This window comes from Cheilinus undulatus, linkage group 7, assembly GCF_018320785.1.
Source record: "Cheilinus undulatus linkage group 7, ASM1832078v1, whole genome shotgun sequence".
In the NCBI taxonomy this organism is placed as follows: domain Eukaryota; kingdom Metazoa; phylum Chordata; class Actinopteri; order Labriformes; family Labridae; genus Cheilinus; species Cheilinus undulatus.
Genome location: NC_054871.1, coordinates 34,218,009 through 34,289,610, shown reverse-complemented (window position 1 = coordinate 34,289,610; position 71,602 = coordinate 34,218,009). Strand labels below are relative to the sequence as shown.

The window sequence follows — 71,602 nt, the reverse complement described above, 5'->3', positions numbered from 1 at the left end:
TCTGTGAAAATACTTTATTTGTTTTTCTTTTTTTAGAAAACTTTGAAAAATCGTGTGTTAATATGACAGCGGAGTAGTTCAAGGGCTGATAACAACCTTCATAATCACTCCTCCTGCTTTTCATAAGTATAATACAAGGACACTGCTAGAGGGAAGCTTTAAATAGGTATGAAGTCTTGAGTAGAATCACTGTAAGGAGTATATTAATGGTTAAAAGGTAATTTATTTCATATATTCTTAAGGACGTTAAACTTGTTCCTATCATGAGAAAGGAACTCTTGCTAATGCATGAATAACGATGTTCAGTTTCTGAGAAATGAAACTGTGATTGCAGATAGCATCAAAGCTTAGTAACCAAATATGATGAGTTGGTTCTTGTTTCCTGCTCAGTAAAAATGATAAATAGTATCATCCAATAACCATAAAGATAACTGTTTGTGGCGGTTGCAAGTTACAGCCCCTGGATCTGTCTCAGTTTGATAATTGATTTTCAACTAAGATACAAAACCTAAGTGTTGACGTGCAACATGAAATAAATTTACAGATCAGAATCGGCTTTTTTGGCCATGCATGCATACACTGCAAGGAATCTGACTGGTTAAGTTTGCTCTTAATATACAGGAATCAAACACTGAATACAATAAAAATAAATAAAATGGAAAAAAGTAAAAAACGTAAGGTTTAAATGCATTAGTTACAGCACTTGTTAGGTGTTTTTTCTAGTACACCACTTTCCACATTATTATGCAAATTACATTTTTCTCTTATTTTCGTAAATTTGCAAATGACAGAATGTTTTTCAAGTCATCAGCCGTCAGAGCATAATTCAAAAGTTTTTGAACAATCTTCATAATGATAACCATTATTTTTTTTAAATTAAAACCTCAAAATGCACTGTTCCACATTTTTAAACAGGCCACAGGTTTCAAGCAATATAGGAAAGAAAAAGGACCTCTCTGCTGCCCAAAAGTGTCAAATAGTGTAATGCCTTGGACAAGGAATGAAAACATTAGATATTTCATTAAAAATTAAGCGTGATCATCTTACTGTGAAGAAATTTGTGGCTGATTCAAAGCACAGATGGGTTTATGCAGATAAAGGCAGAATGAGGAAGGTTTCTGTCAAACAAATTCATCAGATTAAGAGGGCAGCTGCTAAAATGCCATTACAAAGCAGCAAACAGGTATTTGAAGCTGCTGGTGCCTCTGGAGTCCCAGGAACCTCAAGGTGTAGGATCCTCCAGAGGCTTGCAGTCATGCAGGTTGAGCTTTTACTTCTGCTCAGAATCTGTTTATCGTGTTCTTAATTTGCAATACAATGATTGTTGTGATCACTTGTTTTTGACTGTGAAGCACATTGTGTTGCCCTGTGTATGAAATGTGCTATATAAATAAAGTTTGATTTGATGTGATTTGATGCATAAACCTACTATTCAGTCACCCCTAACCAATGCTCACAAGCAGAAACGGTTGCAGTGGGCCCTGAAATACATGAAGACTCATTTTCAAACAGTCTTGTTTACTGATGAGTGCCATGCAACCATGGATGGTCCAGATGGAGGAGTAGTGGATGGCCACCATGTCCCAACAAGGATGTGGCGGAGTCATGTTCTGGGCCGGATTCATGAGGATAGAGCTGGTAGGCCCCTTAGGGTCTCTGAAGGTGTGAAAATGACCTCGGCAAAGAGTTTCTGACTGACCACTTTCTTTCATGGTACAAAAAGAAGAACCGTGCTTTCTGTAGAAAAATTTTCTTCATGCATGACAATGCACCGTCTCATACTGCAAAGAATAGCTCTGTGTCATTGGCTGCTATGGGCATAAGGAGAGAAACTCATGGTGTGGCCCAATCCTCCCCTGACCTCAACCCTATTGAGAGCCTTTGGAGCATCCTCAAGCTAAAGATCTATGAGGCTAGGGGGCAGTTCACATCAAAAAAGCAGCTCTGGGAGGCTATTCTGACATCCTGCAAAGAAATTTAAGCAGAAACTCTCCAAAAACTCACAAATTCAACAGATCCAAGAATTGTGAAGGTGATTTTAAAGAAAGGCTCCTATGTTAACATGTAACTTGGCCTGTTAAGATGTTTTTGATTGAAATAGCTTTTGATTTCAGTAAATATGACCTAATGCTACAAATTCATCAAATGACCATGTTTAGTTCTTTACAACCTATAAAATATTTAAAACCTCTGTTGTGCTTAATAATATGGAACAGTGCATTTTGAGGTTTTTATTAAAAAAAAAAAAAAAAAAAAAAGGTTATGGGAGTGCAGATGGTCGTGTGGTTTAAGGCGCTACCCATGTACGCGGGCGGCCTGGGTTCGAATCCGGCCTGTGGCCCTTCACCGCATGTCTCTCCCCACTCGCTTCCCTGTTTCCGAAACTATCCGCTGTCCTTCCTCTGTCAAATAAAGGCATGAAAAAGCCCGAAAATAAATCTTAAAAAAAAAAAGGTTATCATTATGAAGATTGTTCAGAAACATTTGAATTATGCTCTAATGGCGGATGACTTGAAAAATGCTCTGTCATTTGCATTAATATTTAGGAAACTAAGAGAAAAATGTCATTTGCATAATAATGTGGAAAGCGGTGTATATACAAGTCTGTGTGCACTGATATTATGGTTTCAAGTTGTGTAAAGTTGTTGAGACACCATCAGAGTAACTCTGTGACTGTTGAGTGCTCATCAGCATAACTGTGACTGTTGAATCTGTGGTAGGAATTTTTTTCTTATTCTAGTTTGTTTAGGTGTGCAGTGCCTTGCAATGCCTAACAGTTAAAGCAGTTTACCTGATGTGTGGGTCTTCAGCAATACCACTGGCCCATTTTCTTACCCTTTACCGAGACATGTTATGGATGGCAGGTTGGTCCCAATAATTTGCTCTGTAGACCTGCTGATCTGTTGCAGTGTGATCCTGTCCTGCTTGGTGGCAGATCCAAACCAGCATGCAGTGATAAGTGCAGACTAGCAGTGCTGCTTCCATTCTTTGTTTTATCACCACTGTGTCTCAGTCTCAGTCTTTTTAGTCTAAACACATCAGTAGGCCATTTAAAAAAGTATCATGCTGATTCACTGAAGTACACTTCATAAAAAATATTGAACAGAAAATCACTCAGAGAGCAAATCTACAGAATCTCCTGAATGTATTATTTTAATGACAAAAATATTATTTACAATCTAAATCAAAACACAGACAGACAAGGAAAAAGGGAAAGAAAATGAAATCAGGTATGAGCCAAGCTGTAGGTTTTTCAAAGAAGAAACTCAAATAAAAAACAGAAATATCTCATTAAATCAGAGGGATACACAACTTGATTCTGTATCTACAACTAATACATTCCTTATCCTATTTAAACCAAGAAAAAAGGGCAGTAGTTTCAAAGAAGAAAAAAGAAGGTTTTGTGAATTTTTGTAGATCATAAGGTTTCATTTCAGACCAGTGAATCTTAACCTTGCTCACTGAGAGATTTAACAAAGATTGTGTGTTTGTGTGTGAGACAACACATATGTGAGCCCATTTGGGAATGTTGTCTTTCTATCCTGTCTGAGAAAAGTCTTATTTTTCCTGACAGAGGTGACGTCTTCCCATCATTGACAGTGAGTTACAGTCTTGGAATCTAGACTCATCCTGTCTTTCTCCTGTGGACAGGAAGTGTTTTTATTTGGCAGCTGAAACCTTTAGGACGTGCAACAACACACTACTTACTGGAAACACCTGCACACATAAATATAGCTTTGAGATTGCAAACATTGTTTTCCTACATTTAATTATGTAAGTTGCTTAAACAGGCATTTTGTATATTGTTTGTGCAACAATACTTTAAAACAACGGCTGGTTGTGTATGATTTATGTGTGAGAAACTCAGTAGCTTCTTGGTTTCAATAGATAATCCAATGAGTAAGTGCCTTTGGCCTGCTTTCTCGCTATTAGCCAGCGGGGGACTACTACTCTCTATAAAATGTCAGAAGAAGACAGAAAACATTGGTTGGTCCACAGAAGAAAAGTCTACTCATCCAGGTTTGAGATATTTGTGTAGTTATGGGCAAAGTAAAACGTGAGGGTTGTGCTACAACCCAGGTTTTACGAGTGAAGAACGAGAGTTCTTACTCATGCTACCAAGCTGACATCGGCAGCGCTGCTGAATAAATTTATTTAAAAAACCTTAACACCACCCAAGTTACGTCTTGGCCTGAATGGCAGGTGATTGGCTCAACGCCATGACGCATCTTGGCCCGCCTTAAGGCTATAAGGGCGCTGCGCACCTGCCAATATCATTCGCAGCAGCTTTTCAGCCCGCATCCGCACATGGGACAGCAAGGCTGAAATAGTAAGAACTCTCGTTCTTCACTCGTAAAACCTGGGTTGTAGCACAACCCTCACGTTTTACTTCATTTCGAACTCGAGTTCTTACTCATGCTACAACGTATACCACTGTCCTTGCTGGCCATGAGAGGACACAGCTACGTACAGCCCTCTTGACCCGTGGACAAGGCAACATGGGAACCATGGCGACTCAATGTTATCCATAACAAAAGCTCACAGCCCCTAACAGTAATTGCCACTGCCAAAACGTTTAATGTCTGGCTGCAGACAGTGCAACGTGCGCAAATGACGCGTTTGCCACATCCAGACTATAATATCTCACAAAAGTGTGCGGAGTTGACCATGAAGCAGCCGCACACACGTCTTCTAGTGACACACCACGTAAAAGCGCCCATGAGGTAGAAACACCCCAAGTGGAATGCGCCTTCCGATCCTCTGGGGGATCCTTCCCCACAGAGGAATAGGCTAATTCTATAGCTTCCACCATCCATCGAGACAGCCGCTCGTTGGATAAAGCTCTACCTCGGGACTGAGACCCGTAGCACACAAACAGCTGGTGAGAAAGGTGCAGCGGGCACGTCCTCTCCACATATGCCAAGAGCGCACGGACCGGGCACAGTCTGTGCAAGCGCTCCTCTTCTGCTGAAGCAAATGGAGGGGGGTAAAATGCCCCCAGATCCACCAGCATAGTCTTAAACCCAACCTCAATGCGCTTTGGCTGATAAGCTGGGTTAGGCAGCAGCGTGACCCGCCGCTTATCAGCTGAAAAAATCAGACATGATGGCTGCACCGAAAATGCAGTCAAATCACTGACTCTCTTTGCTGTGGACAGGGCTAATAATAATGCTGTCTTCAAGGACAGATATTTTAAATCAATCATTTCAATGGGTTCAAACGGGGGCACCGAGAGCCCTTCTAGCACCGTAACCAACTCCCATCTGGGAAACACACATCTAACGGGCGGACGTAGATGGCGAGCACCCTTCATAAACCGAGATGCTAAAGAGTGGCACCCCACAGACTTTCCTTCTATATCTACATGGCAGGCCGAAATCGCAGCCAAGTAGACTTTTAGGGAAGAAGGGGATAAACCTTTTTCTAGCAAGCCCTGTAAGAAACACAGAATAGTTCCTATACCACAGTATATGGGATCTTCATTACGTTCTGCGCACCAGCACGTAAAAGCTTGCCATCTATACGCATACAGAGAACGGGTAGATGGAGCCCTGGAACTCTGTATCGTCTCTACAACTGCTAAAGGTAAACCTTCACCTAACAGGCGTTCCCGTTCAGGACCCAAGCCACCAACCTCCACTTGTGCGGCGAGGGGTGGAAAATCTCTCCTCTCGCCTGAGATAGGAGATCCACGCACACCGGGAGTACCCAAGGGGTCCCCTGTGCCATTGCGCATAGGTCGGCGAACCATGTCTGTGATGGCCAATGGGGCGTTACCAAGATGACCTGCAGCCTGGCTTCCCTCACTCTGTCCAGAACCTGTTGGATAAGTGGAATTGGGGGAAAGGCGTACAGTCTTTCTCTTGGCCAAGGGTGTGCCAATGCGTCGTGGCCTAAAGGTGGATCGTCGTTGTGAATGGAGAACCACAGCGGGCAGTGCATTGCAAGCTGTGATGCGAACAGATTGACGCGTGCGCGGCCGAACCGAGTCCAAATCTCCTCCACCACCTGAGGGTGCAGGCTCCACTCTGCTGGGTGAGGACCACCCCTCGAAAGGAGGTCTGCTCCCCGATTCAGCTGGCCTTGTATGTGTGCCGCTGACAGGGACAGTAAGTGTTTTTGCGCCCACAAGTGCACCTGCGTTGCCACTTGGTTCAGGGCTGGAGAGCGGATACCGCCTTGTCTGTTTATGTATGATACTGTGGCAGTGTTGTCCGAGCGTATCAACACATGTTGACCCTCTATCTTTTCCATAAAGCATACTAGAGCCCGGCGGACTGCTTCCAACTCTAGTACGTTTATGTGGCGCTTTTCCTGAACTGCCCACGGCCCATTTGCCGCGCGGCCGTCGCACACCGCGCCCCATCCCCACAAAGATGCGTCGGTCTTTATGACCACCCTGAGAGACACCGGTCCCATCCGGACACCGGCTGTCAGCCATCGCTGGCTGGTCCAGACTGTCAGTGTTTGACGACACTGCTGCGTAATCACTAGCCTGCGGTGACGGTCTGTCACTGGATTTACTCGCTGGCTGATGAACCAACGTTGAAGAGGTCGCATGCGCAGCAAACCAAGTGGAATAACTGATGATGCTGCAGCCATCAGACCCAACATCACCATACACTGACGCGCTGAGACTGTGTGACTCTGACACAGAGTCCGCGCTGTCCTTTGAATACGCAGCTGTCTGTCCAGAGACAGGCGCGCCCGCATCGACCGGGAATTCAATTCCAGATCCAAAAAGGTTGTCACCTGTTTGGGTACCAGGGAACTTTTCTTCCAATTTATTGAGAAACCCAGTTCTAGAAGGTGGTTTGTCACGGCTTTGGTGTGCGTAATGGCCATATTCCTCAACTCTGCCGCTATAAGCGAGTCGTCGAGACAACAAAAAATTCTTATTCCCTTCACGCGCAGGGGTGCCAATGCTGCGTTCATGCAAACGGTGAACGTCCGAGGGCTCAGAGAGAGGCCGAAAGGGAGTACACAAAACTCGTAAGCTTTCCCTTGAAAAGCAAATCTCAGATATTTCCTGTGTCTTTCCACCACGGGGATATGAAAAACGCGTCTTTCAGATCCACCAATGTGAAATAGTTCGACCGTCTGATTGCTTTGAATAGATGGCGTTGCATCAACATACGGAACGGCATCTTTCTCAGAGACTTGTTCAGATTTCTCACATCTAAAATGAGGCGTTTCAACCCATCCTTCTTTGGGATCAGGAAATATCTGTGGTAGCAACCCGAATTGCACTCTGTCTCCCTCACCGGGCGTATGGCCCCTTTCTCTAGGAGGGTGGATATCTCCTGTGATAAAACTGGGGCAAGATGGGCCTGCACCGTTGACTGAATGACACCCGTGAAGCAAGGCGGCCTGCGAACAAACTGCAACGTGTAGCCCCTCTGCAGAGTGTTGAGAACCCACAGAGAGGGGTGACAAAGCCGTTTCCATGTTAAGACTCTCTTGGACAATGCTGGTCTCTCGCCAAAAGAGGGCAGCATTGTCTTTTCTTTGAGGTCGACCCGCGGAGGCGAAACGGCAGACAGCGGGTCTGCTGCTGTCTGGCTCTCTGACTGAGGGTTTATATTCTTTATTGACATTAGGCAAGGGCCTGGCCATAAGATTGGCTTCAGGCCCTGACTTTCCTGCCCTTGCCATATGTATAACTGTCCCGGCCCTGTGCTGGGCTTCGGGCTCATTTGTTTCTGTTCTATACATGTATGTAAATGTCCCGGCCTTATACTGGGCTTCGGGATCATTTGAGTGCTTTCTGTAACCATGGCTCTTGTAGAGCTGAGTGGACAGATGTGCTTGGGGAGGGAGTGTAGGGGGGAAATGTGAGGGCGTGTGCTTGGGGACTGAGTGTGCCGAGCGGTTTTCTCTGGCAAGGGACACTGCAGCACTAACTTTCTCTTTAATACACCTGGCTGCTGTGGGACTGTGCGACCTAACAGCGGAGGGCCATATATTTTCCCCTCTCCCCCACAGGTGGTAACTAGGTCCTGTGCGGCTTTCTTCCTCTGCTCGCCTGGCTTGGCTGCTGCTGTTGCTGTTGAATGTTTATGCAATTTCATTGCATGCATTTTCATTATGCATGTAAAACGTTCAGTTGCTTTAATCACCGTCTAGTTACACATTTGTCTACTAGAGAACTCTTCAATATTACATTACAGATTGCAATGAAGAAATAATGAGCTAAAAGCAAAAGTAGTTAATGTAAATGTTTATGCACTTTTTTAGTGCAAAAACAGCCACCTGCAATGTTTAGAGGTCTTTAACAGGTATTTTGGTACTGATGGTCAACTTTAAAATGACCAAATGGGTTAGAAATTAAATGTCAAACAAAAATAAATTAAATTGCGCCACTTACAGCGGTGATGACATCATGTTTATAATGAACAAAACATTTAAAATATGTTAGTACTCTCTTGTTCCTACATGTTTTTACCTAAAAACACGAGGCGATCCACGTTTTCTGTACCAAGAACAGAGCGTTTTGTTCACTATAGTCCCAGCCATGGAGAAAACTTTCTCCACCCTGACGGAGGTGCCTGTTATGCACAGGTTGTGGCGTGCCAGCTGTAACAGTAGGGGATACCTGGACTGGAAAGTTTTCCACCACGACAGTGGGTTACTATTGGTGGGCAGCACAGTTTTACTCTCGAACATCAGCATCTCTTGATGTAGCAAAGCCTCACTTGCCAAATCACCACCAGCGTGTGCACCACCTTGGCGAAAAATCCCCAAACATCCCCAACGGTGGCCATTGCAGTGCTTCTGTGTTTTGGTGTGAATATTTTATTGTTCATCATGTCACGTGTCATGTGATGAAATACTTGGTACCTACATATGGGTGAAGTCGAGGCCAAGGACAGAGGAGGGAGGCTCCAGAACGATTAGAAACAGTAAAAATATCTTTTAAAAAAACGCTCAAATAGTAACTTCAGCTTTTGAATATTTATGAGTTTTTAAATATTCTAATTATATTTGAACCCCAGAATTCGTTGCCTTATTGTATAGGCTATAATCACATACAATACATTGAGCTGATTAATAATCTTGGGCAGTGGTTTGCACATTGGTTTCAGTCAGACGGACTGTTATGCCCCTCCAAATCCCGGAGAGAGAGAGAGAGAGAGAGACAGAGACAGAAAGAGAGTTTTGTCAGGGTTTATGCAGCGCAACTTGAATGATAAGCATTCCTGTCCATGTCCATCCCTCACAAGTGCAGCCTTTTTAATGCCACTTGCCCGGCCCGCCCCCGGTTCTCCTGATTAGCCACTCCGGGCCTGGTCCAACGTTAAGAAATGCAACCTGGTGCAATTTTAGTCTGGCTAACTTGCTTACTTAAGAAGTTTACACAAAAAAAATGGTTTCTTCTCCCTGCGTGTGAACATACTAAGTGACTAAATCCACGTCTTACATGCAGATTATAGATCTGAGCTTGATGTGACATGACTGTTAAATCAATCATTTTCTTGTATAAAGGTTGGACACAGTGTTACATCATCATGTCTCTCAGACTGTAAATCTCTGTTGCCATATGTCATTTCATTAAACCCACGACTGATCTGCCATTGCTGATCTAGGAACGTCTGTTTCTCTGTCTTTTGGCTTTCAATGTCACCGCTTTCCTTTCTTCTAAATAAACATGTAATTTGTTCTGTGATTGATGTGTTTTATCACTCCTATTACATTCCCGCTTTCCGTGTTGCTGTGTCCGATGGCTAAACCAGCTCGTCTTCTCCGCCCCAGGGTCCCTATAAAAGTGACGGGCTAGCGGTAAAGGCCGTGTTATACCGAGCGGGTTCCTCTCTGCATCTCCTTCTGTGATTCCCATTACTGCCTGGGACTCCAGGAGCTCATATCCTAAAAAAAAACCTGTTCACTCTTTTGCTTCTCATCCACCCACACCTCCTCTCTTTTTCTCTATTTCAACACATGAAAACTCGACCATGCATCGCTCAAAACAAACACACAAAGTTTTCTGATTCAGACATAAGAGGGACATACTTGAGTCTAGACTGATGAAGTGATGTAACAGACATATCTGCTCTCTGGTTAGTCAGCTGCATACTTTTGGGCTTAAGCATGATGTTAAAAAAGGGTAACAGGTTATAGCCACTGCTATCTCAAATTGTTAAACAATTTAGTTATATTCGTAAATCATCCATGGTCATTGTTCTGACCAAACAACCAACATCACTTTTCTGTCTAAGCCTTAAAGTTAAGTTTCCTTTATTTCTGCCAAATTGAAACAAATAGTTCTGCAGAGCCCACAAGCTTTGCTTTTGATTTATGCTACATATACATTTTTGTAATAAAGATAACATTACAGCTGCTCCTTTCTCAAGAGAAGACCGTTTCTTACTCTAAGGCTGCTGGGTAATGTAAATGCAGTCAGCCTTTCCCCCTTCCACAAAATCCTAATGACTTCTTCATCCCTCTGATAGCTTGAGGTCACATTATCTTCTCATTTCCATGCTTCGCAAACACATTCGAACCAGTTCTATTTTTATTCACTGCTGTCAGACGTGATAACAAGAAATAATGTTACCTTTGGGGCTGTGTGACAGATGTAGAGGTTCATTTGTAAAAGCCAAGCCCCTGACTATGAAAAATCATTGAAGACAGCTTACAACAGAGGCATCATAGGAGAAATTAGGAGAAGGGTTGACCGGTCAAGACAACACCTGTGGTCACCAATACTGGAAAATGGTTGGTTTACATTTTGATTGAAATTACAACCCCAATTCCAAATAAGTTGGGGCACTGTGAAACATTGATAACATTAACATATATTTTATTCACAATAGAACAAAAAGATCAGATGTTGAAACTAAGATGTAACCATTCTCCCAAAAAAAATTTAGCTCATTTTGAATTTGACACATTTAACACATTTCAAAAAAGTTGGGACAGGGCCATGTCTACCATTGCATAGCAACCCCTCTTCCTTCAACAACAGTCTGTAAACATCTGGGAAGTAAGGAGACTATTTGTTGGAGGAATGTTGTCCCATTCTTGTCTGATGTAAGATTCTGGCTGCTCAACAGTCCTGGGTCTTCTTTCCAGGATTTTTTGTTTTATGGTGTGCCAAATGTTTTCTAATAGTGAAAGGTCTGGACTGCAGGCAGGCCAGTTGAGCATCTGGACTCTTCTACTGTGAAGCCATGCTGTTGTGACAGACTAAGTATGTGGTTTTAGAATTGTCTTGCTGTAACATGAAAGGCCTTCCCTGAAAGAGACGTTGTCTATATGGGATCATATGTTACTCTTAAATCGCTGTATCCGCTTCAGCTTTGAAAGTGCCTTTGCAGATGTGTAACCAGCCATGCCATAGGGACTAATGCAACCCTTTACCATCAGAGATGCAGGTTTTTGAACAAGCTGGATATTCCCTCTCCTCTTTAGCCCACAGGACATGATGTCCAAAAAATATAGGAATGGATTGTTAAACAGAATCGTGTGTGAATCTGTTTCCATTTAGATGGTGAACCTCTGTTTTCAGAGTCTTTAGAGTGTCATCACAATTTTACAACCAGCTCAGACTAGTTTTTCCTTCTTTGTCTTTTTTTATATTTTTATTTAAAGACAAGGTCTTGACAACAGGTTCTTTGCAGGTGATATCTGCACATTCATATTCAGGTACTGTGTTTAAAAATGGGCAGCAACAACACAATCTGGTCAGAATGAGGGTAAATTGTTGCACTTTAATGTACAAATCTGTCTTTGAATGGTGGTTCAGATATGAACTCTTTCAAACAAGGCAATACATTGAACCAAGGTGAGGTAAAAAATCCAATGAACACTCTCAAAATCACAACACATACTTAGTGAAAACAAAATATAGAAGGGCACAATGTAAAAGCAAGGTACCATGTCCTGAAAGTACATACTGAAGGGATGTTAATAACAATATATCATTTTTACCATATTCTAATTATTACCCAGATATTGCCACGTAGCATTTGGTAAGTCGTACAGAGAATCACTTAAAGTATAAAAATGACAGAGGCCTCCCCCTCATGAATGTGGTTAAATGCTACATTGATTTTATCTGCGAGAAAGAAACACACCTCCTTCTGTCAGCTACAAAGATGCATTCAAAGACTGAAAGTGTCATTGATGTGAGAGAACTTCATTAAACTCCAATCTCATCATGCATGCCCACTTCTGTCTGGTAGTCCTGATTCTTGTGCTGGCTCTTGATAGTCAAGGTAAGTGCACTAGCAATTTATTAGCAACATAAATTTGTTGATTTCTAAAATTTATTATTGAATGTTGTAAATTTTGTGATTTAAGTACAAGAAAAGAAGGTAATTCCTGCAGGCTGGAAGCTACAACACTTGCTTTCTTTTCAAGCATGGGTGTAAATATTCTAAGACATTACACATAAATACACATAAAAATGTTTTTGGGTCATTTGAAAAACACAAAAATGTAAGGGAAAATAATATTTTAATGTGTTTTATGATAAAATTACTTATAATTGTTGTGTAGGTGTAATGGTAGGACTCAGGATGCGGAGACGATGGAGCAGATTTAACAGATTTATTGTGCAGGTAAGTGACAAAGGGAGGGGGGATCTCAGGAGTCCAAGGGAAAGTGAGAGTGTGCTGGAGCTGGCTGCGGTGATCAGGGCAGGAGGCACTGGAAAGAAGAGGGAGAGGCACGTTAATCAACAAGAAGCAAAATACAAGCACTGGAAATTACTCAAAAAGGTTCTTCAAAAAGAGCACTGGAAACTTCTCTGGGAGATCTCGAGAGAAGGAGCCTGGAGCTGACGTTTACCGTAAGGTAAGGTTGGCAAGACTCAGGCGCTGAAGAGAGCTGCAGCAGGTCCTAAATAGTGATCCTCGATGAGTGATTCGCTGCAGGTGTGCGCTCTCCACAGCACCGGGGGGGGAGGGGTGAATGCCTCAGGGAAAGCAAAGAAAGTTAGCAGCCAGAAACAGCCTCCGGAACTGGAAGCTAACCAAAATAAGATAATAAAACGACAAAAAACACCACAGTACCCCCCTCTCAACGGACGCCTCCTGGCGTCCTACCAGGCTTGTCCGGGTGGTCCCTGTAGAAATCTCGTAATAAGCTGTCGTCCAAAATCAGTCTCCTGGAGATCCAGGAACGTTCCTCCGGACCATACCCTTCCCAGTCCACCAGGAATTGGTAGCCCCGGCCTCGTGGCCGAACATCCAGGATCTTGGAGACAGTAAAGGCAGGGTGGTCATCGATGATCCGGGGGGGTGGAGGGGCGACGGTTGGAGGGCTCAGGTCACTGGTGGATACAGGTTTCAATAATGACACATGGAATGTGGGGTGGATCTTCATCGACTCGGGGAGTTTGAGCTGTACAGCAGAGGGGTTTATGATCTTGGTGATCTCGAACGGTCCAACGAAGCGCGGGGTCAATTTCCTGGATTCGGTCTGCAGAGGTAGGTCCTTAGAAGAGAGCCAAACCTTCTGGCCCAGATGGTATTCGGGGGCAGGCGTGCGGTGTGCGTCAGCCAATCTTCGGTTACGCTCCGTCGTGCGTGAGAGCGCAGCCTTGGCTGTCCGCCACACCTCTCTGACGCGTTGAAGATGTTGCTGCACAGATGGTAGGGACACGGAGACCTCTTGTTCAGGAAACAGGGGGGGCTGGTAACCGAGGCAACACATGAAAGGAGACATGCCGGTAGCAGAGCAGGTGAGAGAGTTGTGAGCATATTCAATCCATGGTAGGTGAGAGCTCCAGGAGGTGGGGTGATGAGCAGCAACACAACGGAGAGCAGCTTCGAGGCTCTGATTGGCTCTCTCCGACTGGCCGTTGCTCTGCGGGTGGTAACCAGACGAGAGACTGACCGTGGCACCCAGCTCACTGCAGAACTCCTTCCACACACGAGAAACAAACTGTGGTCCGCGGTCCGAGACAATGTCACAGGGAATGCCATGAAGTTTGAAGACATGAAGGACGAGAAGGTGAGCGGTCTCCAGGGCAGAAGGGAGCTTGGGGAGTGGGACGTAGTGTACGCCCTTGGAAAACCGATCCACTACAGTGAGTATGACAGTGTTCCCATCAGAGGCGGTAGGCCGGTGACGAAATCCAAGGCGATATGTGACCAAGGACGACCAGGAGTGGAAAGGGGGTGCAGCAAACCAGCTGGGGGTTGATGGGAGGATTTTCCTCGGGCGCAGATGGAGCAAGCAGCCACGAACTCCCGGGTGTCCTTCGTCATACCAGGCCACCAGAAGCTTTGCTGGAGGAAACTGAGGGTTCTCTGAAAACCGGGGTGGCATGTAAGTTTGGAAGCGTGGGCCCACTGGAGCACTGGAGAGCGAACCGAGTCTGGAACGTAAAGACGCCCCGGGGGACCGGTACCGGGATCCGGCTGGAGTCTCTGGGCATCCTTCACCGTCTGTATGACGTCCCAGGTGGCAGCTCCGACGATGCAGGACGGGGGAAGGATGAAGTCGGGCTCGCGGTCTTCACGAGAGGGAGAGTCCACACGAGATAGGGCGTCCGGTTTTGTGTTCCGGGATCCTGGTCTGTAGGAGAGGGTGAAGTGGAAGCGGCTGAGGAAAAGGGCCCACCGAGCCTGACGAGGGTTCAGCCTGCGCGCTGTGCGCAGGTAGGCGAGGTTCTTGTGGTCCGTCCATATTATGAAAGGGTGCTGCGTGCCCTCCAGCCAGTGCCTCCACTCCTGTAGTGCCCACACCACAGCCAGCAACTCTCTATTCCCGACGTCATAGTTTCTCTCAGAAGGGGACAGCCGACGAGAAAAGAAAGCACACGGGTGAAGCTTCTGGGTCTTGGGGTCTCTTTGAGAAAGCACCGCCCCAGCTCCGGTCTCAGAGGCGTCCACCTCAACCACGAACTGGAGGGATGAGTCAGGGTGCTTGAGGACGGGGGCAGAGGTGAACAGAGTCTTTAGGCGGGAGAAAGCCTCAGCAGCCTCTGGGGACCACCGATAGGGGGAGCTGGAGGAGGTGAGTCTAGTGAGGGGAGCAGCCACCCTACTATAATCCCTAATGAATCTCCTATAAAAATTAGCAAACCCTAGGAATCTCTGGAGCTCTTTGCGGGTGCTAGGGATGGGCCACTCAGTAACCGCCCGGATTTTAGCCGGGTCAGGCTGTAACTGTCCTTGGGCGATGATGAACCCTAGAAAACTCACTGAAGGGGTGTGAAATTCACACTTCTCAGGCTTGACAAATAACTTGTTCTCTAGTAATCTCTGAAGTACTAGCCTGACATGTTGTTGATGCTCCTGGAGAGAACGAGAGTAGATCAGAATGTCGTCTAGATAGACAAACACGAACCGGTTTAACATGTCCCTGAGCACATCGTTAATGAGGGCCTGAAAAACTGCGGGGGCGTTAGTGAGTCCAAAGGGCATGACTAGGTACTCGAAGTGGCCAATGGGGGTCTTAAAGGCAGTTTTCCATTCGTCCCCCTCCTTAATCCTGATGAGGTGATACGCGTTTCTAAGATCTAACTTAGAAAACACTTGGGCGGAGCAGAGAGGCTCAAAGGAGGGGTCGATCAAAGGGAGAGAGTATTTATTCTTGACGGTGATGTCATTAAGGCCTCTGAAGTCGATACAGGGACGCAGAGTGGAGTCCTTCTTTTTAACAAAAAAGAATCCAGCCCCGAGTGGGGACGAGGAGGGGCGAATGAGACCTGTAGCCAGGGAATCATGAATGTACGTCTCCATGGCCGATTTCTCAGGGGCGGAGAGGTTATAGAGGCGACTGCTAGGCAGGGATGCACCGGGGAGTAAATCAATCGCACAGTCGTAAGGACGATGCGGGGGAAGAGAGACGGCTAACTCCTTGCTAAAGACCTGTGCTAAGTCATGGTACTCGGGGGGAACATTGGACAGATCGGGGGGAGCAGGAGCGACTAACTGAGGGGATAGCAGACCGGAGGCAGTGGGAGTGACAATGGACGCTCCAGTTGGTAATGGTAGCGGTTTTCCAATTGATCTGAGGGTTATGTAACTGAAGCCAGGGGAGACCTAACACAATGGGAGCATGAGGAGAAGGGATAACAAAAAGTTGGATACTCTCACGGTGATTACCAGAAATAATGAGGGTTATCGGAACAGTCCGGTGAGTAACTCTGGCAATGAGTCGGCCGTCTAAGGCGGTGACGTTCTTGGGAGCAGACAGGGGTTCTAGGGGGAGTTGGAGCTGTTGAACTAGGCTGTCCTGAATGAAATTATCATCTGCTCCTGAATCAACTAGTGCTTGTATGGGGACGGAATCGCGCCCCCAAAGGACACTCGAGGGAACAGCTATGCGCAGGGGAGGGCTAGAGGAAGAGGAGGTCTGGCTCACACGAGTGCCCTCGGTCACGGGTGAGCCTTCTCTTTTGGCGTCTGGGGACAATTGGCAAGAAAATGGCCCGCTTGACCACAATAAATGCATAATCTAAGATTAAAACGCCTTTGGCGTTCACTAGGGGTTAACCTGGCGCGACCTAACTGCATGGGCTCGTCTTCAGGGGTAGTGGAAAACTCACTGGGAGGTCTCAGTCTTACAGGAGAGGGAGAAGTGGCGTGACCAGAAGGGGGTGCTACAGGACGGGGCCTGAATGACCTGTGCTGACTCCTCTCCCTCTGCCTTTCCCTCAAGCGATTGTCAATGCGAATGGCTAAAGATATAAGACCCTCGAGGGAGTCGGGCTCATCCCGAGAGGCTAGTTCGTCTTTAAGTTCTTCTGAAAGGCTTCTCAAAAACACACCCTTAAGTTCCACCTCCCCCCACCCGCTCTCTGAAGCAACAATGCGAAAATCAATAGAGAAATCTGCCACAGACTTAGAACCCTGGAAGAGGGAAAATAAGCGTTGAGCTGATTCTTGGCCCTGAAGGGGATGGTCAAAGATGCGACATAATTCACTAGAAAAGTCAGAATAAGAGGCTAACACTGGGGATTCACTATGCCATACTGCAGTGGCCCAGCGGGAGGCCTTCCCGCGTAACAAGTTCATAACGAAAGCAATCTTAGCTCTGTCAGTGGGGTAACTCAAGGGTTGCTGGTCAAACACTAGGGAACAACGTAACAAAAAACCTCTAGCGCTACCAATCTCTCCTGAAAAGAAATCTGGGTGAGGGACTTGAGGCTCTCTAAAGTGGGGGAGGGGAGGTGAAGGTGAAGGATCTACTGAGGGTGGCTGATTGTTAACAGGTGGAGGCTCTGGTGAAGGGTGGTGAGGCTGAGTGGCTGAGAGTAACTGTTCTGAGATATTGGAGACCTGGGAGTTGAGGGTTTGTAGAGATTGCATGATACCTTTGAGAATGGATTCGTGCTGGCCGAGACGTTGTCCTTGGTGAGTGATTGCTGTTTTCAGGGTGTCCGAGTCCGCTGAGTCCATTTCTGGCCTGAGTCTTCTGTTGTGTAGGTGTAATGGTAGGACTCAGGATGCGGAGACGATGGAGCAGATTTAACAGATTTATTGTGCAGGTAAGTGACAAAGGGAGGGGGGATCTCAGGAGTCCAAGGGAAAGTGAGAGTGTGCTGGAGCTGGCTGCGGTGATCAGGGCAGGAGGCACTGGAAAGAAGAGGGAGAGGCACGTTAATCAACAAGAAGCAAAATACAAGCACTGGAAATTACTCAAAAAGGTTCTTCAAAAAGAGCACTGGAAACTTCTCTGGGAGATCTTGAGAGAAGGAGCCTGGAGCTGACGTTTACCGTAAGGTAAGGTTGGCAAGACTCAGGCGCTGAAGAGAGCTGCAGCAGGTCCTAAATAGTGATCCTCGATGAGTGATTCGCTGCAGGTGTGCGCTCTCCACAGCACCAGGGGGGGAGGGGTGAATGCCTCAGGGAAAGCAAAGAAAGTTAGCAGCCAGAAACAGCCTCCGGAACCGGAAGCTAACCAAAATAAGATAATAAAACGACAAAAAACACCACAATAATGTGGTTTACGGTCTTTCTAGCTTTCTTTAGATTAGTAAAAAATTTGACTTTTATATTTTAACGCGATCCAAGAACGTATACAGACAGTGCATTCAGAAAGATCTCAGACTCCATTCGCTTTTTTGATTCTGTTATGTTCCAGCCTGATAGTAGAGTAAAAAACAATCTCATTAATCTACACTCCGTACCCCATCATGATGAAGTTAAAGAGAGTTTTTTTTTTTCAGATTTGTTAGAAATAAAAAACTGAAATATCACATTTACATTATTCTCAAAAAGAAGAAGTCAGGCATAACCAGGGCTCTTCCAAGAGCGGGTCACCCAGCCAAATGTAACAATCAGAGTAGAAAGGCCTTAGTAAGAGAGGTGACCAAGAGCCCTATGATCACTTGGACCGAGCTTTAGCGATCATTTGTGGAGATGGGACAAAGTTCCAGAAGGGTAAACATCACTGCAGCCCTAGTTTTTTGCAAAATAGGAGCTGGGTTATATGTGATAAGCTCACATCGACTGGAGGGCAGGGATGGTTATCCCTCTGAAACTATGTCCCATCACCACACAGGATCTTTGGAGCTCAGTCAGAGTGGTCAAATTTACAGTGTTTTCACTGTTCACCTTTCCAAATCGTGTCCGATTAATTTGAGTTGACACAGGTGGACTCCAGTCACAGTGTAGAAACATCTCGGCAATGTGGAGGAGAAAGAGGAGGAACCTGAGCTAAATTTACAGTGTTTTCACTGTTTTCATGTTGTCATGATGGGGTAGTGAGTTTAGACGAATGTTGAAACACAGTAAGTCTACTTTGGTGAGCACATACATTTCAGTATGTAAACTCAGTATGTCTATTTTATAGTTTATGCAGGAAGAATCATTGGAGGACAGGAGGCTGCACCACACAGCAGGCCTTACATGGTGCTTGTGGAGACGTATAACAATAGAATGATCTGCGGAGGCCTCCTTCTGGAAGAGGACTTTGTCTTGACTGCAGCACACTGCCAACAAAGGTCACTTTTCACTCATGCTTTATGCAACATGGGAAAGTAACTCAACTCACACACTTTTAGTGATACCTATAAGACAACTTTAACAGTCAAACATATCATTTATGGAAAAATAAAGTTGTGTTTGTATCATGTTGTAAATCCTCAGCTGTTTCAGACATCAAAAATAAGTTAATAAAATACTCTTCATGTTGATTGTTTTGTTTGTTTTTGAGGGTCATAGAGATGCATCAGTATTCATTTTCAGCCAGCTAAAAATGCCACACATTTTCCTTCCTTTGCAAATACATTGCTCTCCATAGGAAAAAAATCAAAATAATTAGATTATACCTTTTAGCATAGCCTACTTTGCTTTTTTGTTCTTTCCAGCTCCTACACAGTCCTCTTAGGACTTCACGATTATCATGATCAAAAGGGGGTCCAGAAAGTGTCTGTGGAAAAAGCGTTCCCACATGAGTACAACAGTCCTACTAAATATACACACAACATAATGCTTCTTAAGGTAAGGAAATCTCTGTACTAAACTCAAATTGATAGTCACGCATTTGAAATATATTTTCATCTCTCTGTCCCAAAAGCTGAGCTCCAAGGTAAAATACAGCGAAACAGTGAAACCCATTCCCCTCACGGGTGGAGATGACAGCCATCTGCCACAGTCCTGCTCGGTCGCAGGGTGGGGACAATACAACTCTAATAGCAGCGATAGTTCTCCCATCCTCATGGAGGTCAATGTCACACTGATTGAAACGGATGTGTGTAAAAAGAGGATGGTGTACTGCTCCAACGAAAAACCTGGACCACGGCCGGTACGTACAGTTTGTTACATAAAATGAATCAACAAAGTTCTCACATTACTGTTAATCAATGAAAACTGTGTTTGTGTTTTTAGGGAGACTCCGGAGGTCCACTGGTGTGTGAAGGGAAAGCATACGGGGTGGTGTCCGCCGGAGTCAAAGAGAAGAACGGACCGTATTTTTGTTCTTACACCAAGATACCCGACTATAAAACCTGGATCGATGACACTATAAAAAGTGCACAAAAAGCTTCTGTGTAAATCATGCTATTTTGATTCACAGTTTTTTTTTTTTCAGTTGATGCTAAACTCGCTTGCATATGGAAAAAAAGCTTTGAATGACTTAAATGAGCCTGTTTTCAAAGTTTGGTCATCAAATTGAATTTGAATGAGCTGCTTTGCATAAATTGTCAGAAGTGACTCGCTATTTTCATGCTTTTTGTTTTTTGTTTTGCTAGAAGAACCAAGAACTTGACTGCTTAGAGGCCAATCATGAAAACAGATTAATGTGGTTTAAACCAATAAGCCAACTGTTTTGTGTATCCAACAATATTCCACATGAGAACAGTTTATTAAATGACTGATTTGTGCATATCTGTTTCTAACTGGATACAATGAGAACAAAGAAATCTGTTAAATATTTACTATCTTTCAACAATAAACTGATACTCTGTGTTCAGTTGTCACCTTTGTACTCTTTGAGAATGAGTTAAATTAAAGAAAGGCAACACTGCCTCCTTGTGACACAAATGAAACATTTCATCTGAAAAGCATCCAGCTGTAGCTTTCTGATTTGGAAAGCTTTGGACCTTGTAAAGGTCATGTCAATGTGTCTTTTTAAATGTATAAGTTCAATCAATCAAACAAACTATTTTGAATATTCTCACATATGGCTTTACAGTCTCTGCATCTGCAAGTGCCTTTTTCTCTTTGCCTGAATTCCATCCCGCTGCTTGTGATGCTGATCTCTTGCTCTGTATGAACACATAATAATGGTGTGGGGTCCGTCCCAAAATAATCTAGCAACAAACATTGGAGCAAAAGTGGGAGAGTGATATCAAAGTAACCTTGAGTTGTTTTGAAATGCCTTCTTGAATTTTATTTCTTGCACACCAACAGTAGTGTAGCTCAGGATGTTGGGCCTCCCATTGCAGCCAGCCAAGCAAAAATATTGATTTTACTCATATTGATGCATTTCTATGTATATTTGAACCATAGTTGCCCTATATTACTGAGTGATATTTTTACTACAGTGCTGAAACTATGTTCATTAACTACAGGCTGAACTTTATGTAATTCTGGACACTCACAAAAAAATCAAGCAAGTCATAAATCTAGGACAAAATCACATCTATTTCTACGGCTTTATAGCTTGGAGAACCTCATGGATGAGTCTGTTGGATTTGTAGAGAAATTCTGATGGAGATTATAAAAAAAGAAATGTCCTGGTACTACAAATGCAAAAAAAGAGGCAGGGATGCAAAAGCTCTCTCAGTCAATTCATATCAGGATTGACGTTAGCAGTCACTAAGGTGAATGCTAAAGTTGATCAATCAGGACCACAGGAGAAATGACTATGACAGTTTTTCTTCTTCTAATTCAGATTTACATGGATTTCTTTAACGTTATACAACTCAACAACACTTCAAGCTTGAAAATGCTGAAAGCCTTCAAAGTCAACAACCAGACCATTGTCAGCGCTCACCTCTTTTTGAAAGAACCTGATTTGAAGCATCTTTCTCCTCTCCTCCAGGCTTTGCTCTCCTGCATGGCTCTAGGGGTGAATTACATCATTTGGACATTTTTGAAAGGGGTAGCAATTGCACCCTAGTATTTTATTTCACTCTATTTAATAAAAAAAAAATCTGGTCTATTGACCAATACATTTAGTCGCTTTTGATTCAATAATGACTCTAATTACTAAGAAAAAATAAAACACACTTTTTATTCCAGGATTCTTTAGGGCCCATACCTACAGGGACCCCTCCCCAAGCCTTGTGTCATGCCAATGCACAGGTTTGACTTTCTAAAGTGACTGACCTAATTCAACAGTGGTCCATCCAACTGGTGCTAGCCATCTCGGAATTATTGAAATGGGGATCATCTGAGTGAATGTGTCTAAAGCAATTGTACTATGAAGACACTTTTGTCCTGAAGGTCCAGTCACTGGTTAATCAGTATTCCTGGCTACCATTACACCATGAAGACAAAAGAACACTCCAAGCAACAGAGACAAGGTCATTGAAAAGTTTGAGTCAGGGGATGGACACAAAACATTCTAAGACACTGAACATCCCTGTGGTCCAGTTAAATCCATCATAAAGGGATGGAAGGATATGGCACATGCGTAAATCAGCCTCGATCAGGCCATCCTCACAAACGGAGTGACTATTTAAGAAGGAGACTTGTGGGAGAGGCCACCAACACACCTATGACTATTCTGAAGGAGTTACAAGCTTCAGCAGCTGAGATGGGAGAGAGTCTGCAAAGAGAAAGCCACTGATGAAGAAAACTCATGAAATCTTGACTAGTGTTCACCAAAAAGCATGTGGGAGACTCCATGGTCAAGTGGAAGAAAGTTCTTTGGTCTGATGAGATGAAAATGGGGCTTTTTGGCCATTGGACAAGACGCTATGTTTGTAGCACCACAAACACGCCATTCCCACTGTGAAGCATGGTGGTGACAGCATCGTGCTGTGGGGATGCTTCTTGGCAGCAGGCCCTGGAAGGTTTTTAAAGGTAGAGGGTAAAATGAATGTGGCAAAATATAGGAAAATCCTGGAGGACAATCTTCTTCAGTCTGCAAGATAACCAGGGCTTAGGAGACAATTTATTTTCCAGCAGGATACAGCCCTGAAGCATACAGTGAAACACAGAAATGGTTTAAAGACAACAAGGTTAATCAATTAAACTTTATTTATATAACTTATGTACAAAATAATGTAGCACACTGTGATTTACAATCAAACAAATAAATCAAAGAAAATAACAGGAAATATGGCCCGACCCCATCCCAGCTAACCCTGTAACCCACCCCTCCACCCCACAATTCAAACACAATATGACTAAATACATCATAAATAAAAGACACTTTAAGAACAGCAACTTACCCCTTATTCCCCCTTCCTTATGTACATATTCAGTCTGCTGAACCTACAGCATGGACTTCTATGAAGATAACTGATGAAACATGATCAAGTTTGATACAGTGGGGCTTTTAGCAGCATTGTTTCTTGGGTATATTCATTCTGGCAAGTGGCTGATTCCTTTACTGTAAAATCTAGAGACTGGATCAACTCGCCTTCAGCCCCACTACCAGACTGTTTCCCCCCATTATATGGCTTTTTAGCCCTTGCACTGTTAAAACACATTGCATAGCAACCCCTCTTCCTTCAACAACAGTCTGTAAACATCTGGGAAGTAAGGAGAGCATTTCCTGGAGGAATGTTGTCCCATTCTTGTCTGATGTAAGATTCTGGCTGCTCAACAGTCCTGGGTCTTCTTTGCAGGATTTTTTGTTTTAAGGTGTGCCAAATGTTTTCTAATAGTGAAAGGTCTGGACTGCAGGCAGGTCAGCTGAGCACCTGGACTCTTCTATTGTGAAGCCATGCTGTTGTGGCAGACTAAGTATGTGGTTTTAGAATTGTCTTGCTGTGATATGAAAGGCCTTCGCTGAAAGAGACGTTGTCTTTATGGGATCATATGTTACTCTTAAACCACTGTATCCTCTTCAGCTTTGAAAGTGCCTTTCCAGATGTGTAACCAGCCACGCCATAGGGACTAATGCAACCCTTTACCATCAGAGATGCAGGCTTTTGAACAAGCTGGATATTCCCTCTCCTCTTTAGTCCACAGGACATGATGTCCAAAAAAAAAACGTAGGAATGGATTGTTAAACAGAATCGCGTGTGAATCTGTTTCCATTTAGATGGTGAACCTCTGTTTTCAGAGTCTTTAAAGCGTCATCACAATTTTGTAACCAGCTCAGACTAGTTTTTCCTTCTTTGTCTTTTTTTAATATTTCTATTCTAAGACAAGGTCTTCACTACAGGTTCTTTACAGATGACGTCTGCACATTCATATTCAGGTACTGTGTTTAAAAATGGGCAGCAACAACACAATTCGGTCAGAATGAGGGTAAATTGTTGCACTTTAATGTACAAATCTGTCTTTGAATGGTGGTTCAGATATGAACTCTTTCAAACAAGGCAATACATTGAACCAAGGTGAGGTAATAAACCCAATGAACACTCTCAAAATCACAACACATACTTAGTGAAAACAAAATATAGAAGGGTGCAATGTATAAGCAAGGTACCATGTCCTGAAAGTACATACTGAAGGGATGTTAATATAACAATATATCATTTTTACCATATTCTAATTATTACCCAGATATTGCCACGTAGCATTTGGTAAGTCATACAGAGATTCACTGAAAGTATAAAAATGACAGAGACCTCCCCCTCATGAATGTGGTTAAATGCTACATTGATTTTATTTGCAAGAAAGAAACACACCTCCTTCTGTCAGCTACAAAGATGCATTCAAAGACTGAAAGTGTCATTGATGTGCAAGAACTTCATTAAACTCCAATCTCATCATGCATGCCCACTTCTGTCTGGTAGTCCTGATTCTTGTGCTGGCTCTTGATAGTCAAGGTAAGTGCACTAGCAATTTATTAGCAACATAAATTTGTTGATTTATAAATCCCATTATTGAATGTTGTAAATTTTGTGATTTAAGTACAAGAAAAGAAGGTAATTCCTGCAGGCTGGAAGCTATAACACTTACTTTGTTTTCAAGCAAGGGTGTAAATATTCTAAGACATTACACATAAATACACATAAAAATATTTTTGGGTCATTTGAAAAACATAAATGTAAGAGAAAAATAATATTTTAATGTGTTTTTGATAATATTACTTATAATGTGGTTTACGGTTGTTCTAGCTTTTTTTAGGTTAGTAAAAAATTCAACTTTTATATTTTAACACGATCCAAGAACATATACAGACAGTACATTCAGAAAGATCTCAGACCCCATTCGCTTTTTTTTTATTCTGTTATGTTCCAGCCTGATAGTAGAGTAAAAACAATCTCATTAATCTACACTCCATACCTCACCATGATGAAGTTAAAAAGATTTTTTTCACATTTTTTAGAAATAAAAAACTGAAATATCACATTTACATTATTCTCAAAAAGAAGAAGTCAGGCATAACCAGGGCTCTTCCAAGAGCGGGTCACCCAGCCAAATGTAACAATCAGAGTAGAAAGGCCTTAGTAAGAGAGGTGACCAAGAGCCCTATGATCACTTGGACCGAGCTTTAGCGATCATTTGTGGAGATGGGACAAAGTTCCAGAAGGGTAAACATCACTGCAGCCCTAGTTTTTTGCAAAATAGGAGCTGGGTTATATGTGATAAGCTCACATCGACTGGAGGACAGGGATGGTTATCCCTCTGAAACTATGTCCCATCACCACACAGGATCTTTGGAGCTCAGTCAGAGTGGTCAAATTTACAATGTTTTCACTGTTCACCTTTCCAAATCGTGTCCGATTAATTTGAGTTGACACAGGTGGACTCCAGTCACAGTGTAGAAACATCTCGGCAATGTGGAGGAGAAAGAGGAGGAACCTGAGCTAAATTTACAGTGTTTTCACTGTTTTCATGTTGTCATGATGGGGTAGTGAGTTTAGACGAATGTTGAAACACAGTAAGTCTACTTTGGTGAGCACATACATTTCAGTATGTAAACTCAGTATGTCTATTTTATAGTTTATGCAGGAAGAATCATTGGAGGACAGGAGGCTGCGGCACACAGCAGGCCTTACATGGTGCTTGTGGAGAGGCTTGGCAGTAATAAGATCTGCGGAGGCTTCCTTCTGAACGAGGACTTTGTCTTGACAGCAGCACACTGCCAAGACAGGTCACTTTTCACACATGCTTTATCCAACATGGGAAAGTAACTCAACTCACACACTTTTAGTGATACCTATAAGACAACTTTAACAGTCAAACATATCATTTATGTAAAAAAAAAAGTTGTGTTTGTATCATGTTGTATATCCTCAGCTGTTTCAGACATCAAAAATAAGTTAATAAAATAATCTTCATGTTGATTGTTTTGTTTGTTTTTGAGGGTCATAGAGATGCATCAGTATTCATAGGAAAGAAAAAAAACAAACTAATTAGATTATACCTTTTAGCATAGCCTACTTTGCTTTTTTGTTCTTTCCAGGTCCTACACAGTCCTCTTAGGACTTCATAATTATTATGATCAAAACGGGGTCCAGAAAGTGTCTGTGGAACAAGCGTTCCCACATGAAGACTATAATCCTAAGAACTGCCTGCATGACATAATGCTTCTTAAGGTAAGGAAATCTCTGTACTAAACTCAAATTGATAGTCACGCATTTGAAATATATTTTCATCTCTCTGTCCCAAAAGCTGAGCTCCGAGGTAAAATACAGCGCAACGGTAAAATCCATTCCCCTCGCGGTTGGAGATGACGGCCATCTGCCACAGTCCTGCTCGGTCGCAGGGTGGGGACGAAACGACTCTAAAAGCAGCAATAGTTCTCCCATCCTCATGGAGGCCAATCTCACAATGATTGAAAAGGATGTGTGTAAGAAGATGATTTGTCAAAGGATGAGTGAGGATGAGTTTAAAATGTTGAAGGTGTACTGCTCCAATGGAGACGCTGGACCACGGCAGGTACGTACAGTTTGTTACAGAACATGAATCAACAAAGTTCTCACATTACTCTTAATCAATGAAAACTGTGTTTGTGTTTTCAGGGAGACTCTGGAGGTCCACTGGTGTGTGATGGGAAAGCATATGGGGTGGTGTCCTTTGGAGACAAAAAGCCGGACAAACCGCTTTTTTGTACTTACACCAAGATACCCGACTATAAAAGCTGGATCGATGCAACTGTCAAACGTGCTCGGAAAGCTTCTGTGTAAATCATGCTATTTTGATTCACAGTTATTTTTTTAAGTTGATGCTAAACTCGCTTGCATATGGAAAAAATAGCTTTAAATGAATTCAATGAGCCTGTTTTCAAAGTTTGGTCATCAAATTGAATTTAAATGAGCTGCTTTGCATAAACTGTCAGAAGTGACATGCTATTTTCATGTTTTTTTTTCTCTTTTGCTGTATGAACTAATTAATGTGATTAATTGTGGTTTAAACCAATAAGCCAACTGTTTTGTGTATCCAACAATATTCCACATGAGAACAGTTTAATAAATGAATTTGTGCTTATCTGTTTCTTGCTGGATACAATGAGAAAAAAAAAATATGTTAAATATTTACTATCTTTCAAAAATAAACTGATGCTCACTCCGTGTTCAGTCGTCATCTCTGGACTCTTTGAGAATGAGTTAAATTAAAGAAAGGCAAAACTGCCTCCTTGTGACACAAATGAAACATTGCAGCTAAAAAGCATTCAGCTGCAGCTTTCTGGTTTAGAAAGCTCTGGACCTCGTCAAGGTCATGTAAATGTGTTTTTCTTTTAAAAGTTCAATCAATCAAACAAACTGTTGTATATATTCTCACATATGCCTTTACAGTCTCTGCATCTGCAAATGCCTTTTTCTTTTTGCCTGAAATCCGTCCCACTGCTGGTGATGCTGATCTCTTGCTCTGTATGAACACATAATAATGGTGCGGGGTCCGTCCCAAAATAATAGCGGCAAACGTTGTAGCAAAAGTGGCAGAGTGATATCAAAGTTAGCTTGAGTTGTTTTGAAATGCCTTCTTGAATTTTATTTCTTGCACACCAACAGGGGTGTAGCTCAGGATTTTGCCCCCCCCAAAGAAAATTACACAGGACTGCCCTTTGCAGCCAGCCAAGCAAAAATATTGATTTTACTAATATCTATGCATTTTATGTATTTTTGAACTATAGTTTCCTTATATTACTGAGCAATATTTTTACTACAGTGCTGAAACTATGTTTATTAACTACAGGCTGAACTTTATGTAATTCTGGACACTCACAAAAAAATCAAGCAAGTCATAAATCTAGGACAAAATCACATCTATTTCTACAGCTTTCTAGCTTGGAGAACCTCATGGATGAGTCTGTTGCATGTGTAGAGAAATTCTGATGGAGATTAAAAAAAAAAGAAAGGTCTTGGTGCTACAAATGCAACAATAGAGACAGGCAGCATTTCTGGATCCTGTTTACATAGGCCTCCACCTTACATGATAAAGCTTTAACTTGCATTTGTGGATGGCACAGTGAACTGTGTTGATCTATTTTAATTAACTGAATGAATTTGAATTCAGAATTTTAGAAATTGAACAAATTGAAATGAATTGTTTAAAAAATGGATGAAGTGTTAAGACGTTAAGATTGGATGTCAGTTTTCTCCACAACAGATCCCCCTTGGATTTCATAAGCACCTCAGGGATGAGCCCTACACAGATGCAGCAAACTGTGAGCCTAAATCCTTACGAATGGATTGTTAAACAGAATCATGTGTGAATCTGTTTCCATTGAGATGGTGAACCTCTGTTTTCAGAGTCTTTAGAGAATCATTACAATTTTACAACCAGCTCAGACTAGTTTTTCCTTCTTTGTCTTTTTTTTATATTTTTGTTCTAAGACAAGGTCTTCACTATAGGTTCTTTGCAGATGATATCTGCACATTCATATTTAGGTACTGTGTTTAAAAATGGGCAGCAACAACACAATCTGGTCAGAATGAGGGTAAATTGTTTCACTTTAATGTACCAATCTGTCTTTGAATGGTGGTTCAGATATGAACTCTTTCAAACAAGGCAATACATTGAACCAAGGTGAGGTAATAAACCAAATGAACACTCTCAAAATCACAACACATACTTAGTGAAAACAAAATATAGAAGGGCACAATGTAAAAGTAAGGTACCATGTCCTGAAAGTACATACTGAAGGGATGTTAATATAACAATATATCATTTTTACCATATTCTAATTATTACCCAGATATTGCCACGTAGCATTTGGTAAGTCGTAAAGAGATTCACTGAAAGTATAAAAATGACAGAGACCTCCCCCTCATGAATGTGGTTAAATGCTACATTGATTTTATCAGCAAGAAAGAAACACACCTCCTTCTGTCAGCTACAAAGATGCATTCAAAGACTGAAAGTGTCATTGATGTGCAAGAACTTCATTAAACTCCAATCTCATCATGCATGCCCACTTCTGTCTGGTAGTCCTGATTCTTGTGCTGGCTCTTGATAGTCAAGGTAAGTGCACTAGCAATTTATTAGCAACATAAATTTGTTGATTTATAAATCCCATTATTGAATGTTGTAAATTTTGTGATTTAAGTACAAGAAAAGAAGGTAATTCCAACAGGCTAGAAGCTATAACACTTACTTTGTTTTCAAGCAAGGGTGTAAATATTCTAAGACAATACACATAAATACACATAAAAATGTTTTTGGGTCATTTGAAAAACACAAAAATGTAAGGGAAAATAATATTTTAATGTGTTTTCTGATAATATTACTTATAATGTGGTTTACGGTATTTCTAGCTTTCTTTAGGTTAGTAAAAAATTCAACTTTTATATTTTAACACGATCCAAGAACGTATACAGACAGTACATTCAGAAAGATCTCAGACCCCATTCGCTTTTTTTTAAATTCTGTTATGTTCCAGCCTGATAGTAGAGTAAAAACAATCTCATTAATCTACACTCCATACCTCACCATGATGAAGTTAAAAAGATTTTTTTCACATTTTTTAGAAATAAAAAACTGAAATATCACATTTACATTATTCTCAAATGGAAGAAGTCTGGCATAACCAGGGCTCTTCCAAGAGCGGGTCACCCAGCCAAATGTAACAATCAGAGTAGAAAGGCCTTAGTAAGAGAGGTGACCAAGAGCCCTATGATCACTTTGACTGAGCTTTAGCGATCATTTGTGGAGATGGGACAAAGTTCCAGAAGGGTAAACATCACTGCAGCCCTATTTTTTTTTTGCAAACTCAAACCTGGCTTATATGTGATAAGCTCACATTGACCGGAGGGCAAGGAGGGTTATCCCTCTGAAACTATGTCCCATCACCACACAGGATCTCTGGAGCTCAGTCAGTGTGGCGTCTCTTACTCGCTCGATCGCTCAGTTTGGCTGAGCGACCGGCTCTTGGTGCAACTGATCTTTTGTAGCCTTCCCCAGATCTGTACTTTGCAGTAATCCTGTCTCTGAGCTCTGCAGGCAGTTCCTTTGACCCCATGGCTAGGTTCTTTCTCTGATATGCATTGTCAGCTATCAGGGCTTCTGGAGAGAGGTGTGTGCCTTTCCAAATCGTGTCCGATTAATTTGAGTTGACACAGGTGGACTCCAGTCACAGTGTAGAAACATCTCGGCAATGTGGAGGAGAAAGAGGAGGAACCTGAGCTAAATTTACAGTGTTTTCACTGTTTTCATGTTGTCATGATGGGGTAGTGAGTTTAGACGAATGTTGAAACACAGTAAGTCTACTTTGGTGAGCACATACATTTCAGTATGTAAACTCAGTATGTCTATTTTATACTTTATGCAGGAATAATCCTTGGACGAAAGGCTGCACCACACAGCAGGCCTTACATGGTGCTTGTTCAGACGTGGGACAGTAAAATGACCCGCGGAAGCTTCCTTCTGAACGAGGACTTTGTCTTGACAGCAGCAAGCTGCCAAGACAGGTCACTTTTCACACATGCTTTATCCAACAAGTAACTCAACTCACACACTTTTAGGGATACCCATGGTACAGCTTTAATAGTCAAAAATATCATTTATGGAAAAATAAAGTTGTGTTTGTATCATGTTGTATATGAATAAGTTAATAAAATAATCTTCATGTTGATTGTTTTGTTTGTTTTTGAGGGTCATAGAGATGCATCAGTATTCATTTCCAGCCAGCTAAAAATGCCACACATTTTCCTTCCTTTGCAAATACATTGCTCTCCATTGGAAAAAAAAAACAAACTAATTAGATTATACCTTTTAGCATAGCCTACTTTGCTTCTTTGTTCTTTCCAGGTCCTACACAGTCCTCTTAGGACTTCACAATTATTATGATCAAAACGGGGTCCAGAAAGTGTCTGTGGAACAAGCGTTCCCACATGAAGACTATAATCCTACTGAATACACACATGACGTAATGCTTCTTAAGGTAAGGAAATCTCTGTACTAAACTCAAATTGATAGTCATGCATTTGAAATATATTTTCATCTCTCTGTCCCAAAAGCTGAGCTCCAAGGTAAAATACAGCGAAACAGTGAAACCCATTCCCCTCGCGGGTGGAGATGACGGCCATCTGCCACAGTCCTGCTCGGTCGCAGGGTGGGGACGAAACGAACCTAACAGCGAACATAATTCTCCCATCCTCATGGAGGTCAATGTCACACTGATTGAAAAGGAGGTGTGTAAAAAGAGGATGGTGTACTGCTCCAAAGTACAACCTGGACCACGAGAGGTACGTACAGTTTGTTACATAACATGAATCAACAAAGTTCTCACATTACTCTTAATCAATGAAAACTGTGTTTGTGTTTTTAGGGAGACTCTGGAGGTCCACTGGTGTGTGAAGGGAAAGCATACGGGGTGGTGTCCGCTGGAGTCCGTGAGGGGGAGAACGGACCACTGCTTTTTTGTACTTACACCAAGATACCTGACTATAAAAGCTGGATTGATGCAACTGTAAAACGTGCTCGGAAAGCTTCTGTGTAAATCATGCTATTTTGATTCACAGTTATTTTTTTAAGTTGATGCTAAATTCACTTGCATATGGAAAAAACAGTGTTTTCACTGTTTTCATGTTGTCATGATGGGGTAGTGAGTTTAGACGAATGTTGAAACACAGTAAGTCTACTTTGGTGAGCACATACATTTCAGTATGTAAACTCAGTATGTCTATTTTATAGTTTATGCAGGAAGAATCATTGGAAAACGAAAGGCTGCGCCACACAGCAGGCCTTACATGGTGCTTGTGGAGATGTGGAACAGTAATAAGATCTGCGGAGGCTTCCTTCTGAACGAAGACTTTGTCATGACAGCAGCACACTGCCGAGACAGGTCACTTTTCACACATGCTTTATCCAACAAGTAACTCAACTCACACACTTTTAGGGATACCCATGGTACAACTTTAACAGTCAAACATATCATTTATGGAAAAATAAAGTTGTCTTTGTATCATGTTGTAAATCCTCAGCTGTTTCAGACATCAAAAATAAGTTAATAAAATAATCCTCATGTTGATTGTTTTGTTTGTTTTTGAGGGTCATAGAGATGCATCAGTATTCATTTTCAGCCAGCTAAAAATGCAACCCATTTTCCTTCTTTTGCAAATACATTGCTCTCCATAGGAAAAAAAGAGAAAAAAAATAAACTAATTAGATTATACCTTTTAGCATAGCCTACTTTGCGTACAGTTTTTTACATAACATGAATCAACAAAGTTCTCACATTACTGTTAATCAATGAAAACTGTGTTTGTGTTTTTAGGGAGACTCTGGAGGTCCACTGGTGTGTGAAGGGAAAGCATACGGGGTGGTGTCCTTCGGAGTCCGTGAGGGGGAGAACGGACCGCTGCTTTTTTGTACTTACACCAAGATACCCGACTATAAAAGCTGGATCGATGCAACTGTAAAAACTGCATGGAAAGCTTCTGTGTAAATCATGCTATTTTGTTTCACAGTTATTTTTTTTTCAGTTGATGCTAAACTCGCTTGCATATGGAAAAAAAGCTTTGAATGACTTAAATGAGCCTGTTTTAAAAGTTTGGTCATCAAATTGAATTTAAATGAGCTGCTTTGCATAAATTGTCAGAAGTGACATGTTATTTTCATGCTTTTTTTTTTTTTTTTTTGCTGGAAGAACCAAGAACTTGACTGCTTAGAGGCCAATCATGAAAACAGATTAATGTGGTTTAAACCAATAAGCCAATTGTTTTGTGTATCCAACAATATTCCACATGAGAACAGTTTATTAAATGACTGATTTGTATATCTTTGTTTCTAACTGGATACAATGAGAACAAAGAAATCTGTTAACTATTTACTATCTTTCAAAAATAAACTGATACTCACTCTGTGTTTAGTTGTCACCTTTGTACTCTTTGAGAATGAGTTAAATTAAAGAAAGGCAACACTGCCTCCTTGTGACACAAATGAAACATTTCATCTGAAAAGCATCCAGCTATAGCTTTCTGATTTAGAAAGCTTTGGACCTTGTAAAGGTCATGTAAATGTGTATTTCTTTTAAATGTATAAGTTCAATCAATCAAACAAACTATTTTGAATATTCTCACATATGCCTTTACAGTCTCTGCATCTAGAAAATGCCTTTTTCTTTTTGCCTGAAATCTGTCTCACTGCTTGTGATGCTGATCTCTTGCTCTGTATGAACACATATTAATGGTGCGGGATCCGTCCCAAAATAGTCTAACAACAAACATTGGAGCAAAAGTGGGAGAGTGATATCAAAGTAAGCTTGAGTTGTTTTGAAATGCCTTCTTAAATGTTATTTCTTGCACACCAACAGGGGTGTAGCTCAGGATGTTGGGCCTCCCATTGCAGCCAGCCAAGCAAAAATATTGATTTTACTCATATTGATGCATTTTTATGTATATTTGAACCATAGTTTCCCTATATTACTGAGTGATATTTTTACTACAGTGCTGAAACTATGTTCATTAACTACAGGCTGAACTTTATGTAATTCTGGACACTCACAAAAAAATCAAGCAAGTCATAAATCTAGGACAAAATTACATGTATTTTCACAGCTCTCTAGCTTGGAGAACCTCATGGATGAGTCTGTTGGATTTGTAGAGAAATTCTGATGAGATTATAAAAAAAAGAAATGTCCTGGTGCTACAAATGCAACAATAGAGGCAGGGATGCAAAAGCTCTCTCAGTCAATTCATATCAGGATTGACGTTAGCAGTCACTAAGGTTAATGCGAAAGATGATCAATCAGGACCACAGGAGAAAATTACGACATATTATTCGTCTTCTAATTCAGATTTACACAGATTGGTTAACTTTATACAACTCAATAATGCTCCAAGCTTGAAAATGCTGAAAGCCTTCAAAGTCAACAACCAGACCATTGTCAGCGCTCACCTCTTTTTGAAAAGAACCTGATTTGAAGCATCTTTCTCCTCTCCTCCAGGCTTTGCTCTCCTGCGTGGCTCTAGGGGTGAACTACATGATTTGGACATTTTTGAAAGGGGTAGCAATTGCACCCTAGTATTTTATTTCACTCTATTTAAAAAAAAAAAAAAACACTGGTCTATTGACCAATACATTTAGTTGCTTTTGATTCAGTAATGACTCTAATTACTAAGAAAAAAAAAATAAAAACATACTTTTTATTCCAGGATTCTTTAGGGCCCATACCTACAGGGACCCCTCCCCAAGCCTTGTGTCATGCCAATGCACAGGTTTGACTTTCTAAAGTGACTGACCTAATTCAACAGTGGTCCATCCAACTGGTGCTAGCCGTCTCACAATTATTGAAATGGGGATCATCTGAGTGAATGTGTCTAAAGCGAATGTAGTATAAAGACACTTTTGTCCTGAAGGTCCAGTCAATGGTTAATCAGTATTCCTAACTACCATTACACCATGAAGACAAAAGAACACTCCAAGCAAGATAGGCAAGGTCCTTGAAAAGTTTGAGTCAGGGGATGGATACAAAAACATTCTAAGACACTGAACATCCCTGTGGTCCAGTTAAATCCATCATAAGTGACTATTTAGGAAGGAGACTTGTGAGAGAGACCACCAACACACCTATGACTACTCTGAAGGAGTTGCAAGCTTCAGCAGCTTAGATGGGAGAGAGTCTGCAAAGAGAAAGCCACTGATGAAGAAAACTCATGAAATCTTGACTAGTGTTCACCAAAAAGCATGTGGGACACTCCATGGTCAAGTGGAAGAAAGTTCTTTGGTCTGATGAGATGAAAATGGGGCTTTTTGGCCATTGGACAAGATGCTATGTTTGTAGCGCCACAAACACGCCATTCCCACTGTGAAGCATGGTGGTGGCAGAATCGTGCTGTGGGGATGCTTCTTGGCAGCAGGACCTGGAAGGTTTTTAAAGGTAGAGGGTAAAATGAATGTGGCAAAATATAGGAAAATCCTGGAGGACAATCTTCTTCAGTCTGCAAGATAACCAGGGCTTAGGAAACAATTTATTTTCCAGCAGGATACAGCCCTGAAGCATACAGTGAAACACAGAAATGGTTTAAAGACAACAAGGTGAATCAATCAATCAAACTTTAATTATATAACTTATATACAAAATAATGTAGCACACTGTGATTTACAATCAAACAAGGAAATAACAGGGAATATGGCCCTACCCCATCCCAGCTAACCCTGTAACCCACCCCTCCACCCCACAATTCAAACACAATGTGACTAAATACATCATAAATAAAAGACACTTTAAGAACAGCAACTTACCGCTTATTCCCCCTTCCTTATGTACATATTCAGTCTGCTGAACCTACAGCATGGACTTCTATGAAGATAACTGATGAAACATGATCAAGTTTGATACAGTGGGGCTTTTAGCAGCATTGTTTCTTGGGTATATTCATTCTGGCAAGTGGCTGATTCCTTTACTGTAAAATCTAGAGACTGGATCAACTCGCCTTCAGCCCCACTACCAGACTGTTTCCCCCCATTATATGGCTTTTTAGCCCTTGCACTGTTAAAACACATTGCGTAGCAACCCCTCTTCCTTCAACAACAGTCTGTAAACATCTGGGAAGTAAGGAGAGCATTTGCTGGAGGAATGTTGTCCCATTCTTGTCTGATGTAAGATTCTGGCTGCTCAACAGTCCTGGGTCTTCTTTGCGGGATTGTTTTGTTTTATGGTGTGCCAAATGTTTTCTAATAGTGAAAGGTCTGGACTGCAGGCAGGTCAGCTGAGCACCTGGACTCTTCTATTGTGAAGCCATGCTGTTGTGGCAGACTAAGTATGTGGTTTTAGAATTGTCTTGCTGTGACATGAAAGGCCTTCCCTGAAAGAGAAGTTGTCTTTATGGGATCATATGTTACTCTTAAACCGCTGTATCCTCTTCAGCTTTGAAAGTGCCTTTCCAGATGTGTAACCAGCCACGCCATAGGGACTAATGCAACCCTTTACCATCAGAGATGCAGGCTTTTGAACAAGCTGGATATTCCATCTCCTCTTTAGTCCACAGGACATGATGTCCAAAAAAAAAAAACGTAGAGATGGATTGTTAAACAGAATCGTGTGTGAATCTGTTTCCATTAAGATGGTGAACCTCTGTTTTCAGAGTCTTTAAAGCGTCATCACAATTTTACAACCAGCTCAGACTAGTTTTCCTTCTTTTCACTTTCACTTTTCACACATGCTTTATCCAAAATGGGAAAGTAACTCAACTCACACACTTTTAGTGATACCTATAAGACAACTTTAACAGTCAAACATATCATTTATGGAAAAATAAAGTTGTGTTTGTATCATGTTGTAAATCCTCAGCTGTTTCAGACATCAAAAATAAGTTAATAAAATAATCTTCATGTTGATTGTTTTGTTTGTTTTTGAGGGTCATAGAGATGCATCAGTATTCATTTTCAGCCAGCTAAAAATGCTACACATTTTCCTTCCTTTGCAAATACATTGCTCTCCATAGGAAAAAACAACAACAAACTAATTAGATTATACCTTTTAGCATAGCCTACTTTGCTTCTTTGTTCTTTCCAGGTCCTACACAGTCCAACTTCACAATTATCATGATCAAAAGGGCATCCAGAATGTGTCTGTGAAACGAGACATCCCACATGAAGACTACAATCCTGAGAAATACACACAACATAATGCTTCTTGAGGTAAGGAAATCTCTGTACTAAACTCAAATTGATAGTCATGCATTTGAAATATATTTTCATCTCTCTGTCCCAAAAGCTGAGCTCCAAGGTAAAATACAGCGAAACAGCGAAACCCATTCCCCTAGCGGGTGGAGATGACAGCCATCTGCCACAGTCTTGCTCGGTCGCAGGGTGGGGACAAAACGACTCTAATAGCAGCGATAGTTCTCCCATCCTCATGGAGGCCAATCTCACAATGATTGAAAAGGATGTGTGTAAGAAGATGATTTGTGAAAGGATGAGTGAGGATGAGTGTAAAATTTTGAAGGTGTACTGCTCCAGTGGAGACACTGGACCACGGCCGGTACGTACAGTTTGTTACAGAACATGAATCAACAAAGTTCTCACATTACTCTTAATCAATGAAAACTGTGTTTGTGTTTTCAGGGAGACTCTGGAGGTCCACTGGTGTGTGATGGGAAAGCATATGGGGTGGTGTCCTTTGGAGACAAAAAGCCGGACAAACCGCTTTTTTGTACTTACACCAAGATACCCGACTATAAAAGCTGGATCGATGCAACTGTAAAACGTGCTCGGAAAGCTTCTGTGTAAATCATGCTATTTTGATTCACAGTTATTTTTTCAGTTGATGCTAAACTCGCTTGCATATGGAAAAAATAGCTTTTAATGACTTAAATGAGCCTGCTTTCAAAGTTTGGTCATCAAATTGAGTTTAAATGAGCTGCTTTGCATAAACTGTCAGAAGTGACATGTTAATTTCATGGTTTTTTTTTCTTTTTTGCTGTATGAACTAATTAATGTGATTAATGTGGTTCAAACCAATAAGCCAACTGTTTTGTGTATCCAACAATATTCCACATGAGAACAGTTTAATAAATGAATTTGTGCTTATCTGTTTCTTACTGGATACAATGAGAAAAAAAATCTGTTTAATATTTACTACCTTTCAAAAATAAACTGATGCTCACTCTGTGTTCAGTCGTCATCTCTGGACTCTTTGAGAATGAGTTAAATTAAAGAAAGGCAGAACTGCCTCCTTGAGACACAAATGAAACATTTCAGCTGAAAAACATCCGGCTGAAGCTTTCTGATTTAGAAAGCTCTGGACCTCGTCAAGGTCATGTAAATGTGTTTTTCTTTTAAAAGTTCAATCAATCAAACAAACTGTTGTATATATTCTCACATATGCCTTTACAGTCTCTGCATCTGCAAATGCCTTTTTCTTTTTGCCTGAAATCCGTCCCACTGCTGGTGATGCTGATCTCTTGCTCTGTATGAACACATAATAATGGTGCGGGGTCCGTCCCAAAATAATAGCGGCAAAAGTTGGAGCAAAAGTGGGAGAGTGATATCAAAGTTATCTTGAGTTGTTTTGAAATGCCTTCTTGAATTTCATTTCTTTTCTCAGGGGGTGTAGCTCAGGATTTTGGGCCCCCACAAAGAAAATTACACAGGACCGCCCTTTGCCAGCCAGCCAAGCAAAAATATTGATTTTACTAATATCTATGCATTTTATGTATTTTTGAACCATAGTTTCCTTATATTACTGAGCAATATTTTTACTACAGTGCTGGAACTATGTTCATTAACTACAGGCTGAACTTTATGTAATTCTGGACACTCCCAAAAAAATCAAGCAAGTCATAAATCTAGGACAAAATCACATCTATTTCTACAGCTTTCTAGCTTGGAGAACCTCATGGATGAGTCTGTTGCATGTGTAGAGAAATTCTGATGGAGATTAAAAAAAAAAGAAAGGTCTTGGTGCTACAAATGCAACAATAGAGACAGGCAGCATTTCTGGATCCTGTTTACATAGGCCTCCACCTTTCATGATAAAGCTTTAACTTGCATTTGTGGATGGCACAGTGAACTGTGTTGATCTATTTTAATTAACTGAATGAATTTGAATTTAGAATTTTAGAAATTGAACAAATTGAAATGAATTGTTTAAAAAAAGGGTGAAGTGTTAAGACGTTAAGATTGGATGTCAATTTTCTCCACAACAGATCCCCCTTGGATTTCACAAGCACCTCAGGGATGTGCCCCACACAGATGCAGCAAACTGCGAGCCTAAATCCTTACGAATGGATTGTTAAACAGAATCGTGTGTGAATCTGTTTCCATTGAGATGGTGAACCTCTGTTTTCAGAGTCTTTAGAGAATCATTACAATATTACAACCAACTCAGACTAGTTTTTCCTTCTTTGTCTTTTTTTTTTTAATATTTTTGTTCCAAGACAAAGTCTTTACAACAGGTTCTTTGCAGATGATATCTGCACATTCATATTCAGGTACTGTGTTTAAAAATGGGCAGCAACAACACAATTCGGTCAGAATGAGGGTAAATTGTTTCACTTTAATGTAAAAATCTGTCTTTGAATGGTGGTTCAGATATGAACTCTTTCAACAAGGCAATACATTGAACCAAGGGGAGGTAATAAACCCAATGAACACTCTCAAAATCACAACACATACTTAGTAAAAACAAAATAAAAGGAGGGTGCAATGTAAAAGCAAGGTACCATGTCCTGAAAGTACATACTGAAGGGATGTTAATAACAATACATCATTTTTACCATATTCTAATTATTACCCAGATATTGCCACGTAGCATTTGGTAAGTCGTACAGAGAATCACTTCAAGTTTGAAATTGACAGAGACCTCCCCCTCATGAATGTGGTTAAATACATTGATTTTATCAGCAAGAAAGAAACACACCTCCTTCTGTCAGCTACAAAGATGCATTCAAAGACTGAAAGTGTCATTGATGTGCAAGAACTTCATTAAACTCCAATCTCATCATGCATGCCCACTTCTGTCTGGTAGTCCTGATTCTTGTGCTGGCTCTTGATAGTCAAGGTAAGTGCACTAGCAATTTATTAGCAACATAAATTTGTTGATTTCTAAATTTTATTATTGAATGTTGTAATTTTTACAATGTAAGAACAACAAAAGAAGGTAATTCCTACAGACTGAAAGCTACAACACTTGCTTTCTTTTCAAGCAAGGGTGTAAATATTCTAAGACATTACACATAAATACACATAAAAATGTTTTTGTGTCATTTGAAAAACACAAAAATGTAAGGGAAAATAATATTTTAATGTGTTTTATGATAATATTACTTAAAATGTGGTTTATTGTCTTTCTAGCTTTCTTTAGGTTAGTAAAAAATTCAACTTTTATATTTTAACACGATCCAAGAACATATACAGACAGTACATTCAGAAAGATCTCAGACCCCATTCGCTTTTTTTTTATTCTGTTATGTTCCAGCCTGATAGTAGAGTAAAAACAATCTCATTGATCTACACTCCGTACCCCATCATGATGAAGTTAAAGAGATTTTTTTTTTTTTTCAAATTTGTTAGAAATAAAAAACTGAAATATCACACTTACATTATTCTCAAAAAGAAGAAGTCTGGCATAACCAGGGCTCTTCCAAGAACGGGTCACCCAGCCAAATGTAACAATCAGAGTAGAAAGGCCTTAGTAAGAGAGGTGACCAAGAGCCCTATGATCACTTTGACTGAGCTTCAGAGATCATTTGTGATGATGGGACAACCACGGGAGGGCAGGGAGGGTTATCCTTCTGGAACTATGTCCCATCACCACACAGGATCTCTGGAGCTCAGTCAGAGTGACGTCTCTTACAAAGGCATCTTCACTTGATCGCTCAGTTTGGCCGGGCGACCGGCTCTTGGAAGAGTCCTGATTTTGCTCGACTTCTTCCATTTGAGATTCATGGAGGCTACTGTGCTCTTGGGAACCTTCAGTGCAACTGATCTTTTGTAGCCTTCTGTACTTTGCAGTAATCCTGTCTCTGAGCTCTGCAGGCAGTTCCTTTGACCCCATGGCTAGGGTCTTTCTCTGATATGCATTGTCAGCTGTCAGGGCTTCTGGAGAGAGTTGTGTGCCTTTCCAAATCATGTCCGATTAATTTGAGTTGACACAGGTGGACTCCAGTCACAGTGTTGAAACATCTCGGCAATGTGGAGGAGAAAGAGGAGGAACCTGAGCTAAATTTACAGTGTTTTCAGTGTTTTCATGTTGTCATGATGGGGTAGTGAATTTAGACGAATGTTGAAACACAGTAAGTCTACTTTGGTGAGCACATACATTTCAGTATGTAAACTCAGTATGTCTATTTTATAGTTTATGCAGGAAGAATCATTGGAGGACGAAAGGCTGCACCACACAGCAGGCCTTACATGGTGCTTGTGCAGACGTGGGACAGTAAAATGACCTGCGGAGGCTTCCTTCTGAACGAGGACTTTGTCATGACAGCAGCACACTGCCAAGACAGGTGACTTTTCACACATGCTTTATCCAACAAGTAACTCAACTCACACACTTTTAGTGATACCTATAAGACAACTTTAACAGTCAAACATATCATTTATGGAAAAATAAAGTTGTCTTTGTATCATGTTGTATATGAATAAGTTAATAAAATAATCTTCATGTTGATTGTTTTGTTTGTTTTTGAGGGTCATAGAGATGCATCAGTATTCATTTCCAGCCAGCTAAAAATGCCACACATTTTCCTTCCTTTGCAAATACATTGCTCTCCATAGGAAAAAAAAAACAAACTAATTAGATTATACCTTTTAGCATAGCCTACTTTGCTTCTTTGTTCTTTCCAGGTCCTACACAGTCCTCTTAGGACTTCACAATTTTCATGAGCAAAACGGGGTCCAGAAAGTGTCAGTGGAACAAGCGTTCCCACATAAAGACTACAATCCTACTGAATACACACATGACGTAATGCTTCTTAAGGTAAGGAAATCTCTGTACTAAACTCAAATTGATAGTCATGCATTTGAAATATATTTTCATCTCTCTGTCCCAAAAGCTGAGCTCCGAGGTGAAATACAGTGAAATGGTGAAACCCATTCCCCTCGCGGGTGGAGATGACGGCCATCTGCCACAGTCCTGCTCGGTCGCAGGGTGGGGACGAAACGAACCTAACAGCGAACATAATTCTCCCATCCTCATGGAGGTCAATGTCACACTGATTGAAAAGGAGGTGTGTAAAAAGAGGATGGTGTACTGCTCCAAAGTACAACCTGGACCACGAGAGGTACGTACAGTTTGTTACATAACATGAATCAACAAAGTTCTCACATTACTCTTAATCAATGAAAACTGTGTTTGTGTTTTTAGGGAGACTCTGGAGGTCCACTGGTGTGTGAAGGGAAAGCATACGGGGTGGTGTCCGCTGGAGTCCGTGAGGGGGAGAACGGACCACTGCTTTTTTGTACTTACACCAAGATACCTGACTATAAAAGCTGGATCGATGCAACTGTAAAACGTGCTCGGAAAGCTTCTGTGTAAATCATGCTATTTTGATTCACAGTTATTTTTTCAGTTGATGCTAAACTCGCTTGCATATGGAAAAAAAGCTTTAATGACTTAAATGAGCCTGCTTTCAAAGTTTGGTCATCAAATTGAATTTAAATGAGCTGCCTTGCATAAATTGTCAGAAGTGACATGTTATTTTTTTATTTTTTTATTTTTTTTGCTGGAAGAACCAAGAACTTGACTGCTTAGAGGCCAATCATGAAAACAGATTAATGTGGTTTAAACCAATAAGCCAACTGTTTTGTGTATCCAACAATATTCCACATGAGAACAGTTTATTAAATGACTGATTTGTGCATATCGGTTTCTAACTGGATACAATGAGAAAAAAAATCTGTTTAATATTTACTATCTTTCAAAAATAAACTGATGCTCACTCTGTGTTTAGTTGTCACCTTTGTATTCTTTGAGAATGAGTTAAATTAAAGAAAGGCAACACTGCCTCCTTGTGACACAAATGAAACATTGCAGCTAAAAAGCATTCAGCTGCAGCTTTCTGATTTAGAAAGCTTTGGACCTTGTCAAGGTCATGTAAATGTGTTTTTCTTTTAAATGTATAAGTTCAATCAAACAAACTATTTTGAATATTCGTACATATGCCTTTACAGTCTCTGCATCTGCAAATGCCTTTTTCTTTTTGCCTGAAATCTGTCCCACTGCTGGTGATGCTGATCTCTTGCTCTGTATGAACACATAATAATGGTGCGGGGTCCTTCCCAAAATAATCTAGCAGCAAACGCTGGAAGCAAAAGTGGGAGTGTAATATCAGAGTTAGCTTGAGTTGTTTGAAATGCCTTCTTAAATGTTATTTTTGGCACACCAACAGTGATGTAGCTCAGGATTTTAGAATCAGGTGCGGCCAATCAACCTCAGCACTCACAGAGGGGAAGGGAGCCTCAAGGATAGCACAGTGAAGTTAGACACCAAAACCACGACAGCGGAACAGGAAATTGCCACAATTAAACCAAAATAAAACCCAGAGAAATGAAAACCACCACAGCTAATGCCTATGTTCCACTTTCTAAAGTGACTGACCTAATTCTACAGAGGTCCAGCCAGGTGCTAGCTGTCTCACAATTATTGAAATGGGGATCATCTGAGTGTAGTGAATGTGTCTAAACCGACTGTAGTATGAAGACACTTTTGTCTTGAAGGTCCAGTCACTGGTTAATCAGTATTCCTGGCTACCATTACACCATGAAGACAAAAGAACACTCCAAGCAACAGAGGCAAGGTCATTGAAAAGTTTGAGTCAGGGGATGGACACAAAAACATTCGAAGACACTGAACATCCCTGTGGTCCAGTTAAATCCATCATAAAGAAATGGAAGGAATATGGCACATGTGTAAATCAGCCTTGATCAGGCTGATCAGACCTTCCTCACAAACGGAGTGACTATTTAAGAAGGAGACTAGTGAGAGAGACCACCAGCACACCTATGACTACTCTGAGGGAGTTACAAGCTTCAGCAGCTGAGATGAGAGAGAGTCTGCAAAGAGAAAATCACTCTTGAAGAAAACTCATGAAATCTTGACTAGAGTTCACCAAAAGGCATGTGGGAGACTCCATGGTCAAGTGGAGGAAAGTTCTTTGGTCTGATGAGATGAAAATGGGGCTTTTTGGCCATCGGACAAGACGCTATGTTTGTAGCACCACAAACACGCCATCCCCACTGTGAAGCATGGTGGTGGTAGCATTGTGCTGTGAGGATGCTTCTTGGCAGCAGGCCCTGGAAGGTTTTTAAAGGTAGAGGGTAAAATGAATGTGGCAAAATATAGGAAAATCCTGGAGGACAATCTTCTTCAGTCTGCAAGATAACTACGGCTTAGGAGACAATTTATTATTCAGCAAGATAATGACCTGAAGCATATAATGAAAATACATCATAAATAAAAGACACTATAAGGACAGGAACTTATGCCTTATTCCCCCTTCTTTATGTACATATTCAGTCTGCTGAACCTACAGCATGGACTTTTATGAAGATAAACTGATGAAACATATGATCAAGTTTGATACAGTGGGGCTTATCTCGGGTATATTCATTCTGGCAAGTGGCAGATTCCTTTACTGTTAAATCTAGAGACTGGATCAACTCACCTTCAGCCCCACTGCCAGACTGTTTCCCCCCATTGTATGGCTTTTTTACTGTTGCACTGTTAAAACACATGCAATTGTTTGCATATAGACAGTATGTCTATATTCTGTCTTTCCCTTCAAAGCCACTGACATTTCTCTCATAAAACAGCAGTTATCTGCTCATATGTGAGTAAAAAGATCATAGTGACTAATTGAAAGTTTGGCCACTTTTATCATGCTCCATATATGGTTTTTCAGACTTTTTCTCACATAATATTTATTTGTTTTTCTACTTTTGCATCATCTATGTGATCTGCAACAGGAGTGCACTCTCCATTTCAACAATAAATCCAGTGAGGTCCCTCAGTACAGCCTCCTGCTGTGTTTATTGGTAGTTTGGCATGTAAGGTAGGAGGTGAGACGACTGTGTTTGCTTCTGTAATTTTTTCTTTCTAGTGCTCCATCTGTAGCTGCTGCTCAATCTTTAGAGAATCTAAATCTTGACTATAATTCTGATATCAAAATAGAAATTAAATAAAGCTAGAAAGAGTATATCAAAATACTTTTCTTTTTATTGCAACAAAAGCTTGAGAAACACTGACTAATAGTTGTTGTTTTTGCATTTAGAAGTACTGTTCACTAAGTCTGGATCAACTCACACTCTTCTTCTTCATACAATATGCTTAATAAGTGTGGTGACAAGTGTTGAAGGTGTTAATATGAGTGTGCAATCTTGTTTCCTATGGGTCTTTACAAAAGCCTGCAAAAATAAGATAAAATCTTAAACTTGCTGCTTCTCAGCTCAAGCAGAGGATGTGGTTAGAGAACAGCCTCGACCTGCTAGAGATTCCAAAGATAAAAAATGTAAAGATTTAAAGGTCTCTAATAGGAGGAAAGGTTGAGATGTAAGTTTAAATTAATTTGGACAAGAAGGCATTCATAAGAACTTAAGCGTACATTTCAGCACATATTGCACACAGGACAACAAAACAGAGACCAACTGGCAGCTGGTATAGTAGTGATATGTTAATAACTGAGGACCCCTTCAGTGACTAAGGCCCTCTGCATTTATTATACTCCATATCATTCAACAGGTCTGCTGAGCATTAAACCCAACTCAAAAGCCTAAGAGTGGGCTTTGGAACCCTTTCCAGAGACTGATAGATGTCCATTTCTTTTTTCCCCTTTTCTATTTAAGTCTTGATCATCAGGTCTGGCAGTAATCAGGTCTGGGTGTGAGAAGTAGCACTATAAGCTTCGCAAAAATGTTAATCAGAGGTAATTTATGATTAAACAAGGAGGGGCAATTACTTATCTCAAATAGGGCCAGGTAGTTTTGGAGGTCTTTTTTGCATGTTTTAGGTGTGCCTGAGACCTGGTGTGTTGCTATTTACACTACAAATTTTAATCTTCTTCTAAACCAGACTGACACCCACTGATTTCTCTTTTTCAGTTGTGCCCTCAAATACAAAAAATTAAAAAGAAACAGAGTACTGTGTGAAATATACTGATGACAAACTCAAGCATAAAAAATCAATTTTTGATTATGTAACTGGGAGATATTTTAGATATTACACGTATTTAAGGCCCTATTTTTGTCTCTTTCTATCTTAAAATCAATGTTTGTGATGTTTGAATGTGGATTAAAATGACTATAAGGATATTTTTGACCTTAGATCAAACCACTTGCTAAGCTGGAGTTTTTGCAGTGCAGAATTGCGTACTTCATGATATTGTGCTGACGCAGGCTTGTAGCTGGAAGTGGTTGGGGGGTGAGCCAAACACCTCCCCAGTCTGCCCCAGCTTATTCAGCTTCCTGTTGCTTTCCTCAGTAGCTAATCTGTGAACCACTATCATCTCACTTTATCCCTATCTTTTCTTTTAATCATAATGAGTTCTGCGAAACAGTTTTCTTGATGTCAGTAACAGAGCAGTTTCATGCAACAAAATGTTCATCATGACTCATGTTGGGTCATGTGATTAAACTCATCGAGAAAGCAACTAAAACATGAGTTGAAGCTTCTGACAGAACATCCATCTAAGTCAGCCTGTCTTTTTTTTGCAAAGAGTGTGTTGATAAAACAACAATCTCAAGTCCAAGGTGGTATTGTATGATGACTAGCTAACATCTAATTTCTAACTTTAAGTCTGCAAAGAAATGAAGACCCACTCTCTCTTATCATTAATTTCTAATGTGCAAAAACCTCCAAGACTTCCTTCATAAAAGAGAACAATATTTTCTAAACTAAGCACCAAAAGTAAGGCAATTTGTGTTTGGTATATAAGTTTTTTATTGTTGTAGCAATGCGTCTTGGCAAAAAACATCTCATACCATTGGAAAGCCTGTTTATTACCCTTTTGAATGGTGCCACATTTGTAAGGAACATGCATTTGTGGGATGAGCAGCAGAGCTGCGTATGTGGGTTATGCCCATGAAAAATGTGCCAAATCTCCTCTGCCAATGCCAAACACCTTACTGTGCTGTAGCTATTGATTTTTTTGAGCTTCTGGTACCCCCAAGTGCTGACAACCAGGTGCCAATCTGGATTATCAGCACCTGCAAGCATGGGCCCTGCTACAGTGGTCAGTAGGTGTCTGCTCTAAGAATTGGCATGCTACGTTTAACTGATTTGGATAGGCCCCATGCGATAGGGCAACTTCAAGCTGGTGTTTCACAAAACCAAGTTGCAGCCTTATTTTGAGGGAACCCTAGTACCGCCTCTAAACTGCAGGCCAAGTTCTATATAATGGGGGATGTCAGAGACAGGCTGCAAAGGGGGTGTCCCTAGAAGACGACAACCCAAGAAGACTGTTTCCTCACCCTGTCAGCATTTAGGTACAGTAGGTTGTCTTCTACAGATTTGCAGTAAAAGTTTGCAGGATGGTATGGCTGACGGCTCTCTGCCTGGACAATCTGGAACAGACTTTATGCAGCAAGTCTCATAGGCCTGCCAGGAGGCCTGCCATGACTGCCCTTCAACGTCAGGCCCGTTTGCACTGGTGTCAGCAGCACATGCACTGGAACCTGAACATGTGGAGGAACGTTATGTTCCGTGATGAGCCCAAAGGTCAAAGGTCAAAGTGTGGAGAAGACATGGAGAATGCTATACTGAGTGCTGCACCATTTTTTGGTAGAGGCAGGCGGTGTGACGTTGTAGGGGGGCATCTCCTTAAAACAACGCTTGTCATCACTGGAGGAAATCTCAATGCAGAGAGATATTTGGACGTGGAGAGGATGGAATGGTCTGCCAGCAGTACTGACCTCAACCCCACTGAACACTTGTGGGATCAACTTGCTGTTTGTGCCAGAGTGACCAACACAACCACACTGGCTGACCAGCAACAAATGGTGGTTGAAGAATGGGATATGATCCCACAACTTTATGTGACCAGTGACCAGCATGAAGAGGAGGTGTCAGGCTGTTGTGGCAGTGTACGGTTCTTCCACAAGCTACTGAGGCTCCTCTTTGTTAAACTAATACACTGTTAAATTGTTTCTTTAGACTTAAATCCACAAAACAAGAGTCATTGACAGAAGCTGTGTGGAATTGGCAGAAAAGATTTGGCAATTGTTTTATCTTTTCAATCTGCAATAAAATTCTAAAGATGTAAAACAAAGTAACGCTTTTTCCTCTATGATCATTACTGGAACTATCATCTGAATGCACAACCAAAGGATACTTCACAAAAATATGTTTGATTATTTTTCTTATAAAAGTGCATTTTATTTATCCTTCAATGTCTATTTTGTGATAACATTTTTAGTTTGAGGACCAGTTTTCAGTAAAATACTACCTTTATTTTCCATCCCCAGCTATTGTTACCGTTGTGCTGTTACTGCTACACTGTAGGATGAAGAATGGTGTCTGGAATCATTTCTTTATTATGCAGATGACTCCACTAGATAGTCCACTATAGACAGCTCACTATAACAAACAGGGAGAAGGACTTGAGTTTGTGATCTCCAAGATCACAGACTGTTCATTTGACACTTTGTCTGAGTCAGCACAGGAGTGCTTAATTTGTCGAAAAAACATATTTCTAGTTTGAGATTGAAGTATTTTCTATTCAACTTATTCACAAAGTCAGGCAGTTACACTCATGGCCCATTGCTAACATTACAAACTAAGCAACATGTTAAATAAAACAGAGAAAAAGGTCATATGTGTAAAACCTGGTACATCATTATGCAAAAACCTGTTTAGGAAGAAGATCCGTGAACAGGGACTCACTTTAGATTTGTTAGCTTTAGCTAAAGCTAGCATAGCTATCCTACCTACATAATGGCTGTTATCAAATAAGCCAATGTAGATAAATAAACTTTATAAATGTGGGCTGTAGAATATATAGCTAAAGTAGCTAACAAAATAACATAACTATTTAGTTTGCAAAGCAGAGATGTATGGACTGCAACCACACCCCTCTCAAAAAGTCACAAAACTTAATTTTTTTGTAACAGCATGTTTAGTTTAGTAGTTCTCAGTGATGGTCTACTGTTTTCAATCGCCAGCCATTGTCATAGATATCTGTGAGCCATTGCTGCTACACTTTTCAATATGCAACAGTGATGACGTCAATGTCTGTGGTAGAAGTGGTTTCTAAAGTAATTTATCTTATTATACAGATGACTCCACTATGTAGTCCACTGTAGACAGCCTACTATGTAGAATAGGGAGTAGGAAACGAGTGTGTGATTTCGGACACAACCCTGGTCAGGAAGTTTTAACAACAATGCTGTAAATTAATAATCATCACATAATTATTCAGCTATGGGTATCAGTGTACACGCAGTGTTTTGTGTGAGTGCCAGTGAGTCAAATCACAGAAGTTTATCTCAGCCTGCAAACCAGGGAAGAGTGAGCTTAAATTAAAAAGCCTGCTAAAGTGTGCAGCACAGAAGGGAAATCAAGAACCCACTCAGCTACCTGCAACGGAAAACTGAGGCAGCAATGAAGAACAGCTAAACAAGGCCAAGGACCACCTCTAGGCCTCTAAGGTCATAACAACCTGTTCTGAGAAAACCTAACTTCTGATTTTCTCTGAAGGAAATGGAAAAATATTCGTAAATAAGGTTCAAGCCACATCCTTTGTAGAAATTGCACAAACACTTCCTCTTCTCTCTAATAGAAGGAAGTATTAAAGGCCATATGCATCAGTGATGTTTACCACTGCTCTGCAGAAGTCTGGCTGAACTGATCCCACCATGACTACCAACAGCAAACTGATGATTCTGATGCTTGTACTGACTCTCAGTGGTCAAGGTATGTTTGCTTTCTGATGCATTATAAACTTTAGAGATAATGCAGGGTTATTACTGGATGTTTATTTCACTGAACATGAGAGAATACTTTTTTCAGCATGCTAGAAAAAAATTTAATTGAAAATTTTGCCAGTATGTTAAAAAGAATAAAGAGTCATAAAAATATGTACAAAAGAAAAACATGAGTTCACACATCTACATGATAAAGTTTTTTTTAATTCATATATATCTATATATATATTAAATAGCCTTATTCTTTGTCATACAAAATTATAAATATATTGCTAACATGGATCTGAATCATATTACAGATTACATACACAGATATTTAGCGTAATTAATAAACCTAAATTTGTTGCTGGTTTGTTCTTCCATCAAAAATATGAGTTCATGTCAGATACTGTCATCCTTTTGAAAATGTATGCATTTACACAGATAAAATAAGTACTTTGATATATAATACATACAAAGTACAATATAAAATGCACGGACAACATCTATTAATTTACACTTTTACACAAAGCTACATTATTTTAAATTTTAATTAAGTTTTGTAATCTAAGATAAGTTTCAGAATGAACGAATGGTGGTGATAGTTTACACCTTTTTCAACACTGAACCACAGTTTTTACCAGACTTTTTAACATGGCTTATGCTCTGACATTCCTTAGCGTCTCATTCAGTCTACAAATACAAAGACATTCCCTCCTTATATGCACACAAAGTTATGAAATTAAATGATACCCCTAAATTATAGAACCCTTCCCATCTAATGGACAAGTTTTTGCATTTTTTGAATGGAAATGAGAGCAGAATATTTATCTTTCTTTGGCCAGCTGACTTTAATGCATTTTTTGCTCAGGTCATACAGGGAAAATCTTTGGTGGTCAACCGGTTCCACCCCAAAGCAGGCCCTACATGGTGCTGGTGAAGAACCAGCTGCAGGGTGGAAACAAAACATACTGTGGAGGCTTCCTTCTGAGGGAAGACTTCGTCATGACTGCTGCACATTGCCTAGCGAAGTAAGTAACACTGTTTAAGACAAGCAAGGCTAACAAGCTAACTCTTATTTCCTTAACGAATTTTTTGTGCAAATAGTAACGCAAGCTAATTCATAAAGATGAAAAATTATGGAGCAGACAAGAAATATTTGTGTTTTTATTAAAGGATCAAAAATGATGATGCAAAGACTTCTGTTTAGTGTTTTTTTTTTCTTTATTCCAGCTCTCACGAGGTCTTCCTGGGATTTACTAATTACAGTCACAGTAAAGTGCACATTCACGTTGAAAGCACATTTCCACGTAAAGACTTCAACACAACTGCCAAAACAAATGACTTAATGCTGCTCAAGGTACAAAAAGTGTTCTATTTCAGCTTTTAATATTTCTCTGGAAATAACTCTTTTACTTCTTACGTCCAACTTCCTCTCCCTCATCTTCCAGTTGAGCTCCAATGCAAAATTCACCCCCAGTATCAGGCCCATCGCCCTGGCTGGTGAAGACGACGGCTCTTTGCCCAGTTCCTGCTCAGTCTCCGGCTGGGGAAGAACAAACTACAACAGTAAAGGTCTGTCCCGTGTTCTCATGGAAGTCAACGTCACTCTAGTTGAGAACTGTCCAAAAGAAAACTCGTACTGCTCTGAGGGGCTGGACGGACCAGGAGAAGTATGTTAAATTCTAACTTTGTAAAACGAATGGAGATTAATTCACTGCTGACTTGAATGTAATGTTCTGTGTGTTCACAGGGAGACTCTGGTGGTCCGTTGGTCTGTGAGGATGGGAGGGCGTATGGGGTGGTGTCCGCCGGTAAAAAAACAACATCTGGGGACCTTGTCCACAGTTACACTAAGATTTCTGACTACAGTAGCTGGATCGATGCGATTATGAATCCTGAACAGCCCTAAATCTTGACTGATCTGTCATTGCATTGAAATATTTCTCTTTCTGTATAAAGCCTAGTTCATCTTTGTTCCACTTTTGTCCTGTTCCATAAGCAAATCGCTTCATTTACTCTTTTATCCTATCTATTTTCAGCATAAACTGTAGCTCTTTGTTTAATTGAACTCTTGCATTTAATAAAATCAACAACAAAGACAACACTGCCATCTAGTGAATAAAGAGCGTCACTGCATCACAAAGAGATTCAGTCTTCTCTTGATTTTTTGCATGAAACAAATTAAGCCTGTGTTTGGAGTTTTATAGACACTATGATTGTATTCTGACCCATAACTTGATGGATTTTATATGACAAATCACACATTTTCTTCATATATTGTTACGCTGTTTAGAAACTAAATAAAATAACCACTTCGTCAGGGCTACACACAGGGTTTAAAAAATACCTGGCCTAAAATAAGCTTGCTAGGGGAGACCCTGACAATTTTTTGACACCTTTAAAACCATATCAGGATTAGCATGATCTGACTTTCTATGTGTGTGATATTGATTCTGGGTCTTCTTTACTCCAGTAACAGATCAGGTATGCCACTAAAATGGATGTGAATTTTCTCTGTTAAACCAGGCTTTCTGCTTCATTATATGTGCGCTAACATTAAGTTTGCATTAAGCACATCATGTTACACTTACTCTGCAAAAAGATGAAGTATCACCGGCTGTCTGGTTCTGTCAGAATGAAATAATTATTCCTAAACATTTTGTGGTTTAAAGAAAAATGACATTGCTGCTGTACTAAGGACAGAGACATTGACTTTGTGAACATTCAAAATCTTCACAGAACAGCTGGTTGAACCAGGAAAGCTTCTCTTATTGAGGCAACAGCGCTACCCACTGCAGCACCATGCAGCCCTAGGTATGATCTCCTCTACCAGCCAAGCCCTCAGCTCTGGCTCTCCTCCTCAGCTCCCATTAATCTCTTCATCAGTTATCTCTACCTAGTATGTAATGGACACTTCCTGGAAAATATAATTGTTTTTTGGCTCACAGATTAATACAACCTGATGACAAATATACTTGAAGAGGACCCAAGAGGTTGGTATGTGGTACCTAGATGCTTACAAGTCGTCTTCCATCAAACCTTTTAAAGAGTGACTAAACCCCAGAGTTTCAGCTGAGGTGCATCTACTCTGGAATTTTAAAAAGTCTTTAGAACTTCATGGAAAGGCCAGGGAGGGAGGAGGGATAAGAAATGCCCACTCCATCCTTCCTGCTGTCCTTTATCAGCCCCAACATCATTCAGTCCATGCTGCTTTGTAGATTTGATTATTGGCCATGCTGTCATGACCATTCAAGGTAAACCACCACAAGCTACTAAAGTGTGAAAGGATTTATGGTCATGGAGGAGACATAAAGTTGTATGTTGTGGTTATGCACCTTGTTTTAGGAAAAACATGGTTTATTAACGATCTCAGTCAATAGTACTATATACACAGTACTATATATCCCACAATCAGCATGTTTTTGACACTATTTTTGTTTTAAAATGTGCAAAATCCACTGACGGATGAAAAGCGTGACCAGTAGCACTTATGCAAAGCATTTATTAAAAAAGAATTAAAGTCATGAAAAACGCAGATAGCAGGTTATGGCCCATAGCCATTGATCTGTTAATTGATACAGCTGAGAACGGAGGAATTATACTTTCAGTCTGTCCATCCATTCATAAGTTGATCTCATAAGGCTGCCAGGAAGTCTGCCATGACTGCCCTTCACCATCAGGCCTGTTTGGTAACATGTGCACTGGAACTTGAACATTGTTACGTTTCCCCCCAAAGAAGATATAAATTTTATAACAACAGTCGCTAATGGGAAAACTAACAAAAACTACATGGACAAATCAAAATGGGTCTTGAGTTTCTAAAAGGTGCCACCCACTAAGACTATCAAAATTACAGAAGAACTAAAAAAACTGACCCAAAATAAGGATAGGTGGGAGTCATTTTCAAATAAGGGGTGAGTAAAATAAAAATATTTTTGATTTTCCCCCTCACACACAAACAGAAGGCCCTGAAACAAAGTTTTCTCTTTTCTTTAAATTCAAACACACAGAGAATCAACTGATGATGTTGACCCTCGCACACTCACAACCCCACTGATCTGAGCAGCAACCTGCTCCCTATATAACTTCCCAGCCCTGCTGATCACCAACAGCTCTCAGCTGGGAGCAGCCACCTCAGGTGCACCAAGTTTCCCTAAATGAGCAGGGTGAATTTCCACTGGGTTTTTTGTGGGGAAAAAAAGTCATCCAGTTTCTTAAAAATCTAAGAACTCATAACAACATGAAGAGGAATGTTATGTTCAGCAATGAGTCCCGATTCACTCTCCAGCAGCTGAATCCGAGGGTCAAAGTGTGGAGAATGCTATGCTGATTGCTGCACTGATAGAGAGTCTTTTGGTGGAGGCAGTGTGATGTTCTGGAGCGGCATCTCCCTCATTGGAAAAATGAGGCTTGTCATCACTGAAGGCAATCTCAATGCAGAGAGAAGATGAGATGAGATTCTACAACCAGTGGCATTCCCATATCTTTGCAGTCTGGGAATGAACTCTATCCTCCAAGATGGCAATGCTTGCCCCCATAGACCAGGGTTCATCAGAGACTGCCAGAGGAACATCATGTTCAGTGATGAGCCCTGATTCCAACTGCGGCAGTTGGATCATAAGGTCAAAGTGCAGAGAAGACACGGGGAATGCTATACTTAGTGTTGCACCTATCAGGGGAGATCTTTTGGTGGAGGCAGTGTGACGTTGTGGGGCAGCATCTCCCTAAAACAAGCTTGTCATCACTGCAGAGAGATATTTGGGAGTAGAGAGGATGGAAAGGCCTGCCAGCAGTCCTGACCTAATTGAACACTTGTGGGATCAACTTGGGAGTGCTCTTCATGCCAGAGTGACCAACACAACCACGTAGGCTGACTCGCGACAAAAACAGGTTGATGCCATCCCATAGCAGTGTGTGACCAGGCTGGCGACCAGCATGAGGAGGTGCCAGGTTGTTGTGGCTGTGTATGGTTCTTCCACACGCTACTGAGGCTCCTGTTTGTTAAATGAATAGATTGTTAAATTGTCAATATGTCTTGTTTCTTCAAATTTCAATCATCCAGTCCATCAAACACCAAACAGAGGAGAGGAGATTTGGAAAAATTTTCATGAGCTCAACCAACATACTCAGCCTTGCTGCTCATCCCACAAATGCCTGTTCCTTACAAATGTGGCACCATTTAAAAGGGAAATAAACAGACTTTTCAGTGGTATAAGATTTATTGTCAAGAAGCATTGTTGTAACAAAGAAATGACAGACCAAACCCAAATGCCCTCACTTTCTGTGCTATGTTTACATCAGTCAACACGTTAACATGCAGAATGTTTGATTATAATTTCCCTATCCTTTGTTTATTTGTCCAGATATCTCTGAAAAACCTAAATATGTAAAACACTCTGTGTGTCATCAGTACCCATAATTCAAATCACACAAGTATAAAAAAGTTTGAAACATGAATTATAAATAAGATGAGAAGTGCTGTCTCATCAGTGTGAACACAGAGATTCACTCTCCTTTTAGAAAGACATTTTTGTTATATAAATAGTCATGTCTGTTACATAAAAAAAATCAGTTAGTACTTTTTGTACACATTTGATCTTCATAGAACAGAAAATGAATTTGCCTGCACTGCAAATTCAGATTCTGCACCTGTGAAAAGAGAAACTTTAATTTTCTGTAGTATAATTAAGCTTTTACTGTTGAGGGTGCCAAAGGTCATGGATGTTTGCTAATCATCAAGAACATTTAGCTAGAGTCACATATCCCTGCTGCATCTGGTGGTCAGTGGTTGATATTATGAAACCAGACACTAGAGTGAGATTTGCAATTGTGACACATAAGAATTAGAGCTGAAATAATCAACTAGCATTTTTTCATGGCAGAGTTGTATCACTTCTCATTTAAGTTATATAACATCACATTAACCGCAAAAACACTATGCTATCTGATTCTATAAAGAGCAATTTTAGATCTTTTCCTCACTTAGTGAAAATGAACATTATGAGCTCTTCTTGAATTTTATAATGGGTAAATGGATATGTTACAGGGACGAGGAATACTTGCTACGCTAATAAGTGAGGAAACGTGCTTTTAAAGTTTTCAGAAACAGCCTTAACAAGGTTTGATGAGGACTTTTCAGATGTCAGCGTAGCTGCGTATTAACTATGGCAACTACAGTACAACCTACTTCAGTCACATCACAGTGATGCATACCTCAGCTGTGATAGAGAGTTAAACAGGAGCTGTAGTGGATCTTCATATCAGCGTTGACAAAATCTATTTCTCTTATGAAAAAACGTTGAACCAAAGAGAAAGCACCTATTTTTATAAAAGCAGGTACATGTGATTGTTCCTATTGTTCATTATGTGGTTACCATGAGAACCTTTGATTAAAAGATAACGGATTGTTGAAGTAGCTGCCATGAGTGATTCCTGTGATGACCTTCTTAAAGTTTTCTACATATTCTGATCTGGAGCTCATACTGCATCAGGACTACTGCTACTTTTGCACATTTTCTGCAGTCCCAAGCCAAAATTCAGGCTTTGTTTAACTTTCTTTGACCTGAGACCAGCAAGACATTGGTTTAAACACCTGTAACAGATAAACCAGTTGCAGTGGAGAACTACTCTCATATGATACTGAATCAAAGGAGGAGGCTGGTGTTTTTGGTCAGTGAGGGTGTAGGTGTGCTTAGATTTGCTCAGAAAGTAATCAAGAACAAGCAGAAAAAAGGGGTTGAATTTACGTTGTTTACTTTGCAAAATCTGTCTTCTAAGTTAAGATACTTTAATTTTATTTACCTGCTCCAGTGGCTGGTAACTGAATTTTCAACTGAGTAAATTAAATTTACATCAAAAACTAATGCAGAATGGTAAAAACTCTTTAATAAGTTGCAGTATGTATAGTCATAATGTATGGTTGTACAAATTTCCATGCTGCACCTATAGACTTGCCTCATGGTGCACCATTTGGGAACCACTAAGACCCGAACTGGACAAGAAGTAATGATGGAAGGATGCTTGAGAGCCATATATGAAAGCTGGTGAGTGTAAATCACAGTGAAGTTTGAACTTTTGCAATGCTGTAACATTTTAGTCCATTAGATGGCAGTGCTGATTCTTGACTGGACCGTTTGAAGTTGCAATGTGCTGCACAGAGAAGTTTGTCTAACTTTAGGGGCTGAAGGACTCTTACACATATAGTTTATTTGTATGTAGCAATTCATGACGAATGCCATTTCAAGACACTTTGCAAAGAGAGCAAATCCAGGCAGTATTTTTGCTCATATTATTTACAAAGATCCAACATTAATCCATCATGTGCATGGCACTAACCAACATTTAGCAAAGTTGAAGTAACAAGAACAAAACCTTCTTTAACTGGCAGAAACTTTGAGGAGAGCCAGGCTCCTTTACAACCAGTGCATCAAAAACTATACTATCAGTCTTCTAGAGTATAAACTAAAGCTAGGCAGGACATTCTGCAAGTTAGTACAATAATTAACCAAGCTTAAAACCAAACTGGCTAGAGATTTGCAGGAAAAGATCAGGAAATTACAAAATAGCTTGATTATTGTTTTCTAGGTTCACAGATACTCATCTGACATACAGTCAGATTTACTTGCAACAAACTGTTTTGTGATCCTGGACCCAAAATTGCTTGGTTAAGTCATTCGAGATTAGAAAGTTAAGACCACAGTGGGGTTAAAAATAGATGTAGATACTGCTGCAGTAAGCACTCTAACTTTTGAACTACCCTTTTTCTACCTCAGCACCTCCTACACACAAGAGCACCTCACGGCTTCCTGTGCAACACCACAGTTTTCCATTGTAGAATCAGGCCTATCAAGCCTCTCTGTTGATTTCAGTCATGAGAGCCAGCAAAACAGGCCTGCAGACACGTTTAAAGATTGTTTATGTTAGACTGAATGCTTTTTATGCATACCATGTAAAAATAAAACTTTCATTGCAAATTATGAGAATGTTTGATTAGACTAGTTTAATATCAATGAATCAACAAACAAGCAGGAAGGAAGACAACAGCATTGGATTCATTATTTATAACTCAGGATTGTTGTCTGAGGCACACTGTCTATCCCAAAATATGTTTTTCTTCTGTTTTCTATTTTTGCCATGTCATTTATGCAATCTTTATTGATAAAACAGAAGGGGGCACTGTAAACAAATAGCTATTTTGAGCTTCCTGATGTAAGTCCAAGTCTGGACCAGTACCTCCTCCTGAGAGGTTCATTGACTGCAGCCTCTCACTGATGTGTCCTGCTCTTGACTCTGTTCGATGGTGATTGCTATTCTGGAGCCGCAGCTTTGTAGAGGCTTGAAGATTTGATGCATCGATGGTCAAATAGGATGCCTTCCATTTTATTTATGAAAAAGGTTCAGTATTTATCCCCCTGCAAAACATGAAGCACTCAGAAAACACATATTCCAGAGGTTGCAGTCATATCTGAGTGGTGGTTTTGAATTCATTCTACCCAGAATCAATAGTATGAGGATTACATGAATGTAGTAACATGCTCTTGAACTGAGAGATAATGATGCAAAAAGCTGCCGTGTGCCTTTAAGAGGCAAGACCACATTGTTATTCTGGGTTTGTCCACAGGCCGACTGTGGAGGTGGACAGATAGTGGTTCTGAGGGTGGCGTGTGTGTGAGGGGGAGAAGGTGTGGGAGGGGCGTGTGTGTAGGAGTCTCCTAATATGAGTCTCCAGGGATCAGTATGGATTAGAGCGAGGGAAAGGGAAAGAGAGAGAGAGAGTGAGAGAGGAGAGTGCGATGTGGATAAGATGTCCTTTGGATGCATCCCGTGTTTTACAGCTCCGTCCAAGGAGGCCGAGATTGATCCTGTGTGCCCCTGTTCTCCAGGAATGGCGTTTGCAGGCTGAACACTCAAGGCTAAGCCGTCCATTAACGAGCCAATAATTTGTGTCATTATGTGAAGGCTGCAGCTGGTGCCTCTGATGCACTGCTTCTCACATGTCAGGTCTGAAGATTTGAAAGGAGTCTTATAGCGCCGCTCATTATAAAGCTGGCCTCTCTTCCCGCTTCCATCCTTTGTCTCTGAAACATGCGTGGCAGAGGAGGCTTGGCCTGGATAGCTTATTTATTTCCTTCCCAGCTCCCCTCCTCTCTCTTTCTTTTTTTTTCAAACACAGCATGCTCAATATAAAATCAATGTATTAAGTGTTCTCGAGTATGCAGAGTGACGTGCTGCCATTCCCACTCAGTGCCTTTGGCTGTGATTACAGCTAATTTGAATGATTGAAATGCTTCCATAGTGGAGCTGGAGTGAGTGAAGTGAAGGGCTCACACAGATGAAGGGGGAGGAGGCGAGAAAGGCTTGGCTCTACTCCAGGTGGAGGAGGTGAGTCATTCCCCACACAGATCGACAGTCTATCAGTGTGTGTGCATGTGTGTGTGTGCACGTGTATGTTGCCCAAAATTGTTGTTAAGGGAATAAAAAAGAGCTGCGAGCAACAGAGGGATGCAGAATGAATATGCTCTGTGCATCTCTGCGTTTGTTTTTGGAGATTCTGTGTGCAGATTACTGTTATCTCTCTTTAATCTGGCTATTCTGCAGATGAATTGCAACTGTATCTGTGATCTTTGGGCCAGCTGACTACAATTCCTAGTGTGGGTGTACAATTCCTTTTCTCAGATACAATCAAAATTAGGGCAAACAGGAGTTTCAGTAGACCAGGAGAGTTCCTTCATGCTCTCTGATCTTTTTACATTTATCTTACAGGTGCATCTCAAAAAATTAGAATATCATGTAAAAGTTCATTTATTTAATATGAAGTAATTCAAAAAGGCAGACTTCCATAAATTCTAGATTCATCTCATACAAAGTGAAACATTTCAAGACTTTTAAAAATCTTGATGATAATGGCCAGCAGCTTACAAAAATTAAAAAATCCACTTCTTCAAAATGTTAGAATATTGCAAGATATTCTGGCTGCCGCTCATAATCTGACACGGCATATACTGTATCTCAGAACGAAAACACACACTAAAACTTTCTAAATTAAATCAAATTAAACTTCTATTTAGGGTGAGGGTAAGAGTTAAGTTAACGGTTAGGAGACAATAAGTTAAAAGTTAAAAATCTGACCTGCAAAACCTGATTACAAAACATTAAATAAACCTGAGTAAACAGTCTGCTTACAGGTAAAAACCTCGTCCTCCATGAAAACATTCTAGCGTAGCAAACGTAGCTTACATGGCTCTGTTGTAGCTCTGGTTAGCTATCTAGCTAAGCAAGGTACATAGCTAGTGGAACTACATAGCTAACCAAGCTAAAGCAAAGCTCACAAAGCAGCCAGATAAGCTACCTAGGTACATTATCCATGTAGCTGCATTGGCTTCCGCAATGTTTGCTAAAGCACATTGCAAAAGCTATGTAAGCTATTATCTATATGGCTACATTAGCTTTATCTACCCTTGCTAAATCTCACAATGCAAAAGCTACATAGGTTCATTATCTACATAGTCAAGTTAGCTTTAGCTATGTTTGCTAAATCTCCCATTGTGAAAGTTATGTAGGTTCATTATCTACACAGCTATGCTAGCTTTAGCTATGTTTGCTAAAGCTCACATTGCTAAAGCTAACTTAGCTACATTGGCTTATCCAGTAACATTAATAGCTATGTTATCTTTAGCTTGAGCTACAAAGCTAAAGTTAGCCACCGTTTGTCTAACTACTTTATTACAGCAAATTACAGCGCTTCTCATCTGAGATAAACGGTCTCTAAGATGAATGGTCTGTGAGAATGGCTGTCAAAGATGAACAGTCTGCAGCCAGACCTCTCTAGAATATTGAGAAAATGCCCAATCAGCAAATGTTTCCTGAGTCTGTATTCCCTTGCTCTGGTTCAGCACACACAACCACAATCATGAGGAAGACTGCCGACAATCACTGTCATCCTCCACAAGGAGGGTAAGCCACAGGCAGGCTGGCTGTCCTCAGAGACTGTATCAAAGCACATATTCATGGAAAGTTGACTGGAAGGGAAAGGTGTGGTAAGAAAAGGTGCACAAGCAACAGGGATTAGGTCAGCCTTCAGAGGATTGTCAAAAAAAGTAGATTTAAGAACTTTGGGGAGCTTTACGAGGAGTGGACTGAGGCTGATCAAGGAAATCAAGGTTCCAGAGTCGGGCAGAAGAACAGAAAGCACAGAATCCAAGGGGCTTGAAGTGTGTGTTTTCAGTTTCCACAGCCAGTAATGGTTTGGGGTACCATGTAATCTGCAGGTGTTGGTCCATTGTGCTTTTTCAAGACCAGAGTCATGGCAACCGTCAACTAGGAGTGGTTTGCTGCTCATGGTATTACTTTGTTTGACTGGCCAGTAGAGATGGGCGATGTTTCTTAATTCGTGACGATACCGATACTTTTTAATGTACTTTTATCGATACTAATACTGATACCGATACTTTTGAAGAAAGAATAAAATATTGGACTCACAAACTTTCAAAAGTTACATATTTCAGGCAGTTAAAAAGGTGTATGCAGGTCATTCATAAATTCATTTAGGGAGAAACTTCAATTATATTAAAATGTTTAAGCAGGTAAAAAATTAAAATAAACTATAATTATAATACAAGATTGTATATAGAATTTAAATATCTACAACTGAAACCTGTAATCATCAAGATTAAAATGTAAAAAAATGAAATATTTCACTTTGCATTAGATGCATCTACAATATATGGAAGTTTGACTTTTGAATTCAATCACAGAAAAATTAAACTATTACATTTTTAGTCTAACTTTTTTAAGATGCACCTGTATGAAACAGAAAGGACATGACCTTTATAAAGACATTTGAGCCTTTGACATCACTTAAGAAGAAATGTAAACTCACTGATGTCGGTGCTGGAAAAAAAGCCCGACCACACCAAAACAGCAACTCATTTAGCTGTTCTGCATTGATACATGCTATTTCTAGTAAGTACAAAATCAGCTTGCATTACTCTTTGCTCACTCTTATGTTGCAGATGCATGAGAACCCTTTCAGGCCACCTGACTCTGTCACCTATAGTGGGTGTAAGAGTTTTTCTCAGCTGCCATCAAAATTAAAAACAAGAGCTCCACAGACTGACAGATTTGATGTCTTATTGTACAATGATGCTTTTTTAACTTTTTAAATCTAAACTTCATGTAACATAGTATACTGTATATCCAAAAGAGAAAATCACTGATGTCTGGTCCAAAGGAGCAACCCACTCAACTCTTGTGCTTGCATTTGTATATTTGCACATTTTCTAAGTGCATACTGATGGTTACAAATTTCTTGTGTGTATGTTGCAGATGCGTGAGGACAGGTGTTTATAGGCCGCCTAACTCTGAAACTGAAGGTGGGCGTAAGATTCCGTTTGCTCTGATTCCATACAAGTCAATGCATTCAGTAAACAGAGAGATAGATTCGATAACTTACCAGCTCATTTAATTTGTATACAAAGTCACAGTGATTTCAAGAAAGTCCACCACTGCTCCTTAATGTCTCATTTCACATTTAAAACTCACAGACATCGCAGTGGACAGATCGAAAGTCAACAGTGCCATGAGTTATCAGACAATTACTCTTTTACTGTTCCCTGATTTCCTTTTCAGCCCATAACAAACTCTTTTTTGTGGTTACATTAATGTCATAATCCTCAATCTACCCAAAGTCCATTCTTTTCTTTCAGAATAAAAGCATATCTGTATCCAAACATGAAGTCAGCTTCACTTAGTTTAATACAGTATTATATCAGAGATGAAACCCTGACCTTCCAGCTGAGAAACAACTGACTGTATCTGCAGAGCAAACAAAAATTTAAAATAGCATTTTAATGCACAAATACTTAGTTACACACAGTTTAATTAAATGTGTGCAAATATACATTGTGAATAAATAAGAGTTAAATATGTTGCTATTTTGGTCCGGTCAGGCCCTAGTTTAGCCGGGTTCAAACCAAAGCTCCTGCAGTCACAAGTAAATTTTTAAAAGAGGAAAGCAATCTCTGGAAAGATCCAGCAAGTAAGCCCTTCCTTAATCTGTGATCGTTCCAATGAACTCATCTCTTATTTTGAAAACGCTCTCTCCTAAAATGACAAATGTTTATAGATTAACATTTCTGGTTATTTAGGTTATTCAGGCACTTACACATTACCAACTACTCCTTTTAATAGTATTTTTGTTAAGGTCATATTTGGCTTGCCCATAAAGCAGTGTTTACCCCCCATGTGCAGCCCTGCTGATGGCAAGTCTACACTGGCGTGACTGGTGGTGGGTGTGAGGCTTCAGTATACTAAGATAGTTATTTGATGTTATCTCACAAGTGTAGAAGTGCAACATCTTACTTTTATATTTTATCAAACACATGTATGGCCTAAATATTAGTAGATCTAAAAAAAGCATCAGTGTTGCCTGTACTCAGAAGGCCCTGAACCAAAGTAGCATCTCATTTAAGTTTTATGCATGCATTCAAAGTATGCACCTGCACAACCCTAAAACACAACCCAATGTGTGCAAATCACTCTTTGCTTTTGTTTATGCTGCAGCAGTATAAGGGCAGGGGTTTTTTTTAGGCCACATGACTCTTACTCTAAAGGTGGGTGTCACATTCATGTGGTCTCAACATGAAACAAACTTACTGCAGCTTTGAGTTTCAGAAGCAGCTCTAAACCTGCCAAGACCTGCATGTACATGTGGGAACATTTAGGCTTTCCAACAACAAATAAATCATTTCTGCATTTTAAAAAGAAAATCCAGTATGCCCACTGGTATTCAACCCTTTATAGGGTGCTCATTGGAAACTTGGATATTCAAAATGAAGCCCTGGAATATTATTGGTTTAAATTCCAATACTTTTGGTTTACATTCTCTTATAGTTAAAATAAAGAAATAATTTCAAGTTTAAAAAATCCATAAAGTGTGTACATATGAAGATGCTGATAATGAAGAAAGAAAACATGCAAAGTGTAATTACTCCCAAAACATTTAAATACAAAATATTCAATACATGGTGAGGTTGTCTAGATTCTGACCTCTTTGAGAGGTAAGACATCACTAGCTTCATATTACTTTATAATCAACGGCGGTACCACCAGTTTTATCTTAAAATTCCAACAGGAAACCTTTAATAATCAAAAATATTGAACAATTAATTTCATGATTCATAGCACTTTATTTCTTTCTAATTTCTCCAGAAAATGTAAAAACCATCACAAATATTAACTACCTAAATCAAATGAATCAAAAATAAGGCTCACAGCAAAAAAAAAAAAAAAAAAAAAAAAAAAAACTGATCTAAGTCACAAAGGTATAATTAAACTGTTATAAGGTCATAAATTGACCAAAAGTCACACCTATTTTACTATTTATACCTTAAAAATGTCTATAAATTGATAAGATGTGTTACTGGATGACACTTTGATTTTTTTCAAAGCTGTTGCAACATCCAAGTACACTATAGAGTTCTTTATCCTCCATTATAATGAGTTTTTTGTCCAGAAAAGACCCTTATGAGGTTGCTAGATGAGTTATATTCTTGATATGGAAAACATTTTACACACCTAAAAATGTGTATGTCCAATATGGTTCCTCTGTTTTTCACTCTAAAAAGTCAGTAATTGCTAGAAATCCTACGTAAACATAAACTATCATGACATTTAGCGCTATGCAACTTTATAATGTGTACACTTTATCAGCTCATCATGCTTGGTTAGGAATGTAGGGCCGTGTGTTTGGAACCAAACACAAAGTAATTGCATTTTTCAAGGAAACAGGAAGTTTGAGATGCTCAAGGCCACTGCTGATTGGTCAGATAGTGTGATGTCAATTTCCGTGATGTTGACTGATCTCCCCTGATTGGCTGAGAAAAATACTTCTGGTTGGACTTCATCACAGAGGGTCAGAGGCCACAAAGGAAGTTGACTGAAGTGACCAGATTCCTTGCCCCAAAAAGCATCTAGTAATTTGTTTGAAATGAATTTGCTATGACACTTCAGGAATATTCACGATATATTTTAAGGAACTGATTTGGAATAAGTTTTGTTTATGTGCATTTTGGAGATATGTTTCTATGTTTTGTAGAGTATTACTGAAAGATTTGGGGGAAATTTGTTTTGAAATTGCCATTTTTACAGGAATTTTTGGAAAAAAACTTTTGGAGGTTCTTTGAAATTTGTAAGATTTTTTTGTGGAAATTTCAGGGAATTTCTTTGGATGTTTGTGGGAAGTTAAAGTCTGGAATATAAGGGAATGTATTTGTAACTTTTGGGGAATTTTTAAGAAATTTGAGAGGAAATTTGCTTTGTTTTTTGTGAATTTCCTTTAAAATTTGTAGGAATTCACATGGAATTTGGGGGGGATAATTTTATTGAAACATAGAAGCTTTAGTTTAAGTTCCATGGAAACATTTGAGGAATGTTCAAAAAATTCGGGAGTATTATTATTGGATACTTTAAAAATATGTTTAAGAATTTATACAAAAATTTAAGGCAATTTCTTCAAAATTTTAGGGTATATGTATTGATTTTCATTAAACTTTTGTTCATGCTTGGCTTGAACAAGTCCTTGTGGTCCATCATTAAAAAAAAAAAAAAAAAAAAAAAAAAAAATCTCCCATAGCCCTTTCTGAATGACTAAAACAAATACTGACTCACTTAAGACCCCAAGAACTGACCAACTGGCTGAGACTTTGCTAAAATATCTCGTCTAAAACCAATCCAGCATGGTATTTTCTGCAATAACAGGACTTTTGAGGACATAATTTTTGGTACAGAGTGCCTCATCTGTTTTGTGCCTTTTAAACCTCAATATTTATATGCAAATAAATAATATTTTGTATGTGATTTCTTTAAAGTGAGACTACTTCATTACTAAAATCAGTTTGCCTATTTTTACAAATTAATTTTTCCTGCACTATCCCTGAAAAAAATACAGCCACACAATATTGCAACTTATAGCAACTTTTTGAAAAGCTCCCACAAAATAAGGCATCACTAAAATCCCCAAAAAAGTGAGAAATCCTGGAAGGACTGACTCAAACATGCAATGCTGACAACACAAAAACCCAATTACTGTACATGTTCAGATACACTCAGTTTCTCATTGTGAGATCTGCTTTAGAGGCTCGCCATTCTGTCTGGTTAGCACACACGCCAGTCTCCCTCTATTCATAAAGAATTTGTCGATGACTGCAAGAGAGTAGTTGGTTAATTGTACTCTATCAATGGAGGGTGTACACAAAGAGGACATTCTGTTCTAGACAAAGGAAGCGAGCAGCCCGACAACTCTGCTGCCTTCTTCCACCCCCGCCTGCCCGCTGCACCCCAGCCCACCGGCCTGTCTCTTCCTAATAACTCTGCCAGACTCTCGCTGTCTCTGTCTGTCTGTCTCTCCATCCAACTCCTCTACCAACGCCATTGAGGAAGCGCAAATAAAGTTGTTGTCATGGAAACCAGCCGTGCCTATCCTCCTCCACTCCCCTCATCAACCCCCCACATCCACCCTCAGCTCACTCAAAACTTGTAGACACACACTCCTGCACACATACACACCAAAGCTATCTTGCTTTTAGTCTACAAACACTCGAGAGGAGACGTGAAGAGGCCGTGCAGGAAAAGGATGTCCGACTCTTCTGAAGAGTCAGACTCAGAGAGGATGCAAAGAAACATAAGGAGGGAGGGAGAAAATATTAAAATGTGCAAAAGCAATTCAGCCCATCTTTTTCACATGGAATAAAAAGTACTGAAATCAGGAAATCAGCTGACATACTCAGCATCACGGCTCACATCTATGTTTCAAGAGCTTATTTTACCATCCGCAGCAGCCATAAATAATTTCATTTTCATTTGTCATTACTGAATCCAGAGTAGACTTAGGTCCTTTGTTCAAAAATTCATTAATCCAACTTTGCAGCCTACTACTTCTAACCATTTTCCTCTCCTATGTTCTTTCTTATCTCTAAGTGTTAACCTCAGTGACTCTTTGTGACCTCTGGGAGCTTCCTCCCAATCCCTCAGCTGTGCAACACTACACTTTTTTAAACTTCTTATTTTCAGGTTAAACATATTTGTATTTTACCTCATCCTGTATTCTGTACAACGGTCACCAAACTCCACCTCTTAGAGAAATTAAATATTTCTGATTATATTATGAATTTGAATTAATTTAATAATTTAGCTTCTGCTAAACCTCTGCAGGAGGAATTTCTCAGAATATAATATGACTACATTTTAAACTCAAATGAAGATGGCTTTTTGTCATTATAGTTTCTTTAAGGCCAGGGTCTAGAGCATAGATAGATGTCCTTTAAAAGTATTCACCCCCTTGGATGTTTTGCCTTTTTATTGGTTTTATATCAGTCATGGTCAATATAATTTGGTCTTTTTGACAAAGAAAAATACCAGGAAAAACTCTTTAATGTCAAAGAGGAAACACATTTCTACAATCTAATGTCATTAAAACAAAATATTGGTAAGATAAGTGACTGCATAAAATATTCAGTGACCTTATTCAACAGAGGTCCAGCCAATTAGTGCTAGTAGTCTCTCAGATAGTGAAATGGGGATCACCTGAGTGCAGTGAATGTTTGTCAAGTGATTGTAGTATACAGACACCTGTGTCTGGAAGGTCGGTCACTGGTTAATCAGTATTCCTGGCTACCATTACACCATAAACACAAAAGAACACTCCAAGCAACTCACTCAAAGAAAGATTTCTTGAAGTCAGGAAGAAATGGAAGGAATACACCACACATGTAAACACATGTAAATATGCCTAGATCAGGCTGTATGGAATATATGGAGTCGAGACAACTTTTCTCACAAGAAAGTCAACTATAAAAATTCTCAAGTCATGCAATCCCTGCTATAAAGGGGCTACAAGCTTCAGTGGCTGAGATGGGAGGGACTGTGTACAACAACTGTTACCCAGGTTCTTCACCAGCCAAAGCTTTATGGGAGAGTGGCAAACAGAAAGCCACTGTTGAAGAAAACTCAGATTGAATATGGGCTAGAGTTTGCCAAAAGTCATGTGGGAGACTCCATGGTCAAGTGGAAGAAAGTTCTTTGGTCTGATGAGACCAAAATGGTGCTGTAAGGCCATTAGACAAGACACTATGTTTGGCTGACACCAAACACTGCACATCACCACAAACACACCATCACCACTGTGAAGCACAGTGGTGACTGTGGGAAGGCTTCTCAGCAGCTGGCCCTGGAAGGCTTATTATGGTAGAGGGTAAAATGGATGTGGCAAAATACAACCGTTTTTAGTCTCAAGAAAACAATGGCTTGGGAAAAGATTTATTTTCCAGTATGACAATGACTTGAAGTATACAGTCAATGCTTGACAGATAAATAAACTTGCCTTATGTTTTAAAGACAGCAAAGTGAATGTTCTGGAGTGGCCGAGTCAAAGCCCAGAACTTAATCCAATAGAAAATTTGTGGATGGACTTGAAAACTGCTGTTCATGCCTGATCCCTGTGCAACCTGACATAGCTTGAGCAGTTTTGCAAAGAAGAGTGGAGTAAAATTGCAGTAATCAGATGTGCAGGCCTGACTGAGACCTATCCTCACAGACTCAAAGACGCTGTCAAAGAAGCCAAAGGTGCATCTACTAAATACTGACTTGAAAGGGTAAATATTCATGCAGTCACATATTATATATTACATATTTTTATTCAATTCACATTACTTTGTAAAAATCTGTTTTAACCTTTACATAAAAGAGGTGTTATGCTTAATAAAATAAATAAATAAATAAAATAAAAGCCTAATTACATTGACCATGACTGATTTAAAAAATCAACAAAGGGTAAAACATCCAAGGGGTGAATACTTTTTATAGGCACTGTATGCTCACACAGAAATGTTAATTTTGCAAATATGTACTGTCCTTGACTTTTTTCTCACTATCCAATACAACTATACACTCACTAGCCATTTTATTAGGTATACCTCTTCAACTCTTCATTGAATGTAAATACATGTAAATGTCCAATGCAACTCAATGCATGTAGGCTTGTAGACATGGTCAAGACGATGTACTGAAGTTCAGACATGAGTCTAATGCTATGGTGATAGTTTTTCCTTTACATCAGTGTGTAAAGTGTGTAGTTGGACATATTCATGTTATTTATAAAAAAAAACATACTGGTATGTACTGAGCAAAGGGTCTGATATGATATTTCAGTTTTAATTTTTAATACATTTACAAAAATTCATACAATTCTGTTTTCATTTTTTCGTGATGGGGTACCGATTGATGAGAATTAAAATGTATTTTTTCAATTGTAGCATCAGGCTGTAACAAAAGAAAAACAACAAAAGTGACAGGGGTCTGATTACTTTCTGAATGCACTTTATACAAATTTATTGATTAAGAGATTAAAATAGAACTTCCCACAGCACAGGCCTACAGATGACAACAAAGTGTCTCTTCCGTGCAGACCTTTTCCTTAATAAGCTTGTTAAAGTCTAATTAGTGTAACAAGTAGCTGGAAAACAAATAAACATAATTATCATATCAAATACATTAGCTGCTCGGGGGATGATAGACTCATTTGACAAACACTTTGTTCTCCTGTTTTCTTTTTTGGCTGATTTTCTCTCACTACATGCCAATCATGCTCAATTCATGCATCACATCAGGACAGAGTTGAGAAGTGCGGGCTCATCAATCTTTGGCAGGGGAACGTTTAAATTACACTCTCTCTGAGTCTGTGAACAACAACACATCTAACCAGCACACTGAATCAGGAGACCACATTTCAGAAGCAGCTTTGAGAAATTAATAGCTGTAGAGAAGTGATTAAATATTGATCAGGTAGTCAGAAACCAAACAGGAAACAGACATTTCTAAAAACAAAATAAGCCACATTGTGATTGTGTCAGCGTCCATGTCAGTTGCCCTGTTTTTCTACTGTTCCAGCCAAATAAGGAGAGCAGAAGAAAGGAGGGGCGATTTCATTATCAGCCAACATGTAGGCTCATGCCGCACGGCTTTACCCGACCAACCGTTGTCATGGCAGCCACTCGTCATGTCATCTGCGTCTCACCTTGAATGAATGGAGACCTGCGGGATGTGTGCCCTCCCCCGGGTGCAGGAGCAGGGGGGTGTTAGTGGAAGTGCGTCAGCCCCATACGAGCAGCTGGGGACACACCCACGGCAACCTGTGTTACCGCTCATTGTGTGCATGTGTGCTAGTGAACGTTTGTGTGTATCTGCTATCCCTGGGAGGTGACAAGCAAAGCTGGCCTCCTCAGGACCACGTTGTCACCGCGGGGACGACAACAACAGCAGCAGCAGGATCAGTGGACCAGCTGCTCCTGCACGTGAAGACTGTATTAAAGCTGGCAGTGTGCAAGAGAAGGTTAAGACGGCTTCTCTTCCTTTAATCAAAGAGCTTCAGTGGTCAGTGGAATATTTTAATGTTTAGGGTTTAGATTTTTATTTTGTTCAAAAACCTTTTTACAATACAATATAAGAGTACAAAAATAGGCCACATATCAAAGAAAACAGAAACAGAGCTCTAGCTAGCATTTCTTTGTATGAAGCTGCAACAGACATATGCTTAATCCATGGGCTGTGTATTCATATGGACAGCATGTCTCTGTCCTTTCTTGTTGCACGAAAGTAATGCCAAATACCACTGCAACAGGAACTGACATATTGAGCTGATGATGTTATTTGGAACCAAGACATGGAAGCTGGCTGGAAAACCTCAAAATTACCTTCTGCTCACACATTAAACCAAGAGTCAAACATTAAAGATCTACAACAAAACGTGCCACTTCTGCCCATTTTGCATCAAGTTAAATCACAGCTATCAGAAAAAATCAAACTCTCACCTAAGGTCATGAGCTTTTGTAGTGACTGAAAGAATGAGATCAGGGATACAAGTTACTGAAATGAGTGCTCTTCTGAATTGTTAAAAGGGCCAGTTTAGGTGGTTTGGGATCAGGATGTTGCCTGGGTGCCTTCCTTTGGAGGCCCTCTGGGCATGCTCAACTGGGAGTAGACCCCGACACAGAACTCACTGAAGGGGTTATAATCTGTTCTTTTCTGGGAATGTCTCGGGATCCCAAGGAGAAGTTGGAAAATGGTGCTGGGAAGCGGGATTCAGTTAATTATGCTTGTACGGAGAGCAAAGTTTAAAAATGTGAAATTCCTTCAATATTTAATCAAAGCTGGCCAATGAAACTGATTCTGATGAAGAAAAACAACACTACTGAAATTCACAGCCTTTTCTTAATGCTATTGTTGCCCCCTTACGTTTTTTTCTTTAAAGCCATGAAACAGATAATAGGTTAGAAGTTCCTGTCAAAATTCAACATCTATTTTAGTTGTTGTTCATTGATGACAAAAATAGTCCTACATATAGTTTTCTTTTTAATCAAAAGAGTGAAGTATGCAATATACATTTTATTTGTATTAAATATGTGTACCCCCACCCACCCTGTGGGTCCTGGCCCCTGGTTGGGAACCAATGCTAAAATATATTTTGAAATATTTTTGCCAACGTTATTTTTCAAGTTCTCCAATGTACGGCCAAATATAAACGTGCTGCATCATTATTCCAATGTACAGCCAGTCAAAATATGTAACATCACAGGAAGGTGCAGGATCCCAAGCTGATCTCGTACCTCTACCAGTCAAGATGAGTGGAACAAAGTGGATGTACAGTTGCAAGAAAAAGTATGTGAACCCTTTGGGATTTATTGGATTTCTGCATAAATTGTTCATAAAATGTGTTCTGATCTTCATCTAAGTCACAACAATTGACAAACACAGTCTGCTTAAACTAATACTGTTCAAAAGAGCTCTCAGAAGACCTACGATCAAGAATTGTTGACTTACATGAAGCTGGAAAGGGTTACCAAAGTATCTCTAAAAGCCTTGATGTTCATGTGTCCACGGTAAGACAGACTGTCTACAAATGGAAAAAGTTCAGCACTGTTGCTACTCTCCCTAGGCGTGGTTGTCCTGTAAAGATGACTGCAAGAGCACAGTGCAGAATGCTCAATGAGGTGAAGAAGAATCCTAGAGTGCCAGCTATAGACTTACAGAAATCTCTGGTACATGCTAACATTTGTGTTGACAAATCTACAATAAGTAAAACATTAAACAAGAATGGAGTTCATGGGAGGACACCACGGAGGAAGCCACTGCTGTCCAAAAAAAAACATTGCTTTCAAGTTTCCAAAGAGCACCTGGATTTTCCACAGCACTACTGCCAAAATATTCTGTGGACAGATGAAACCAAAATTGAGTTGTTTGGAAGGAACACACAACGCTATGTGTGGAGAAAAAAAGGCACAGCACACCAA

General features: G+C 40.3%; 4 protein-coding genes and 1 long non-coding RNA gene across 5 annotated transcripts; 4 read left to right on the top strand and 1 right to left on the bottom strand.

Annotated features, from left to right (window-relative positions):
- Positions 1-12,537: 12,537 nt before the first annotated feature.
- LOC121511919 lies at positions 12,538-12,899 on the bottom strand. Its single transcript, XR_005992072.1, has 2 exons — positions 12,793-12,899; positions 12,538-12,651 (listed from the first exon to the last, which is right to left on the bottom strand). It is a non-coding gene; the product is annotated as an uncharacterized LOC121511919 (long non-coding RNA).
- An 11,381-nt stretch (positions 12,900-24,280) lies between these two features.
- LOC121511918 (granzyme G-like) lies at positions 24,281-26,967 on the top strand. The gene is made up of 5 exons (XM_041790780.1): positions 24,281-24,355; positions 25,476-25,626; positions 25,939-26,071; positions 26,148-26,414; positions 26,498-26,967. The coding sequence occupies exons 1-5, from the start codon at positions 24,298-24,300 to the stop codon at positions 26,660-26,662; spliced, it is 774 nt and encodes a 257-aa protein (XP_041646714.1). The 5' UTR covers positions 24,281-24,297; the 3' UTR covers positions 26,663-26,967.
- Positions 26,968-28,860: 1,893 nt separating this feature from the next.
- Positions 28,861-32,323, top strand: LOC121512395 (granzyme E-like). The gene is made up of 7 exons (XM_041791646.1): positions 28,861-28,940; positions 30,247-30,385; positions 30,726-30,858; positions 30,935-31,162; positions 31,246-31,412; positions 31,611-31,761; positions 32,194-32,323. Exons 1-6 carry the CDS (start codon positions 28,883-28,885, stop codon positions 31,693-31,695), a joined length of 810 nt encoding a protein of 269 aa, XP_041647580.1. The 5' UTR covers positions 28,861-28,882; the 3' UTR covers positions 31,696-31,761; positions 32,194-32,323.
- A 7,022-nt stretch (positions 32,324-39,345) lies between these two features.
- On the top strand, positions 39,346-42,295 carry LOC121512396 (granzyme B(G,H)-like). The gene is made up of 5 exons (XM_041791647.1): positions 39,346-39,423; positions 40,720-40,870; positions 41,211-41,343; positions 41,420-41,647; positions 41,731-42,295. The coding sequence occupies exons 1-5, from the start codon at positions 39,366-39,368 to the stop codon at positions 41,899-41,901; spliced, it is 741 nt and encodes a 246-aa protein (XP_041647581.1). The 5' UTR covers positions 39,346-39,365; the 3' UTR covers positions 41,902-42,295.
- Positions 42,296-49,143: 6,848 nt separating this feature from the next.
- LOC121512570 (granzyme G-like) lies at positions 49,144-51,409 on the top strand. Its single transcript, XM_041791896.1, has 5 exons — positions 49,144-49,269; positions 50,131-50,290; positions 50,493-50,619; positions 50,711-50,932; positions 51,013-51,409. Exons 1-5 carry the CDS (start codon positions 49,212-49,214, stop codon positions 51,169-51,171), a joined length of 726 nt encoding a protein of 241 aa, XP_041647830.1. The 5' UTR covers positions 49,144-49,211; the 3' UTR covers positions 51,172-51,409.
- Positions 51,410-71,602: the final 20,193 nt, after the last annotated feature.

Coding starts and splice junctions, on each gene's coding strand:
- LOC121512570 (XM_041791896.1), top strand. CDS start 49,212: ATGACTACCAACAGCAAACTGATGATTCTGATGCTTGTACTGACTCTC. Junction 49,270..50,130: donor ACTGACTCTCAGTGGTCAAG/GTATGTTTGCTT, acceptor TTTTTTGCTCAG/GTCATACAGGGAAAATCTTT. Junction 50,933..51,012: donor GGCTGGACGGACCAGGAGAA/GTATGTTAAATT, acceptor GTGTGTTCACAG/GGAGACTCTGGTGGTCCGTT.
- LOC121511918 (XM_041790780.1), top strand. CDS start 24,298: ATGCATGCCCACTTCTGTCTGGTAGTCCTGATTCTTGTGCTGGCTCTT. Junction 24,356..25,475: donor GCTGGCTCTTGATAGTCAAG/GTAAGTGCACTA, acceptor TCTATTTTATAG/TTTATGCAGGAAGAATCATT. Junction 26,072..26,147: donor ATGACATAATGCTTCTTAAG/GTAAGGAAATCT, acceptor CTGTCCCAAAAG/CTGAGCTCCGAGGTAAAATA.
- LOC121512395 (XM_041791646.1), top strand. CDS start 28,883: ATGCATGCCCACTTCTGTCTGGTAGTCCTGATTCTTGTGCTGGCTCTT. Junction 30,386..30,725: donor GCAGCAAGCTGCCAAGACAG/GTCACTTTTCAC, acceptor TGTTCTTTCCAG/GTCCTACACAGTCCTCTTAG. Junction 30,859..30,934: donor ATGACGTAATGCTTCTTAAG/GTAAGGAAATCT, acceptor CTGTCCCAAAAG/CTGAGCTCCAAGGTAAAATA.
- LOC121512396 (XM_041791647.1), top strand. CDS start 39,366: ATGCATGCCCACTTCTGTCTGGTAGTCCTGATTCTTGTGCTGGCTCTT. Junction 40,871..41,210: donor GCAGCACACTGCCAAGACAG/GTGACTTTTCAC, acceptor TGTTCTTTCCAG/GTCCTACACAGTCCTCTTAG. Junction 41,344..41,419: donor ATGACGTAATGCTTCTTAAG/GTAAGGAAATCT, acceptor CTGTCCCAAAAG/CTGAGCTCCGAGGTGAAATA.